Genomic DNA, 64,200 nt, shown 5'->3' with positions numbered 1-64,200 from the left:
GAAAGTTGGTGAATAAATCCGACACGCACTCAAAAAGAAGATTATCAATGGAGCGCACTTGCATCATTCAACGCCCGTTGACTGATGAAATTCTTCATTTATTTCCGACACTTTCTCACACTTTAAATATCTGATTTTTGGGGTTTTTGGGGTTTAAAAATGATCGGAAAATTAGATTTTAATACAATTTTAATGATAAAATGAGGAAAAATCGATATTGGAATAGGTGGAAGGGGTAGATTTGGTAAGTTGGCGAGTTGGATATGGATCGGATCGGATTTTTATTGAAAATCTCGGAAAATTGTTGAATTTTGAAGAAAAAGCAATTTGAGAAGGTTATAGATGGGATTTTTATCGATTTTCATGGATTTTTCACCCGAAAATCTCAGATTTTTCACTTTATCTGAAGCTAGAGCTCCCAAATTTTCTATTCCAGCTGAATTTTTGTTTTAGATTTGAAAAATGGAGCTTTTTCATATCAAAAACCGAAAAAAATCGGCATTTTTAGTCCCTAGATGGAGTTTTTGTAAAAAAAACCTTGAAAAATTGGGGTCATTTTCGATTTTGAGTGGTTTTTTATGTGATTTTCATAGATTTTACCCTACAAATGTCAAAAATAACCTTGAAAATCATGAAATCTGACATTTTTTAGTCAAATCACTAATTTTTCGACATTTTTCCGGACAAACCGGCACACAGATAGACTCAGGAATGACGAGGTGATTTTTATGGAAACGTGTCTGTATGTGCGCCGGTTTGTCCGGAAAACTATCCAAAAACCGATTTTTAGCCCAAAAAGTTTAGATTTTTATGATTTCCAAGATGAAAAATCTCAAAAATGACATTTATGGGGTAAATTTTAGTGTTTTTGAGCTTTTTTCAGTTGAAAAACCTAAAAATTGCGTCATTTTCCTATTTTTCGCTATTAAAACACTTCAAAATACTCCTGAAGACTCCTTAGATGGCCTAGAATTCCCCTTTTTCCAAAAACTAGTCCCCCCCCCCACTATTTTGATCTACAGTCTCCTTATGACCCCAATCGATATCCTTATCATCCGACGTCATCTGGTGAACCCCCCTTATTATCGTTATATTCGTTTTCTTCCAACGGGACACTTGATGGCCTAGAAATCTCATGAGAAAACTAGTCCATCGCCTATTCAGCCGGTATTCCTATGCTCTCTGGAAGACCTCAGTTTCAACAGATGGCCTAGAAATCCCATGGGAAAACTAGTCCACCGGACATTCTGAATCGTATGAGTCTTCTGTTCTGATGGCCTAGAAATCTCAATCTTTGGCAAAACTAGGCCACCAGGAAATTCCGTTTCTCTGGAGGCTCCGCTATTCTTCTGATGGCCTAGAAATCTTCTGGAAAAACTAGTCCCCCATGGCTGTCATCTTCCTGTCCGATCTTTTCTGATGGCCTAGAAATCTCAATCTTTGGCAAAACTAGTCCTCCTGGAGTCGTGAGGTCTCTGGCCTAGAAATTCTCTCTATGGAGTAACTAGTCCTCCATAGATCCTCTAGGTTGGAAACTTCTCATCATGAGATTTTTCACCTTTGAAATCATGAAAATCGCCATTTTTTGAGCCGAAAATCGATTTTTCAATATTTACCGGACAAACCGACGCACAGACAGACTTATTTTCCACGAGAATCACCTAGGCATTCCCGAGTCTATCTGTGTGCCGGTTTGTCCGGAAAAATGTCGAAAAATTAGTGATTTGACTAAAAAATGTCAGTTTTCATGATTTTCAAGGTTATTTTTGACATTTTTAGGGTAAAATCTATGAAGGTGAAAAATCTCAAAAGCGACAATTTTAGGGTAGAATTGATGAAAATCACAACGATGGCCTAGAAATCCCTTCTTTGGGAAACTAGTCCCCCTTACGATCTCTTTGATCAGATCATCATCATTCTCGTGACTTCTTATGTAGAAAAACTAGTCCACCATGAAATTCCGTTTCCCTGAAGGTTCCCCAGTGAGTTCCGCGGACCTCTTAGTCACCTATTCTTCTGATGGCCTAGAAATCTCAATCTTTGGAAAAACTAGTCCTCCAGGAAACTCCATCATCTTTTCCGGAGAGAACTCTCTGGTGGCCTAGAAATCTCTGAGATGGCCTAGAACCTCAAAGATGGTCCTCCTGGAATCTCCAACTTGTCATTTTTTCCTGAGGGAACTCTGATGGCCTAGAAATCCCTTCTTTGGGAAAACTAGTCCCTCCCCTCTTGTACGATCTCTTCGATCCTCTGATCAGATCATCATCATCCTCGTGACCCCCTAATATAGTATTCCCCCTTCCCCCCGATACACATTGATATCTAATGATTGGAACGACCTTTCCCCCTCTCCTCTATAGAGGGTGTGATATGATACCCCCTTATCAATTGAATTGATACCTATAGAGTGTCACATGACGAATGGTCTCAAGAAAATAGGAGAGAATTGCAAAAAACAACAATTTTTGCTGTTTTTGATGTTTTTTCACCCGGAAATGGTCATTTTTTGATGTTTAAGCTCAAAAAAATGTTGAAAATAACTGTTTCCTCGTGATTTTCCATGTTTTTCGAGTTTTTAAGCTCAAAAAACATTCAAAATCATAATTTTTTAGTTTTTCCCGATTTTTACTAGAGAAATCGCGTCTGAATCGAATTTAGAAGTGATTTGGGTTTCTAGGCCACCAAATTGAGTTTCTAGGCCATCTTTGAGGTTTCTAGGCCATCTTAGAAGTTTCTAGGCCATCTTTGAGGTTTCTAGGCCACTTTCCAGTGTCTTCACACCTTTTTCACCCTCGACTTCATCTTTTTTTCCAATTTTTGCATATTAATAGTGTTCCTGGGAAAAATTGTCATTTCCGGGTTCATAATACACCGATTTATTGGTATAAAAGTGCAAATGTGCTCTATTGATAAGACCTTCCGTAAATCGACACAGCTGTCTTCTCACCGTAAATCCACTCATGACTACCAGCTGTTCGAACTCTGAACGCTTCATCAGAGAGAGCTCTTGACCTTTTCCTCAGACTAAACCATTTTTTTTTCAAAAAAAAAAAAATTGTCTGAGTCTGAGCAAATAGAGCCAGAAATCATAGTTCAGTGGATTTTTATGAACTTTCTAGAGGGAAAGTGCGCTCTATTGCAAATTTTGCTATAAAACGCTTTTGCACTGTCGATTTACGAGAGGTTTGATGTCGTTTTACGAGAAATCTTTGAGCAACGTAAATCGACACAAGAAGATCCGTAAATCCACACAAGGAGATCCGTAAATCGACACCGAGCTTCCCGTATTCCGACACGATACGTTTCGTAAATCGACACAACGAAGTCGTGTGGAAATACGGAAATCTCGGTGTGGATTTACGGAGCTTCTTGTGTGGAATTACTATAGAATCGGGATCTTTTAATGTAGATTTACGAGTGGGCTGTGTGGATTTACGTAGCGATCAACGTTTCCCGTAACACCGTAAATCTACCCAAGACTCTCGCCGTAAATCCACACAAGGAGCTCCGTAATCCTACAGTACTCCTCTCTCTCTCTCTCTCCGCCGTAAATCTACCCCGTAAATCAAATCGTTGTCTACCATTTCTAGAAGAACCAGATGACATTCTAGTTTTTCTTATTTCTCTTTCAAAGAGTGGTATCTATATGTCATAGAGAGACGAGAGAGACGCAGACACTCTTTTTTTTCTCGATTTCTATTGATTGATCGAGAGAGAAACAGAGAGAATCAACACAAGAAATGTCACTCCTTCAAAAAGAAAGAGAGTACTTTGGTCCCCTGGATCACGCGTAGAGGACACATCAATATGTGTTCCTCTGTGGACGACCGACAATAGGCTCCGCCCATTTTTTGGGGAGAAAAAGGTTTTCCCCGCAAAAAAGTGGTTGCAGTTTAGACAAACCGAACTATTTTCAATTTTCAAGAAATACGGAGAGATGCAAATGCGCTCTACTGATAAATTTCTGAAACTTTGTTATTAGCTCGGCATAGTTCTTACTAGTGCGCTCCACCGGAATGCCCTTTTTCTCTGCGTCTCTCAATTTCGCTCACAATTTTCTTGGGTTTTGGTAGAGCGCGGTTGTAAGAAGCGTGTAGCTGCATTTTTGGAGTTTTGAGAGTGTAAATGCGCTCTAATGCTAATTCTTATCAAATTTAGCTGGAATTGGCAATGGAGCGCACTTGCATTATTTAGAAGTTAATAATCTTCTGCTAATTCCAATAGAATCAGAGAATTTTGAAGTTTTCCAAATTTAAAAAATGTAAATGCGCTCCATTACCAATTTCAATTGGATCTAACTGGAATTGACAACAGAGCGCACTTGCAACACTATCGAATTTCACGATTTTTACAAATTTTCATCAATTTTTTTCAAAAAATCTGAAAAATTCAAATTTACGTGCAAAAACTGAAAACAATTCGGACATACAGACAGAATTCTGAGTTTTTAAGCTCCGCCCCCCTTTGGGCGTGGTCTATATAAACTTTAATTAAGCCCCGCCCCTTTTATGCACTCCCTTATCTCTTTTAATATGTAATTCTTTGTACTTTCACTTTTTTTTTTCGAAAAAAAAAGTTTTTTCTTATCAATTTTTTTCTCCTCTTGTACTTTGTCTCTGTTAAATTTTTTTTTTGAATTTTAATTTTTAAATTCAATTAATTTTTGCAGTATCCTCTCTCGTAATGCATCGTTCAATTGGATTCATCAGACTGCTCACAACGAAACCGCCGACGACACGCGGAGCTGAAGCGTTTCTGGCGAATCGGTAAGCGTTTTTCGGCTTAAAGCAGGGAAAAATCGATTTTTAGAGAAAAATTTGAATCAGAAATCGAGAAAATCGACCAAAAATCGATTTTAAAAAGTCAAACTTTGATGAAGACGGATCAAAAATATAATTTTCATATGAAAATTGAATTTTTAGGCTGAAAATCGATTAGAAACTGACAAATTGAGCCAGAAAACTCATTTTCAGACTGAAATAGTTGCAAAAATTGATATTTCTGCGAAAGACAACAATCATTTCGAGTTTTTGAGTGAAAATATCGATTTTCTAGTCATTTTTCAGTTTTATTGTCAAAAAACACCAATTTCCAGACGTTTTCACTGAAAAAAAACGGAATTTTTCAATTAAGACACTGAAATTTCCGGATTTTAGACTCATTTTCACACCTAACAACCTCAAAACTCTCAAAATACTCATTTTCTTATGATTTTCACTCCAAAAATCGATCTGAAAGTGCTGAAAATCCACATTTTCTTCTCAAAAAACCCTCAAATTCTGCTGGAAAACCTACTTTTTCCTTTAAAAAATTGTGATTTTCTACTCCAAGAATTCCTCATATAATGACATCAAGTGTGTTTCCGAGGGGTCACCTGACTAATCACACAAATAAATCATAAACAAAGGAAAAATTAGACGAAAAGAGAGAGAGAGGAGAGGAGAACACTACGAAGAACGATTATGATTTATCGGTTTTGCAACGGGAAAACGTGCAGAAATAGAGAGTTTTTTTGCTCTCAATGAGCTCCGGGAGCGTCGAGGAGACGGTGGCCGAACTTTTCAGCCTGTGGAATTCTAGGCCACTTCCAGAAGCCCACATCTTGCTGGCCGAACTTTCTCTTTCACCCGGAGTAAGCGGAATAAGATTTGCGAAACAGCCGGATGGATATTCGTTAATGTGCCGCGGGCCGGGAAAAACCATTCTAGTCCGGCCATACTTGCAAACCGGGCCGACACGGGCCGGTGCGTAACTTGCGTCAAACTCAATATTATGAGCTGAAAAATATACCAAAATGTAGATCTCGACGAGTTCTATGTCCGTGACCTACTACGGGCCGGATGGCTATTTGTTAATGTGCCGCGGGCCGGGCTAGAATGGTTTTTTTGACCATTTTCGCGATTTTTGACACTTTTTCCCGGCCCGCGGCATATTAACGAATAGCCATCCGACCCGTAGTTGGTCACGGACATAAAACTCGTCGAGATCTACATTTTGGTATATTTTTCAGCTCATAACATTGAGTTTGAAGCGAGTTACGCGCCGACCCGGTTTGCAAGTATGAGTCCGGCACATTAACGATCCGATATCCGGCCCGTAGTAGGTCACGGACATAGAACTCGTCGAGATCTACATTTTCGTATATTTTTCAGCTCATAATATTGAGTTTAACGCAAGTTACGCGGCGGCCCGGTTTGCGATTATGGAAAAATCTGAAAAACTTTAAAACTTTCAGTATTTTTCGCGATTTTTCCCCCTCATAACCGAGAATTTCGCAGACATCCGGACACACAGAAATCTGGGTCCAAAGAACATGGTCACACTTTCCACCTCTTCTAACCTGTTTACTATTTGACAGAGATTGATGAGAGAGAGATCGGAGGACACGTGGAATACACATGGTCGGCACCGCTTTTAAAAAATGAGAGAGAAAGGGCAAACAGATAGAAGAACAAAACAAACGAGTTGAAGTTTCAAACACTAATTCATTAATTCGAACTGACAGGGAATGCGAAAACATGACGATTTTTGTTAGGAGGTGAAATAAGGGATTCCCCCTGTTTCAGTAGGTATGAAATTTCTAGAATCCAGGATCGGGTTACTGTAGCTTATAGGATCCCTGTTATAGAATCTAGATGACTAGGATCCAGGATCGGCCGAGCTACAGTAACCGATTGGATCTGTACTTGATCCTAGGAGTCGAGGATCTAAATCTGAATAGTCCTGGATCGAGTTACTGTACTTTCAAGGATCCAGGCTATAGGATCCGGGATTACTGTAGCGCTCGAAATGGGACGTTCCACTTTTTACCGGGAACTTTTAAAAACTGTCAGTTTTTGTCGGAGAATTGTGAAACTTTCACAGAATCTGAAGACATAGCTGGGGACGAGATTCCCAAAGTTTGAAAAATATACGTTCATTTTCAACCGTTTTATGATAATCCGGGACGCGCGGGACGGGGACGCTGGACGTCCCAACTCGTCCCATTTCGAGCGCTAGATTACTGTACTTGATCCAAGCCGATCCGAACGAGAATCTGGAGATCTTGGTTGTGGCATAGCTTAGTTTTGATTCTCACGGATTCTGCAAAGCAGACCCATGAAGATGCTTAGACACAAGCTTCGGCAGATCCACTATCTATGGCTGAGATTCCAAAAGTGCACAGACCTGCTAATAATCCAGACAATCGCAGAATCAGGACCCCTAACTTCAGGGATTCCCTCACAACTTGACGCCGGCCAACCACTCAATGATATGATAAAGGCTATTTCCTGTTATCAACACCGTCATTGTCTCGTGATTCTTCGTTTTATCGAATAGAGTCTTTGATAACAAAAAGTCGCACCTAAGAAAGACTGCAATTCCTTCTTCTTCTTCGTCTTCTCTTCGTTTGTTTGTGATAATACAAATGTTGCGAATAGATTAAAATAGAAGTGGAGAAAGAATCAAAAAACATGAAAAGAAAGAAAGTGACCAATAACAGAAATATACTGAAATAGACGGAGGTTTCTATGCCATCTGGAGGTTCCTAGGCCACCAGAACTCCAGTTTTGGGTTTCTAGGCCATCTGGAGGTTTCTAGGCCACTAGAGCTTTAGTTTTGGATTTCTAGGCCAACAGAACACTAGTTTTGGGTTTATAGACCCCCAGAACTGTCGGAAGCTCAAAAAACCATCAAAAATGGCCGTTTTCCTCGGTTTTTACGAAAAAATCGCTGTTTTTTCCATCTGAATCCGATTTAAGAGATGATTTTGGGTTTCTAGGCCACCAGAACTTCAATTTTGGGTTCGTAGACCATCCGGAGGTTTCTAGGCCACCAAAACACCAGATTTGGGTTTCTAGGCCACCAGAACTCCAATTTGGATTTCTAGGCCACCAACACCGCACAGCTTCAAAGGCCCCGTGGCCTAGAAATCCGAATTTAAAAAAGCTAGGCCACGACATTCAAAATGCACTTTTGAGATGATTATGACGCGATTTTCAGCGATTTCAGTCAATCTCAGCCGATTTCAGTGACGACCTAGAAATCCCGAATCATCATTTTTTCCAGATGTTCGTGCGTGACAATCAGATGCTCCTCGTCGTCGTCTTCTGGAGGCGGTGGAAATGATAACGATGGTAGTGGAAACAACAACAACAACAATAATAATAATAATAATGGAGAAGGGGGCGGAGACTTGACGAACGCCCCGCCCAACAAGGCGATTCAATCATTCGGACAGTGTCGACACTGCTCGAAACCACTCAAGCCTCTGCCCACTTTGACGCGTAAGTTTCTCGGGGGCCTAGAAAACCAAAATCTGGAAAAGTTAGGCCACCAGTTAGGCCAAATACGCCTTCTTTTTCATTTTTAATGCAAAATTAGTGTTTTTTTAAATAAAAATTCGAATTTTTAGACCCAAAAAACGTACGGGGACTAGTTTTCCATCCGGTGGCCTAGAAAACCAAAAATCTGGAAAAGTTAGGCCACCAACCGAATTATGCGTTCTTTTTCATTCTCTAACTGACGCTCTTCCTCAGCTAGCGAACTCGTAAATATACAACATTTCCGGTCGTCGTCCTATGCTGTAATTTGTGACCCGCCGCCAAAAAGTTATTTTGACGAACGTCTAGACAACAAAAAAGAGACACTTTAAACATTTTGTAATCGGATATCCTGTTTTTGATAGATGACAAACGCGCCCAAATCGTAAAAATTGACTCAAAACCAGAGATGAGCGGAAGAGTTGGCGGAAGAAATGCTTAAAATGGCGGAGTAGCTTTTCTTTGGGACGGTAGCAAAAAGAGTTCAATAGATGAAATTTGCAGCATGAATTTGTCTATCGATTGGAAAAAACAGAACCGAAAAATATTAAAAACTAAACGAGTTACAGTCAGTTTAAGCCTGTATTCCGCCTTCTGCCCTGAGGCCATATTGCGGAAGGCGGAATACCATACTTGTCAAATGACGGGCCGGCCCGCCGGCCCGGCCCGGCCCGGCCCGTAAAAAGCGCGGCCCGGCCCGTCAGGCCCGTCTTGTCAGGGATATGGGATTTTTGAGAAAAATTTTCAATTTTTTTTTCAATTTTCAATTTTTCATGCGGAAAAATTGACAAAAAGACACTCATATAATTCTATGAGAAAAGTCTGAGTTCATCTCAGTACACCTTAATCAAATTTGAAAAAAAAAATTGAAAAAAAATTGAAAAAAAAATTCCCTCCAAAAAGACGGGCCTGACGGGCCGGGCCGGGCCGGGCCTGACGTTTTGAAAAAAAAGCCCGGCACGGCCCGGCCCTTGACAAGTATGCGGAATAAAAGCCTTAATGACTGTAACTCGTTTAGTTTTTAATATTTTTCGGTTCTGTTTTTTCCAATCGATAGACAAATTTATGCTCCAAATTTCGTCTATTGAACTCTTTTTGCTACCGTCCCAAAGAAAAGCTACTCCGCCATTTTAAGCATTTCTTCCGCCAACTCTTCCGCTCATCTCTGCTCAAAACTACAGATTTTGAGACCGGAGAAAGGTGGACGGGGGGACAAGCCACGCCCCTTTTTCATATCAAAAATCTCGAAATTTCTGTGAAGAACTACATTTTTCACCGTATTTTTCAACCTGAAATAGAGGAAAAACTGGTTTTTGCCGATTTTCCGACTGAAAAACTATCGAAATGGCTTAAAATCACTTTCACACTAATTTTTTTCCCCGGAAAATTCCATTTTTCAGCTTAAAAATTCGATTTTCCTGCATTTTTTCCATTTAAAAACAGCTTAAAACCATAGTTGTCAAGGCCCGGCCCGGCCCGAAGGCCCGGCTTCAAAAAATGACCATTTTTTCCAATTTTTTTTTTCGAAATTTTTTCAATTTTTCATCGGAAATGTGACCATTTTTGACTATTTTTCAGAATTTCTTCTAATTCTGACTGATAGTCGAAAATTTGAATTTTTCGCGAAAAAAAATTCAAAAATTCGAAAAAAAAAAGGAATTTTTGAATTTGGCGCCAATTTTCCGGGCCTTCGGGCCTTAAATTTTGTTGACAAGGCCCGGGCCTTGACAACTATGAAAAATCTCGAAAGTTCTGTAAAGAACTACATTTTTCATCGTATTTTTCAACCTGAAATAGAGGAAAAACTGGTTTTTGCCGATTTTCCGACTGAAAAACTATCGAAATGGCTTAAAATCACTTTCACACATATTTTTTCCCCGGAAAATTCCATTTTTCAGTTTAAAAATTCGATTTTCATGCATTTTTTCCATTTAAAACAGCTTAAAACCATCTTTTTTTGCAGCTTCGAATCGATATATCCACTGTGACAGTTGCAACAAATTGTATTTTGCCAACTATTTCGAAGACTCGGCGAAGAATATGTTCTCCAAACAATTCATTCGAAAAACGCCCCCCTATCCAACACAAATCGCCGAATATCTCGACAAATTCGTCGTCGGACAGAAGAAAGCGAAGAAGACGTTGGCTGTCGGTGTGTATCAACACTATCGACGATTGGAACACAATATTGAATCAGGTAAGACTGATTTTCAGCAAAAAAATGCGAGAAAAATGAGCAAAAATCATGTGTTTTAGACGTGAAAACCTAAAAATGAACTTTTTTCAAGAGAAATACCGAACAATTCCGCAAAAAATGGCCCAAAAGTGCAAATTTTTAACTTTAAGAGCCAAAAAAACAGAAAATTCCATCATTTTCAGCCTGAAATAACGTCATTTTTCAATGTTAAAAACCCTAAAATGCTCCTGGGACTAGTTTTCCAGTTGGTGGCCTAGAAAACCAATTTCCTGGAAAACTAGTCCCTCCAGTTCAGTGGGCGAGAATGAGCAATTTTGAGCAGAAAATTCCGAGAAAAATGAGCCAAAAACATGATTTTTAGACTTGGAAACCGAAAAATTCCGTTAAAAAATGGCTTTTTTTCGAAAATTTCAACATTTTCAGCCTGAAAAAATACCCTAAAATGCTCCTGGGACTAGTTTTCCAGTTCCTGGCCTAGGAAACCAAATTTCCTGGAAAACTAGTCCCTAGAGTTCAGTCGGCGAAATTGAGCAATTCTGAGAAAAAAATAGCAAAAATCATGATTTTCAGCCATGAAAATGGTTATTTAGCATCGAAAACTGAGAAAATGAGTAGTTTTCAGCTGAAAATCCAAAAAAAATAAGCTGAAATTAGAGATTTTTATGCTCGAAAACCTATTTTTCTCAAAAAAAAAACTGGAATTTTTGACAGGCGCCACGTCAATCTATCAAACGACACCTCAGAAGGAAGGGGGCGGAGCCTCCATGATGGGCGGAGCCTCCGATTCGTCGTCAAAAATGCCACGTGGAGTGTTCTATCAGGATGAGATGAGATTGGGACAAATGGCAACCGGGGAGTTGAGGAATTCGTTGATGCAGCAACAGGTAGGAGTGGTAATGGCCGAGTTTTGGATTCCTAGGCCATGCATTGAAAATTTCAGTTTTTGAGCTGAAAATGTGAAAAAATCAGCGATTTTTAGCTAAAAATATAGCAAAATGAGCTAAAAACAACAAAAATTAGGTCGATGGCCGAGTTTTAGGGGTTCTAGGCCTCAAAAAACCTATTTTTGACAGGTGGCCGAGTTTCGGATTCCTAGGCCACGCATTGAAAACTTCAGTTTTTGAGCTGAAAATGGACGAATTTTGAAGTTCTAGACCACCAAATTCTACAAAAATGAAAATTTTCAGCTCAAAATTTGCATTTTTCTGTTAAAAATCGACCAATTTTCCATCCAATACCACTGAAAACGCCCTGAAAAAATCGTGGCCTAGAAAACCCCTCGCATCGGTGATCCTAGGCCATCAAAACGCCTCGCCGTGTTTGATGGCCTAGAAACCCAAATTTTCAGGAAAACTAGTCCCCCAGCTCTAAATTCCTCTAAAATCAGCCTGAAACTGGGTTTTTTAAAAAAATTTTTGGCTGGAAACTGGAAAAAGTTCAAGAAAAACGGCTCAGAATCGCCCGTTTCTGAATCGGTGGCCTAGAAAACCCAAACTTTCAGGAAAACTAGTCCCGTATCTCGAAATTCGTCAAAAACTGAAAAATTGAGAAAAAAAACTCTAAAAATGGCCTGAAACCAACAAATACTGCTTATTTTTGAGGTTTTTAATCCGAAAATAAGCAAAAATTGCTCAAAAACATCTATTAATGGCCTAGAAAACCCAAACTTTCTGGAAAACTAGTCCCCCCCAGCTCTAAATTCCAATTTTCTGAAAATTGCATGATTTTCATCCTGAAAATACGCCATTTTTCAATGTAAAACACTCTGAACTGGTTGGAGGACTAGTTTTCCAGTTGGTGGCCTAGAAAACCCAAATTTTCTGGAAAACTAGTCCCCCCAGCTCTAAATTCTTCGAAAACGTTTCCAATTTCCAGAACAATCAGCCACCATCGACACATCACCACCAACAACACCTCCAACAACAGCAACAGACCGCCCGTCTCGGCTCCTCCTCTTCTCCACCGTCATTCCGTTCACTTCCCGAGAAAGAACCGACAGTCCGTCTCGAGAAATCGAATATCTTGTTAGTGGGACCATCCGGTGTCGGCAAGACATTCCTCACTCAGACGTTGGCACGAGTCCTCGACGTCCCCATCGCTCTGTGTGATTGTACTTCAATGACACAGGCGGGTTATGTGGGTGAAGACGTGGAAAGTGTGATTCAGAAATTGGTACAAGCCGCCGGTGGGAACGTCGAAAAAGCCCAACAGGGTATTGTATTTCTTGATGAAGTTGATAAGATTGCGGCCGCCCATGAAGGACACTCTGCGGCTTATCGAGATGTATCAGGAGAGGGTGTCCAACACGCTTTGCTGAAACTCGTCGAGGGTACTGTAGTCAATGTGAAATCTGGAAAAAAGGGAATGGGATCGCAACAGGATCAAGTGCAAATCGACACTTCTGATATCCTATTCATCGCCTCTGGCGCGTTCTCGAATTTGGATAAAATCGTCGGACGACGGCTGGATAAGAAGGCGTTGGGATTCGGCACGTCGTCTGGAAATGTACGCATTTCGGGCGATGACTCGAATTCGGAAGTGATGAGAAAGAGAGACGAATTGTTGGGAAAAGCGGATCAAGGGGATTTGATTAGTTTTGGAATGGTACCCGAATTGGTTGGAAGATTCCCAGTGTTGGTGCCGTTCCATTCGTTTGATAAGCAGGTAGGGTTGGAAAAAATACTTAAAATTGACATTTTTAGCTGAAAAATATGGAAAATTCCGAGAAAAATGAGACAAAATCATGGTTTCCGGTGTTGAAAACTGGAATTTCTCAAAAAATGATTTTGGCTTGAAAAACGAGAAAAACTGTCAACGTCAGGTTGGTGGCGAAAAAAAAAAGCAATTTAGGCATTTTTGAGATGAAAATTCGAAAAAATTCCGAGAAAAATGAGCAAAAATCATGAAAAAAAAATTTAGCCTAGAAAATTGCAATTTAGCAATTTTCCCTTGAAGACCTTAAAAAGAGAGTTTTTGGCTTTAAAAAACAGTCCGGATCTGCCAATGATAGTTTGGTGGGGGAAAAATACCAATTTTGAGCTAAAAATTCAAAAAAAAAAGAGCAAAAATCATGATTTTCAGCCTTGGAAACCTAAAAAATTGGTAATTTAGCATCGGTTGTTCTTACAAAAGCGAAATGAGCAAGCAATTTTGACATTCATTTTTGAGTTTGAAAATATGGAAAATTCCGAAGAAAAAAAAATTTGGCAAACACTCTTTGACTACACCACTCTTTGACTACACTTGCTCTTTGACTCCACATTCTCTTTGACTCTAAAGTCTCTTTGACTTCACTTTTCTCTTTGACTACATTTGTATCTTTGACTCCAAAGTATCTTTGACTACAGTATTCTCTTTGACTTCATTATGCTCTTTGACTACTAGCTCTTTGACTTCACTTTCCTTTAATGACTATTTGAATACATACATTCTTCTCGATAGTTGGAGGATCTCTGAACATTCAATACTGACTAGAGCCTCTGAAAGTTATTTAAAAAACTTGCATGTAACTAGATATTCAATTTTGCAAATGAATAACAACGTATTATAACCATAACCAATTTTACCATTTCCCTTTATAGTCTAGATGTTTCATGGAATTCCGACTACCGACTCCTGAATAAGAAATGTTTGTTTCCAGCAACTCTGGTCTAGATAGTCGAAACAGTGTTTTAATTAGAAAATGGAAGATTCTACAGTTCAAACGTTGAAAAGAATATCATATTTTCGAATATCTCAAACAACTTAGATTTTTTGAGTATAGTGAATTGCCATGAGTTGTTAATCAAAACTTGAGTAGATACCGAGCTTCTCGGTTTTTGCATTATTCTTAACTATGAATCAGAGTATAGGTTACTGTTGTGGCGTGAACTAGCATGGCCTAGCCTAGTGATCGCCTAACCCTGAGGTCACACGTGGCAAGAAGATCTGTCTATATAAGCCTAGAGAACTAATAGTTTTGGGTTTTTCCATATGTGAATAAATGGTTATTTATACTCCACTCTCCGCCACCTATGAACATAACAGTTACTCACACGAATATTCTTAAAACAGGGAGAACGGCGATGGAAGCTGTAATTTAATAGAAATTAATGTTGTTTCTCCCGCTCAAGATATTCAGTTAACGATCCCGAATGATTCTGGAACGCGACAAAAACTAATTTATGATTACTGGAGTCAGGAATATTTAGAGCTTCTCAAACTATTTAGAAGAATGTATGTATTCAAATAGTCATTAAAGGAAAGTGAAGTCAAAGAGCTAGTAGTCAAAGAGCATAATGAAGTCAAAGAGAATACTGTAGTCAAAGATACTTTGGAGTCAAAGATACAAATGTAGTCAAAGAGAAAAGTGAAGTCAAAGAGACTTTAGAGTCAAAGAGAATGTGGAGTCAAAGAGCAAGTGTAGTCAAAGAGCGGTGTAGTCAAAGAGTGTTTGCCAAAAAATTTTCAGCTGTAAATTTTAAGAAAAATGAGCAAAAATCATGATTTTCACCCTTGAAAACCTAAAAAATTATCATGAAAATTGAAAAAAAATGAGAAATTTTGACATTTTTAGCTGAAAAATATGGAAAATTCCGAGAAAAATGAGACAAAATCATGGTTTCCGGTGTAGAAAACTGGAATTTTGACTGAAATTTCTCAAAAATCGAGAAAACTGTCCGGCACTGTCAACGTCAGGTTTTTTTATGCAATTTTCGCTTTTTTGAGCTGAAAATTCGAGAAATTTCCGCAGAAAATGGCCTAGAAATGCTAATTTTTACCTTTTTGAGCCAAAATTTTAAGCAAAAGTGATTTTTTTTTGAAAATTCCATCATTTTCAGCCCGAAATAACGTCGTTTTCCAATGAAAAACACTTTGAGACAACTGCCAGAGGACTAGTTTCCCATATCGTGCCCTAGAAAACCAATGCTTAACATAATTTGAATTTTTTTGAATTTTTTTCCCAAAAATGTCGAATTTTTGACTATACTTCAGAATTCAATCAAAAAGCTAGTTATGCATCAAAAAATTGAAATTTTTAATGTGAAATTTCAAAAAAATTCAAAAAATTCGGTGAAAAATAAGTACCTTTTTTTGAAGACGGGCCTTCGGGTCGGGCCGTAAATTTGCAAGTATGTTCCAAACAATGGCCTAGAAACCCAAATTTTCAGGAAAACTAGTCCCTTCCATCAATTTTTAATCATTTTTCCACCGAAAATCCCCCCCCCCCCCCTAATTTTTTCCATTTTTTTCAGATGTTGGTCCGTGTGATGACGGAGCCACAGAACTCTCTATTGGCTCAACTGAAACTTCAATTCGGAATCGACAACGTGGATCTATCGTTCTCTGCTGAAGCATTGGAACAAGTCGCCCAGTTGGCTTTGGAGAGAAAAACGGGCGCCCGTGCACTCCGATCAATTCTAGAGGCCGCCCTTCTTGAGGCGAAATTCACTGTTCCCGGATCGGATATCGAATCGGTTCATGTTAGCAGGTAAGGAGACGGTTTAGAACCGACGTTTCGAAACCGAAAAATTTTGAAATCGCAACTTTTCGAGTTTTTGAAAATTCCAGTTTCGAAAAAATGTGATTAAAAATTTCGAATTTTCGCTGAGTTTTCGTGGCCTAGGGACCAAAAACTCGGTCATTATCTGAAAAAAATTGTCGATTAAGCTGAGAAATTTCATTTTTGCTAGAATTCGGTGACCTAGAGCTCAAAATGTGTTTTTTTTCAGTGCAAAAACTTAAATTTATAATTTATGGCCTAGAGCTCCAAAACTCGGCCACCCATCAAAAAATACGATTTTTGCCGTATTTTTTGCTGAAAAGTTTAATATTTCTAGATTTGGGGGGTCTAAAGCTCAAAAACTAAAATTTCTAATAGATTTCCATGGCCTAGAACTCTAGTTTCCATAAATTCTAGAAACCAGGTCATTTCGAAACCACAATTTGGGACATTTCGAAACCATGAAATTTTTTCAGAGAAGCAATTCTCGGCGAACGAGAAGTGGAATACTCGCGACGAAATGCCGATCATCAACAAAACGTCGAGGAAGAGGATGTCTCTGCTGCTCCCGTCAAAAAGTCGGCTCATGCATAATCTCTCTCTCCTTTTATCTAATCATTTTCTATGGGTTTTCTTCTTATTTCTTTTTTCCCCCTCCAAATTTTTCTTTTTCTGTACACTTTTTCACCGAAACTCAGCGGTTTAGGCTCCTCCCCCTTCCTAGATTTTTGTGCGGCGGCGGCACTAAGCCACGCCCCTTCCACACAATGTACATATGGTATTTTGAATAATATAAGCGATTTTCAGATCATTAGGCCACGCCCCTTAAAGCATTAAATTAAATTTAAACAAAAACGATTTCAGCCAGGAAAATCAACAAGGAAACAACAAGAACAATGGTGAAAACGCGCTCTATTGAGAATCGAGTCGTGTACTCCACGAGGAGAAGGTGGAATTTGAATTTCAGCCAAATCCAACTTGTTCACGTGGAGTACACGGCTCTAATTCTCAATAGAGCGAGTTTACACTAAAAAATTAACAAAAAACGAGTTAAGACATATCAAAAAGATTCAGAATATCGTCGACCGACGCTTCTCCCTCCAACAGATTCGTGGCGACGACGACGTCACGCTTCTTCTTCTTCTTGACGACGACAGGAGTGGAACTCTCACTACTCTTCTTCTTTCTGGAGACTTCTGGAGTCGGTGGTGGCGAGACGTCTTCTGGCTCCATGACGTCCTCGACGTCAACGTCTTCAGGAGATTCTGGAGATTCTGGAGCCTCCTCAGAATCCACTTCAATCGTCGTCTCCTCCTTCTGGAGAATCAACGTCTTCTTCACCGTCTTCACATTGGCCAAATCCGACGTCCGTGGTCGTGACGTCACATCGCTCAGAGCTTTCAGACGATGTGAGTGATGACATCTGGAATTGGTTCGGGCGACGACGTGACGAGCGATTTGAAGTGGAGACGGAACGAATTCATTGTTGAGAGCCAAGAACGCGGCGAGCAATTGCAGATACATTGATTCGTCCGGGTGCATTATGGCTGACTGAAAATTTGGATGGTCTCAAGCAATTTTCGGCGAAAATTCCAGATTTTTGATGAAATTCAAACCTTGAAATAGCGGAAATCGAGTGAAAATTAGTTTTTTGAGTTTTTTTGATAACTGCATTTTTCCAGTTTCAGCACTTTCAAACTCAAAGAAATTGAGATTTCTAGCGATTTTGAAGCGATTTTCAGAGAAATTTTTGTGACTTTAAGCCTAAATAGGCTGAAAATAGCTGCAATTTCATATATTTCCAACAAATTTCAAGATTTTCAGCTGATTCAAATTGAAATTTGTTGCAATTTTGAATCGATTTTCCGGAATTCGCTGAAAATAGATAAAACTTCATCTTCACCGAATTTCAAGATTTCCAGGCAATTTAAATTGAAATTTATTGAAAAAGCCCAATTTTCAGCCAAAAACTGCAAATTTCAGCGAAAATTCCATATTTTTCATAATTTCAACCTATTTCTTGCAGTTTTTGAGGGGGATTTCAGCCTTTTAATCGGGGAAATCGAGTGAAAATCAGTTTTCAAAGTGCCAAAACTGCATTTTTCTACATCGTTCAAACACAAAGAAATTAATGATTTTGAAGCGATTTTCAGAGAAATTTTGTATGATTTTGAGCCTAAATTAGCTGAAAATCTGGTAATTTGTAAAAAATATAAATTTCAGCTATTTTCAGCCTCAAACGCTATTTTCAGACTGAAAAATGCCCGGAATTAATGATGGCCGAGCTTTTCTCTGTTTGGATTTCTAGGCCAGCGAAGAAGAGCTTTCCGTCTGCTGGCCTAGAATCTGAAAATAGAAAAAGTTCGGCCATTAGCGATTTTCAGCCAATTTCAGCTCAAAACCACTCAAATTTGACTGAAAATCGCATAAAATACTTCAATTTTGATGATGTTTATCGATTTTCACCACATTCAAGGCTGTTTCAGTGTCTAAAATTGACAAAAGTCACATTTTCGACGTCAAAAGTGCAAAAGAGCAGGACAAATGACTCTTATTAGCAGAATTTTGAAGTTTTTGGCTGAAATGCTATGAAATTTCAGCTATTTTCAGCCGATTTACGCTCAAAATAAGAAAAATTTGACTGAAAATCATCGTTTAAAAAAGTTCGGCCATCCGCGATTTTCAGCCAATTTTAGCTGAAAACCACTCAAATTTGACTGAAAATCGTGAAAAATACTTCAATTTAGAGGATTTTTATCGATTTTCACCACATTCAAGGCTATTTCCGCCTCAAAAATTGATGAAAATCGCATTTTCCACTTCAAAACCGTCATTTCCATTCGATTTACCTCACAAACAGCCTTCTGAACTGTGACGAACACTTCTGGCTTAATCAATCCAGCCGACGATTCGATGATAGTCGAAAGTAGATCAGCCACGTGGCTACCGTAATCCAATTCGTGCATCGGACGTTTCAACGCGGTAAAAATGACGTAGAAATGTTTGTGAATAGTCGAAGTGATGGGTCCATACGTCTTCGCAATGAATGCCAATGTCTTCATCAAATCGACATCTGGAGTCTCCAATTCTGAGATCAGCGTCGACACGATTCGACCGATCTGAATTAGAAAAAAAATTGGGTTTAGGCGATGAAAATTGGGATTTTTGACCACTTTCAGTAAAAAAATGTGCAGAAAACGGGAGATTTTCGCTGAAAAATCCACATTTTTCAGAGAAAATGTACATTTTATGAACAAATTCCAAAAAAAAATGCAAGAAATGCAGTAAAAATCACGATTTTTGGGTGGGGAAAAGTTCTGAAAATGGGAATTTTTTGATATTTCCAGGCAAAAAATATGAAGAAAAATGAGATTTTCACTGAAAAATGTACATTTTCATGGTTTTTGAATTGATTTGAGATTTAAAAATTGCTGTAATTGACAAAAATTGTTCGGAATATCGAGTTTTCCCACTAGAAATCGGATTTTTGGCAGTTTATGTTCAAAAATACGAAGAAAAATGGAATTTACAGCCTGGAAATAAGATTTTTAGGTCCGATTTTTCAAATTCTAGCTGAAAATTGAATAATTTCAGCATTTTTTAATTGTAACGCCGTTTTTTCGTCAATTTCTGATAATTTTCATTCAAAAATTAGCAATTTACCCAGAAATTTAATTAAAAATGTAAATTTTTCGCAAAAAATTCGATTTCTAGTGGGAAATCTCGCAAAAAAACAAAGTAAAAAATTACGAACAATTTCAGCGATGTTTAAATTTAAAATCGGTTCAAGAGCTCCAAAATTATAGTTTTTGTGCTTGAAGAAGTAGGTTTTCCCTTCAAAAATCTAATTTCTAGGCTGAAAATCCCATTTTTTCTCCATATTTTTCGAGTTGAAAATGAAAAAAATCCGATTTCCAGTGAGAAAACTCGATTTTCCCATCAATTTCAGCGATTTTCAGATCCTCTTACCATAGGAATCAATGAATATTTCGCATTGAGACAGAGAGATCTCAACGCGGTGAATGCAGCCGAACGAGTAGTCATTTTATGGATTTTTAAGCATAAAAACTGTATTTTGGGATCGATTTCAGATTCAAAAATGGCTGAAATTATTCGAAAAGTCGAGTTTTTCGACTAGAAATCAGATTTCTACCCAATTTTTGCACCAAATTCATAGAAAATTGTGCTAGAATTTGAAAAATCGAATCGATTGGTCTCAAAAACATCTATTTTTTAAATATTTTTTAAAAATCGCAGATAATCTTCAATTTTAAGATAGAAATTGGCATTTTCGGGTGTTTTTACCAAGTTTTGACTCAAAAATCGCGGAAAATCTATATTTTTAACCTATTTCGACCCAAATTTCGGCGCAATTCAATTTACGGTGGAAAATTTGTATTTTTCGGCATTTTATCTAATTTTGCGTGAAAATCATCAAAAATTGATTAAAAACGGCTCAAAAATCGCAGAAATTCACTACTTTTTCAGATCCTCTTACCATAGGAATCAACGAGTATTTCGCATTGAGAAAGTATAGTTGTCCTTCAAAAATCTAATTTCTAGGCTGAAAATCCCATTTTTCGAGTCGAAAATGAAAAAATCCGATTTTTGGAGGGATTTTATCATCAATTTCAGCGATTTTCAGATCCTCTTACCATAGGAATCAACGAGTATTTCGCATTGAGACAGAGAGATCTCAACGCGGTGAATGCAGCCGAACGAGTAGTCGACGGATTCCGAATTCCCATTTCAATGACTCGAATGATATCTTTCCGATCGACAGACAATCGTTTATCGACATTCGATTTGTCGACTCTCGGAGCATATCCAAGTGACACTGCGAGCACTTCGAAAAGAAGACACGTTAGAGAGGTACGGTGGGAAGTCACACCAAGGGTCGAGAGTTGCAGAACGTCTGGAATTTGAAATTACAGCTGAAAATCGCGATTTTCAGATTCAAAACACAAAAATTCGGGAAAAAACTCTAAAATCCAGCTGAAAATCGCTGAAAATTCGCTCAAAATAGCGATTTTAGGCTTAAAATTCGCAATTTTACATTCTTATGAAGCGTTTGAAGCTGAAAATATCTGAAAACTAGCTGAAAATCGCTATTTTCAGCTTCAAACACCAAATATAGATGAAAAATTACGATTTTTGAGTCTAAAACAGCGATTTAGGCTTAAAATTGAGCTTATATGATGTGTTTTGCACTCAAAAATCGCAATTTTACAGTCTTATGAAGTGTTTGAAGCTGAAAATATCTGAAAACTAGCTGAAAATAGCGATTTTCAGCGTCAAACGCCAAATATAGGTGAAAAATCTCTAAAATCCAGCTGAAAATCGCTGAAAATTGGCTGAAAATAGCAATTTTAGGCTTATAATTCGCAATTTTGCATATGAAGCGATTGAGGCTGAAAATAGGCTAAAATAGCGATTTTCAGCTTCAAACGCTCATTATATATGGAAAATACGATTTTTGAGTCTAAAATGGCGATTTTCAGATTCAAATCACAAAAATTCGGAGAAAAAACTCTAAAATCCAGCTGAAAATAGCGATTTTCAGCTTCAAACGCCAAATATAGATGAAAAATTACGACTTTTGAGTCTAAAACAGCGATTTTCAGCCAGTTTTCTATGATTTTCAGATTCAAACGTCAAATATAGATGAAAATTACGATTTTTGAGTCTAAAACAGCGATTTTCAGCCAGTTTTCTATGATTTTCAGATTCAAACGCCACATATAGATGAAAATTACGATTTTTGAGTCTAAAATCGCGATTTTCAGCCAGTTTTCTATGATTTTCAGCTTCAAACGCCAAATATAGATGAAAAAATACGATTTTTGAGTCTAAAATAGCGATTTTCAGTAATTATCAGTTTCCGTACCATTCGATACATTCTTGATCTTAGTCTTCGTCGTCAACAACACATCCAAAGTGTTCAATAAAAGACTCAAATTCTGATTCGAAACTCTCAATCCGAATAACTCAGCAGCGAGACTTCTGACAGTCGGATCCATCGATTGGACGCCCGCATCAATAGAATTGAGAATAATTTTGAATACAGTAACCGAATGAAGATCTCCAGCCGTCGGATTTCTAACAAGAACTTCTCGAACGAATAGAGCCCCAGAAAACTGAAAATGATCAGAGATCTGAGCAAATCGATTGGCGAGACGAGTCTGAACGAGACGAAGCGACTGAGGAGACGTCTTGATTACCATTCGAGACAGAAGAGCAAATCCCAGCTCCTTTTCTTTTGGTGAACGATTCGAACCAACCAGTTTCAGACAATCGATGAATGTCTGAAAAATGAGGGAATTTTTGAAGATTTTGGCACAAAAAATCTGAAATTTTAAGTATTTTTGAACCAAAAACGCCTTTAAACAGTTTTCGAGACAGAAAATTAATTTTTGGATGGAAAATGACTGAAAATAGTTGGAAATGATGGAAATTTGAGTGAATTGAAGGTTTGGAGAGTTATTTTGATAGATTTTATCGCATGTTTGAGCCAAAAATGTCCAAAATCAGGGGTTTTTATTGTTAATTCTGCTTTTTTTAAAGTCATTTTTAGAAGTTTTCGAGTAAAGTTTCAGTTTCAGACAATCGATGAATGTCAGAAAATTGAGTGAATTTAGACTGAAAAATCTGAATTTTTTTGAGAGAAAAACGGCTAAAATTGGCATTTTAAGCAGAATTTTTGGATGATTTCCAAACCAAAACTTCCGTTTGACAAGCGAGACGAATGTTTAGAAATTGAGTGTTTGGAAAGCAATTTTGATTAATTTTAAGCCCAAAAATCGCGTTTTCCAGTCAAAAATGCACAAAACTAGGTCAAAAATCTGCTTTCAAAGTTATTTTTAGCAGTTTTTGAGTGAAAAAGTGATTTTTTGGATGAAAAATGACCTTTTTCTGTCATTGTTCGGCAATTTTCAGACAAACAACTTCATTTTAAGTCGCTTTTTCGGCCAATTTTGGTGAAAAATAGCTGTAAACTCTAATTTTCAAACTGTTTTTTGAGAAAAATCTGATTTTTCACCGATTTCCAGTAAAAATATCAAGGTTTTTAGCAAGAAATCATCGGAAATCGTCATTTTCGTGTCAAAAATATCATTTTTCACTTTTTTCTGTGGAGAAAATTCTCTTTTTACCCAAAAAAAAAAGAAAAAAACCATCTAAAAATCCCATTTTTAGCAGTTTTCAGTCAAAAAACGTCCTTTTTCTAGCTGTTTTTCACCATAAAATAGCTGAAAAAGCATAATTTCAACACTTTTCAGTCACTCACCTGCTCATCGTGCTCCGGTTTGCCAACCAACGTCGCCTGCACTATTTTCTGAATGTCTATCGACATTTCTGGAATATTTTAGGGCGTTTTAGATAAAAATAATCAGAAAAAGGTAAAAAATCAATAATTTCAGATAAAAGATTTGAAAAATACATAGAAAATGAGATATAAATGGATAAAATCAAGATTTATCGAATATTCAGAGGAGAGGAGACGCATTAAAACTATTTCTATTAAAAAAAACCAAAAAAATCCGAAAAATCACTCAAAAATGCTCTATTTTAAGCACTAACAGCCTCTTTTCTCGCTTGTCTCTGCAACAGACGTCTCTCTCGTTCGAATTCTTTGATTCTCGAAATGTGATCCTCGTATTCACATTTGTCCCATGCTCCACGCTCTCCGTCACACGCATGACCAGCGAATGGAGCGTTTTGGGTCTGAAAAATGAGGAAAATTGACAAGGGAACCTTTTAAGTGGTCCTTAATGCCAGCAAAAACGCCCTATACAGGGTGAAAGAGCATGTTTCAAAACCTATAAATCAACTTTCAAAAGTTGCTTCCGTGACCTGTAAGTGTCAGAAATTGCCATCTGAAAATTGACCATTTTTACCATAGATTTGCTGCATTTCGCCCTCTCGCCTCCTCCAAATCCTATCACGTTTGTAATAAACTGCGGCGACACTTTAAAAACGTGTTCGGATGGCGCAAGTGGTTAGCGTTTAGGTGGAGGAAGTTTTTGGGCTGGTTCGACTCCTTCGCCATTTTTTTCTTTTTTTTTGTTTGATTTCTTTTTTCCAGTTTTTTTCAATGTTTTTTGAAAGATATCATGTAAGTCTTTTTTGTACCACCATCAACGTGATTTTCTTCTGAATCCCTTTCAATTGATGATTATAAGAGAGATCTGCCGGTTGACAGATGGAGGTGAAAAATCTTTTATGATAGCTTCCAGAAAAACATTGAAAAAAAAACTGGAAAAAAAAAGAAATCAAACAAAAAAAAAGAAAAAAATGGCGAAGGGGTCGAACCAGCCCAAAAATTTCCTCCACCTAAACGCTAACCACCTGCGCCATCCGAACACGTTTTTAAAGTGTCGCCGCAGTTTATTACAAACGTGATAGGATTTGGAGGAGGCGAGAGGGCGAAATGCAGCAAATCAATGGTAAAGATGGTCAATTTTCAGATGGCAATTTCTGACACTTACAGGTCACGGAAGCAACTTTTGAAAGTTGATTTATAGGTTTTGAAACATGCTCTTTCACCCTGTATATGTCGTTTTTGCTGGCATTAAGGACCACTTAAAAGGTTCCCTTGTGAGTGAAAAATTGGATTATTTCAAGAAAATTGATTAAAAACGCATTTTTGGAGGTGAAAATGAGTGGAAATCCGGGTTTTTTGATTTAATTTCGGTTAAAAAAGGTGGAAAAATCGATTTTTGCTTGTAATTTACAGCTTTGGAGCGTTTTGGGTCTGAAAATGGGGAAAATTGAGTGAAAAATTGCAAATTTTCGCTATAAATAGGGAATTTTGCACTTTTAGGGCTGAAAATTAGTGGAAATTTGAACTTTTTGAGTGGAAATTAAAATCGATTTTTGAAAAATTACTATTTTTTTCGAGATTTATAGCTGATTTTGAAGGTGAAAATGACTGGAAAATCGCAAACTTTCGCTATTTATATGAAAAAATTGGGGAAAATTGCATATTTAGCGTTGAAAATGTGTGTAAATTCGAGTTTTAGCACAGAAAATTGATTAAATATGCACATTTCGAGCAAAAATCGAGTAGAAATCCGGGTTTTTAGCTCTGAAAATGCATTTTTTGTCCATTTTTGGCTGAAACGGCTCAAAAAATTGATTTTTGCAAGGAAATTTCAGGTTTTTAGTACTCAAACAGGCTGGGGCGCCATCGACGCATGTTATGGGTCAGAAATGAGAGATTTATCGCTGGAATTCGACTGTTGAATGGACATCCAGATATACAGACAGACAGACAGATTCTATTGAGTTTTAGAACGTTTCCAGATGAAAATTTGCATTTTTACTTCAAAAACTTTGTTTAAAATCATCATTTTTATCGAAAAAAAATGATATTTGACAATGATTTTCAGGTTTTTGAGCGTTGGAAATGCCAAATTCGCTCAATTACACAGTCAAATGAGTGTCTGACGATATTTTATTGCTGAAAATCCAGATTTTTCGGAGAAATTGACCGAATTTTTCAACACTTTTAAGGTTTTTCGACTGAAATTCTCCGATTTTTTCGCTGAAAATTCGATATTTTCCACTCCTACCTGACACTTCATGAGTGAAATCAAATGATGAGCACAATAGTCACGTTGAGCCGGTTTCAACTTCCACTGCTCCATCTCTTCCCAAGTGGCCTTCATTTCGCGAACCTGGAATCAAATATACGATTTTTGAGTTAAAAAATTGAGTTTTTGAGGCGAAAATAGCTAAGAAATAGCATTTTTCACTCAAAAAGTACGATTTTCGCCAGTTTTCCGTCTAGAAAACGCATTTTGACTTTAAAAAGCAATTTTCATCAAATTTCGCTGAAAAAACCTTTCTCGGTCGCTCGAATCCATATTGAGGATCGAAGGTGGGCGGTCTGTCGACACGTGGCGCAACTTCTGGACTGTTGGCTCCTTCCAAAGAGACGGACAGTTTAGTTCCCATGATAGGCTGCAAATTTGGGAAAGTTTTGAGCATTTTTGTGTGGAAACGGAGGAAAAAACGGGTTCGGAGTGGAAAAAATGCACTTTTGAAGGCGAAAATGAGTGGAAATCCGGGATTTTAGCTTAGAAATCGAGTTTTTGTAGGGAATTCGGTGGAAAATTGAAACTTTTGCTATTTCTACTGTAAAATTGGGAAAACCTGCAAATTTAGAGCTGAGAACGAGTGGAAATCCGGGTTTTCAACTCAGACATTCATATTTTGTCAATTTTCTCACTAAAATAGTTGAAAAAATTGAGTTTTTCACCAGAATTTTTGCATTTTGGTGTCAAAATTCGGGTTTCTAGACATAAAAACTCTCTTTTTCTACCTATTTCACTATAAAAAACCTTCAAAATCGGCATTTTTGTGCCGAAAACACTTTTTGAAGCTGGACGACTCAATGGCATCGATTTCACCAGAATTTTCGCATTTTGGTGTCAAAATTTGGGTTTCTAGGCATAAAAACTCTCTTTTTCTACCTATTTTAACAGAAATTTTCTTTAAAAAATCATGTTTTTCATGCTGAAAACATTTTTTAAGCAAAGCGTCGATTTCACCAGAATTTTTCCATTTTAGGGCCAAAATTTGGGTTTCTAGACATAAAAACACGCCTTTTCTACTTATATCACTAAAAAAAAACCTTTAAAAATCAGTTTTTATGGCGAAAACACTTGGGGCGACTTTCCGACATAGATTTCAGTGGAATGACATGGTTTTCTGGTCAAAATGTTGAGTTTTAGAGAGTTTTAGACATAAAACACGTTCATTCTTCCTATTTTAACAGAAATTTTTTTTAATCATGCTGAAAACATTTTTTGAAGCAAGGCGTCGATTTCACCAGAATTTTTCCATTTTAGGGTCAAAATTTCGATTTCTAGACAATAAAACATGCTTTTTCTACCTATTTCATAAAAAAAACCTTCAAGAATGTGTTTTTCATGCCGAAAACATTTTTTAAACCAAGACGACTGTCCGATACCGATTTCAGTGAAATGACATGGTTTTTTGGTCAAAATTAAGCTTTCTAGGCATACAAACATGCTTTTTCCACTTATTTTACTATAAAAAACCTTCAAAAATGTGTTTTTCATGCCGAAAACATTTTTGAAGCTGGACGACTCAATGGCATCGATTTCAACCGAATTTTCACATTTCTGGGTCAAAATCTGGGTTTCTAGCCATAAAAACACGCTTTTTCTACCTATTTCACTATAAAAAACCTCAAAAATCGGCGTTTTTCATGTCAAAAACATTTTTTGAAGCTAGCAAAATTTCTGATACCAATTTTAACCGAATTTTCACATTTCTGGGTCAAAATCTGGGTTTCTAGCCATAAAAACACGCTTTTTCTACTTATTTTACTATAAAACACCTTCAAAATCAACATTTTACCACAGAAATCAATTAAAAACCTCGAAAATCCACAAAATTGCCCGAAACCCACAATTCGCTAAACAACACGCGCCAGCGGAATATCGGAGTGTCGTTGCGAAATGAAAAAAGACGATGAGTGCGTGCAAAACGAGACTTTACACCCAGTGACCATTGACCACTTTTCCGTCGAAAAAATCACATTTTCTGCTGATTTCGCCGTTGTTTATTTCATTTTTCCACTTATTTTCACCTAAAAACCTTGATTTTTGCCCAAAAATTCCAAAAAAAATCGAAAAAAATTTAAAATTTCCAGTTCTCCCCAACGATGGCATCAATCCGCTCGGTTTTTGCACTCAAAAACTCAGCAAAACTTGCTCTTTCCGCTAGAGTAGGTCTCATTTCAGATTTTCAACAAAATTTTTTTTTGATCTACAGAAAAAAAAATTTCAGTCAATGTCCTCCCACCCGTTGGCCGGTCTTCTCGGGAAGCTGAACCACGTGGCAATCGCTACTCCGGATTTGAAGAAATCCTCCGATTTCTATAAGAATCTCGGCGCCAAAGTGTCCGAGGCTGTGGTAAGCTGAGGGTCCCTCGAGAAAAACATTTTTTTGATCTACAACTTTTTTGTTGATCCCAATCTATTAATCGATCAAAGCTTATCGATTAAAATGTGTTTTTGATTTCAAAAAATCGTGATAAAACTTTTTTTAAATCAAAAATCCGAAAACAATTCGGATTTCTGGTTTTTGACCGGTGACCTCTTATAGAAGGGCACCCAAAAGCACGAAAAACAACTAAAAATAGTTAAAATCAAAGAAAAAAGACTGAAAAATTCACATTTTTCCAAAAAAATTTTTTTTTTTTTAATTTTCCAAAACCTCATTTTTCTCTGAAAAACTTCGAAAATGAGTATTTTTAGTGCAGAAGAACTTCAAAAACTCAAATTTTCAGTCCGAAAAGTGGCAGGTAAACTAAAAACGCGCCGAAGGCGCCCCAGATGGCTATCAGAACCGAAAAACAGGCTCGCGGCAAAGGCGCCCCAGCGATTCTTTGTAAATCAGATCCCGCGGACATCTAGATACACAGACAGACACGGATGAAAGAAAGTTCCAATTTTCGCGTCGACGGCGCCCCAGACACGTTCTGTCTCTGGAGAAATCGGTTCTCACAGCTATCGAAGAAAACGCGGCCAAGGCGCCCCAGCCGATTCTGAAAACGGTTTCTTACGCGCCAAAGATACGCCAGTCTATTCAGGAACAGCTGGAAATTGTGAATGCGTCGAAGGCGCACCAGCGATTCCTAGTCTGTCTGTGTGTCGGTTTGTCCGGGAGACGTCTGTCTGTGTGTCTGAGTGTCCGAATGTCCGAATATTCACATTTTTTCATAGTGAAGACTTCAGAACACCTCGTAGCCGGATTCTGAAGGTTTCATGATTTCAAAGCGCCCCCCGATTCGACGTCTCGAATTTTCTGTCTTTTTTGTGGTGAAAAGTCCAATAACTATATACATAACGACCCCTTTGGCATACAAATAAACGAATAAATCCAAAATTTGGATAGTAATGGCAAATGGGGGTAAGTAAACCGGTTCTCTTTTGGTGGTTTACATCCCCCAAACCAAAATGAAATTCGGTTGTGAAAGAAATTTCTGCCAATTAGGCTGAAAACTGACCATTCGTCAAACATCAACAAACGAACCAAAAGTTCTTAAAAGTGTCAAAAACCTTAATTACCCTCCCTAATTACCCTCCTAATTAGCTTATTTCAGCCCCAACCAGAGCACGGAGTTTACACAGTGTTCGTCGAACTCCCCAACTCAAAAATCGAGCTTCTCCATCCATTTGGTGAGAAATCTCCGATTCAAGCGTTTCTGAATAAGAATAAAGACGGTGGAATGCATCATATCTGCATTGAAGTTCGTGATATTCAAGAGGCAGTCTCAGCCGTCCGATCTAAAGGAATTCGGACTCTCGGAGAGAAGACAAAGATCGGAGCACACGGAAAACATGTCATGTTCTTGCATCCCAAAGATTGTGGCGGTGTTCTCATCGAGCTTGAACAGGAATAATTGTTTTTTGAGTGGTTTTTAGGAGGAAAATGCACAAAAAACGGTGAAAAACGGTGAAAATACATCAAAAACACCTGAAAACACTGGTGGCCGAGTTTTCCAAATTTGGGTTTCCTAGGCCACCAACTTTTTTCTTTTAGTTTTACGCAAATTTTGCGAATTTTCAACTGAAACACTTTAAAATTCTAAAAATCTTTTTTAAAAACACTGAAAACACGAAAAATCTAAAAAAAAAATTGATGGCCGAATTTTATATTTTTTGGGTTTCCTAGGCCACCAACTTTTTTCTTTTATTTTTACGCAAATTTGGCAAATTTTCGACTTAAACTCTTTGAAAATTCGAAAAATCGTCAGAAAACACAAAAAATTCACCAAAAAAGTTGATGGCCGAGTTTTCCAAATGTTGGGTTTCCTAGGCCACCAACTTTTTTTTTCGATTTTTTTCAAAATTTCGACTGATAGCATTAAAAACTGCTGAAATTTTCGTTTTTTCCTGAATTTTCACCGTTTTTTTCTGCATTTTCCTCCCATTTTTTGAGATTTTTTTCCCATTTAGATTCCCATATTTTGTACTTCTTGTGCCATAATCATTGCCCTCATCATTATAATATGAACATCTTTGTTATTGCATTATTAACTTTTTACAGATTTTCAAGAAGAAGAATGGATTTTTTCTTAGAAAACTCCAAAACTTTGAAAAAATCTGAAAATCTTCGCGATAAAAACACCAATTTTCTGATATTTTTCAGAATTTATTTTTCTGGAAAACCAGATCGGTCCATCCTCGTGTCCTGTTGTCCGGATGTCCAAAATTCAATATATAGACGAAATTGACCTGAAAAACTTGAAAAAACTCGAAAAACCACGACTTTTTGATTTTTTCGCCTTTTTCTGTCCGTCTGTCCATCCCAATGTCCAGATGTCCACTATACAAATACCATCTCAGCTTGTGAGCCTTTGAAAAACTCCGATGGCCTAGTTTTCCAAAATGTTGGATTTCTAGGCCACCAACTGTTTTTTGTTCGATTTTTCCCTAATCTTTTCCGAAAAACAACAATTTTCAGCTTTTTTCGAAATTATGTAAAAAAATCTGAAAAAAACAGCAAAAAGGCACTTTTTTCTGTCGATCTGTTCATCCGGATGTCCGAGGCTTCCTGTCTGTCCGTCTGACTGTCCAGATGTCCACTACTTCTCAAAATGGACAGAATCCACATTCTGTCTATCTGTTCATCCGGATGTCCACTTTTTCCAAAAAATCCACAATTTCCTGTCCGTCTGTCCATCCCAATGTCCAGATGTCCACTATACAAATACCATCTCAACTTGTAAGCCTCCTACTCCTCCCCGAATTTCCAAAAAAAGGCGCGAAGAATCTTGTTATTTGCCGAAAAGCTCTGTAAACAATGCATCGAATCGTCTCGAATTCTTCGTCTCAAAAAGAGGAAGAATTCTCATAGATCACCACAACAACATCTCTCTTTCTCTGGCAACTCTCTCCGATTCAATTAGAAATAAAAAAGTACGAGGCGACCTCCAAAATCGATCGTCGAACAAGTTGAAAACAAGTCGTGACTCATTTCACACGAGGTCGTTCCCCTCGTCATTTCCGAATTTTCGAATCGAAAAAACTCATTTTTATCCCCAAAAAAGTCCTCAAAAATGCTCAACAATCTCGGCACCCGACTGTTCAAATCGGTGACCGATAAGGCTGGCGATCTGGGTGACAAGTTTGAAGAGGAGTTCTCACGCCTTTCTTTTAATATTACCAGTGAGTGTGATCCCTCCTTATTTCCTCCTCAAATTCATTTCCAGCCGAAGTCGATTCAATTGTCACTGAAGCCATCTCACTCTCCTCTTATATCAAAGTGGCTCTTGTTATCCTCTCGATTCTTCTCATCCTCCTTATCATCCGTTACTCTGCCTATGGAATCCGTTGTATGTTCTTCAAAGCCAGGGATTGGATCCACTCGATGGAGGAGAAGCCGGCGCCACAGGTATTCTTTTCAGCATTTCCTGTGGATTTAAGTTGAATTTCATCAGAAGAATATCTAGGTGATTCTTCTGATGCCGACGGAGGATGGAAAGTATCGGAAGAGTTCGAAGGTGTACACGGATGAGCAGACAAGACAGATGTTGGACAAGTTGAGAGATGATTCCATCGAGTTGTTCAACAATGAAACGAAGAGATCCAATAGCATTGTAAGTTCTAAAGTTTTCTCTGAAAATATTGATTACTTTTTCCTAGGAATCACGAAGAAACCGACCACCTAGACTCTCCGAACGCGCCGCATACAAGAATTGGAAAGTTCCGGAAGAAGCAGTATAAAATCACCTATCCTACGTTAAATGTAAATATGTAAATTAATGTTACAATAAATGTAAATGCTAGATTTATATTACGAAACAATAGTTGTATGCAATCGTGGATCTACATAATTTGTTAAATAACCAATAATAATGTTAGGATCTAAAGATCCCATTTGAATAAAAACAAGAGAGCTAAGCAATACAGAAATTGGACAAGACTGACAGGGTTAAAACTGGGACAATAGAGCGGGTGCATTTAGATCAGCTTACAAGAAGAAAAGTTTGTCGCAAAGCTTTTCATCTGAATCTCCGTGAAGCGATTGAGCAGTCAAGAAGGCGAGTTTGTGCGCGTATTGACATGGAGCTGGCACACGAACTGTTCCTTGCCAATTGTAGTACAAATAGCACAACTTGAAGGCGAGTTGTTGATGCTTATCGGGTCCGAGTTCCGTGTCGTCGAAAATGATGTTGTAGGAGACTGGAGTGACAGTTCCTTGGTTGACAAACTGTGGCACCAAGTAGAAGTCCATTCTCTCTGGACGAGTGACGACAGTGTCAACGACCGTTCCTGGATCGGGATTGATTGCACTGGCTCTTGTAGCTCCTTGCCTGAAAAATAGAAATAAAATCAGTATTTAAGAGTAAAAACTCACTTCAAGATACGCATATTGACGCGCTTGGTAACAAAGATGAAGGCCAGCTTGATAGACTTGTGTACCTTGCCGCTGAGCTTGGCGACACGTTCAGTCACCATGTCACAAGCATCACGAACAAGTTTCACTTCCGTATTCTTGTTGTATGGGATTTGCCCATCTACGGCACCGTCTCTGTAGAGAATCAAACGACTTGGAAGAGTGTTGTTGTTCTTGTCGTAGTACTTCTTGAGAGCCTCTGAAAACAATTACTGATGACTTACGTGGCTACTCCAATCGAGTCTTGTGAAGCGATGAAGCTTGTTGTTGTACAAGGTGATGATGGTGGAGCATCCGAACATCTCATTCATCTTCTCCTGAACTCGTTGGCGATTTCCCTGACATGCTTGCATCTCCTTCTTGACAAGGTCGTACATCGAGTCTCGGCGAACCATCTTGAAACGATTCTCGATACAGAGCATCAGCTGGTCTTCGTAAATGCGGATAGCAGTCTCAAATCTCAGGAGGATGCTCATATTGTACTCTCGAACGTGTCTGGCGTCCTTTGAGTTGAAATAGTGACGACCAAGTTGAGTCAAGCTGAGCTCATCGAGGCAACGACGGATGATTGTGTAGAAGATGTTGATAGTCTGCGCATTGTCCATTGCTGAAATAAAAATCAATAATTTCAGTCGAAATTCCATAGGAAACTCACATTCTGCTGCCATCCTTCAGTCATTCAGTCAAGTAGAGAATCATTCCATCGAGGACGTGGAATCTGCCGATCTCTTCAGTCACATTTTCATGGAGCAGCATAGTCTCTCTCATATGTTTTGAATCCACTTGAGGATGGAACTCGACATGAAATTGATAGATGCTGTAGTCGGCTTTCTCCATTTCGATCGGGATAAAGTTGGCGAAGCAACGTTGAGGGCGCCCGGAAGAAATGATCCGGTTGGATCGTGCCATAGTAGTCTTGAGTCTTTCCTCCGCTGTTGTTGGATCCCGATCCTCGGCTTCTTCCGCGGCCACTTCCAGATGCCATTTTACAATGAATAAAAATAAAAGAAAATTGCAAGAAAACGAGAAGAATAACGATTTTAAGAGAGAAACTTAGGATAAAACATCGAAAAACATAAGACGTTTCGAAGAGAACTGCCAGAAAATTCAAAACTTCATGATTTTTGCATGAAATTGAACGAAAGATAGCTGAAAAACGCGCAGACGGTACGCCAGAATATTTTCAGACGAAAAAATTTGAAAATTTTCGGACAACAGCCGACGAAACAGAAAAATAGCGAAAAATGGAAACGAATTTCTCTTCTGCTGCGAAGAGTTAGATGTGCAGGTTGTTGGCCTACTGTAAGCGCGGCGAGACCCGCCAACGGTAAAATTCTCTGCTCCTTTAAATTTGAAGAATTTTTCATCGATTTTTAAAATAAAAAATGGAATATTGAGCGAAAAATACGGTTTAAAATTAAAATTCCGATTGAAATAATCGAAAAATCTCAGAAAAATGCAGAAAATCCACCAAAAATCCGCAAAAACATCGGATAAAACATCAAACGCCGTCGAAAAACAAGAGAACTGCCAGAAAACTCAAAAATTTATTAATTTATCATTTTCAGAGAAATATTTTTTGCCAATCACTGAAAAATGTCGAAAAAACACGATTTTGGACTCAAATTGACCGAAAATTAGCTGAAAAACGCGCAGACGGTACGCCAGTATATTTACAGACGCAAAGAACATTTGTTGGCATACTGTAAGCGTGGCGAAACCCGCCAACGGTAAAAGTCTCTGCTCCTTTAAACTTGAAGATTTTTTAAATCGATTTTTCGAAAGCTGGAAAACCGGAAAATTTCCTGAAAAATCACTAAAACCTCAAAATTTTTAAATAAAAACCAAATTTATTCACAGAATATTCAAAAATTGTACATATGAATTAAATCAGCAATCGTCCTCCTCCTCATCATCATCTCCAAACGATAGCAGTCCTTTTTTGACAGTCGGCGTCGGTGTGCTCTTCTTTTTCTTCTTTTCAGCCTCTTCATCAACGGAATCGCCATCCGTCGTTCGTTTCACCGGCTTTTTGAAGGTGATCTTTCCCTCGGCGATGAGTTTGTCTGGAAATGAGCAATTTTTGGCTGAAAATTAAAAAAAAACACTGAAAAATTGCCATTTTAACGAGAAAATGGTAATTTTCAATAGAAAATATAGAATTCCCGCTCATTTTTGTTTAAAATTCTGCCGAATTACTCAATTTCAGTCAAAAAATGGCTTGTAGCATCGAAAATTCGCCATTTTCAAAAAATGTTATGTTGTCTGGTTAAAAAACGCTGGAAAATTCATTTTCGCTAAGAAATGGGTCAATCTTTCGCGAAAATAGGAATTTTAACGAAAATTGGTCCATTTCGATCGAAAAATCAGCCCGAAACCTCATTTTCAGTCCAAAATTCGAGTTTTTTCCTGAAATTTTCGAAAAAATAATGGAAAACACTGAAAAATCGGCAATTTTCAGTCAGAAATCTAAGAATTCCGTGAAAATCAGTTTTTTATCAAAAAATCATATAAACTGTTCGAAAACGATGAAAGCTAGCTCATTTTCAGTCAAAAAACGGGTTTTTAGAATCGAAAAATCGAATTTTTAGCTTAAAAACCCCAATTTTTGAGATTTTTTCGCAATTTTTCCGGTTTTTTCGGCTGAAAAACCATTTTTCTTACCCTCCTCCACCTTTTTCTTCGCGTCCAACTCCTTGACCATTTCCTCCTTCGTCAAATCGGTCTCCTCATTCAAAACGATCACCTGAGGCCGATCTTCTTCCTTCATTCGCATCAAATCTGTCTCGTCGTCGTCGAAATCCGCTGGTCCCGCCTCCTCGTCGAACTGGAATTCAAAAAATGAGAAAACTCGATAAATTTTGATAATTTTTTACTTTATCCTCCAATTTCGCCGGTTCCTTATATCCCATTTTCGATTTCATCGCCTTGATGAACGCCGGCTCTTCTTGCTCGACGAAATGAAGATTTGCCTGAAAAATTTGATTCATTTATACAGATTTTATACATTTTATAGAGGCTACCTTGTCTTTATAAGACATTGACGATGATTGTCCTCGTTTCGACATTTTTTTGGATGAAAAGACTGAAAAAATTGATTTTTAATTGTTAAATTACATAATTTTGATGATTTTCAAGGTTTTGAGAAAGAAAAAACATCGAAAATTCGTCAGAAATCCATAAAAACCTCGCAAAGAAAATCGTTTTTATTTAAAAAAATAATTTTTCTGTTGGGTCCGCAATTGCGCGTCAAATCTAGTGTTTTAAAGATTTTTCTAGTTTTCTATGGATTTTCAGCAATTTTATAACTGAATTATTATTTTTTTTAAGATTGTAAATGTTTTCTGATGTTTTTTAAATACAAATTTCACTAGAAAACACTGAAAAATCTCAAGAAAACGATAAAAAATGAATAAAAAATCCAAAGTCCGCAATTGTCGTCAAGTATGGGGTTTCTCGGGAAATACGCGCGAAGTTTGAAAAATAATAATTTTTCACAAGTGCGTAACTCGCTTGAAACCCAATGTTATGAGCTGAAAAATATATGAAAATGTAGATCTCAACGAGTTCTATGTCTCTGATATAATATGCGTCAGGTTAAGATTAATTATTGTGCCCCTGACCGGGTTAAAGAGCTAAAATCCGTCAAAAAATGACGTTACTTGACACAGATGAAACGAATTCTGGATTTTTTTTCAAAAAATTGTTTCAAAATCAAAATTTTATAAAATTCACGCCTTCCCCCCTACAGAGTTGCCGGAAATGTCTTGTATTTGAATTAGATTCTCGCGGAATTATGGGAGGCGGTGCGGTCGCGTCGCGTGCGCACTGATAATTCGGTGTATTCACATTTATATGAAAATTTGAACCGCGAGAACCCGAAAATTTGGTGTAGCATGGTGCCAAAGCCTACCGTAACCCAATTACGGTAGCACTGGATGGCCGAAGATACTCAGTTTTTTCAAACTTTTTCTATTCTCTAGGCTCCACCTCCAAAATAGGATTCGTCTTACTGACTGGTTGTACAGTAATCTCAAATCGTCCCGGAGCAATTTCTGTTGTGCTCTGGGAGGGCGGGGCCTAACGGCGCTCTCCCATCGATCAATTCTACTTCATGCCCTGTGCTCTTTTACTTAGAATGCAGCAGCAGCAGCATCAAGGAGCCATGCCAACACACTAATTATCATCTCTCTGATTGTCTCTCCATCTCCTCTTCTCTTTCTTTCCAACTCCATGGAAGCTAACCCGTTATCAAATACCTTTGGGAGCCGCGTCCGCAGCCGTGTTGCCCCTGATTTGTTGCTCCGCCCACTTATTGACTGGCTCTGTCCCACCACTTTTGAGTGTAACGTCTCATTAGCTTTCAGCCTTGCAATGGTTTTTTTTGGGTTTTCGTGACGACGGATTGTTTTTTTTTCACTTTTTGTGATGTGTTCTGGTCCTTCTGAACACGCTGATTCCGAATATTTCAATGGTTTTCATAGAAACCTGTCCCGAATCGAGATATTCGAGTTTTAAAATCATCTTTCTGATTAAAAAAAACGTTGTTTGTTAAGGGCTTTTGAACAAAAAATTGGCTGGAAGAGGGTATTTCTATAATTTATGTTAAAAACTCTATATAAAATTCACAAAAATCTCTAAAAATAAATCCGAAAGCCGCGATTTTTCTTCCGAAAAACACTCAAATTTCCAAAAAGGCTGAACTTTTTTCTGTAGGATTTTAGGATTTCTAGGCCACACAAGTTTCTTCCCACCCGTTCGTTTTGTTTTAGACAAAGGGATTCATTTCGAACCAAAATTATGAAAAAACGTCAAGAATTTCTGCGAAACGAACACGGAAAAACGTTCCGTGGCCTAGAAACACAAAAAGAGAAAGTTCGGCTAGAACTGACCGATTTTTAGCATTTTAGTCATTTTTTTGGCGTATTCGAGTATGATCACCGGAATTTCCGTAAATTCCCAAAATCCCCCTTTAAAAATGAATTATCTCGGTACCGTAGAGCCTTCCACGTTCCGCCATTTTCAGATTGAAAATTTTTTTCTCTTTTGTTTTTTGAATTTATTGATATTGTTGAGGTCTTTGGCAGCAAAGCTATCAGTTTTTACCAAAAAAGTCAAATTTAACACAAATTTAAAGGAGGACTGATGTCATATTCTTTTATTTCAGATTCTGATACTTCAGAAAATTCTGAGCAACTTTCATCATTGGAGGATATGCTAAAAATCGCTCTAAACGCCCTAAATTCACGTTTTCCCGGCTCAAAAAGAGCCAAGGTGGAAGAGTTTTCCCACGCGAATTTTCGCCACCCGTGTAGTCCTCTCGGACAAAATTATTTCTTTTTATTTATTGATTTCTCGTTTTCTTGCTTTTTCAACAAAATTTCGTGTTTTTTCTTCCTTTTTTACGATATAAATTGAAAAATTTAGGGCGTTTAGAGCGATTTTTAGCATATGCTCCAATGATAAAAGTTGCTCAGAATCTGAAAAAAAAATATGACTTCAGCCCTCCTTTTACCAATTTTAGGAGCTATTTATTAGCACGGCACGCGTCTTCCAACCGCGCTCCACCGAAATCCCTTTGAAAAATCTCTCTTTTTCTCTTTTTCTCTCGATTTCTCTCACAATTTTCTTCTGTTTCGGTAGAGCGCGGTTGTAAGGACTGTGTCAAGAGGTAATACAACAAAATATGGATATTTTATTCTGCTTTTCGTTTTTCGGCATTTTTTTTAAATTCCGCCGCTCATCAACCTACCCAAATAATTTCAGAATGGCCATTATCTGTTGCTGCCCCAGCCGCACCACAACCCACGAGAAGCCAAAAAAAGTCACCTTCGAATTGGTGCTCAAATGGGGAGTCTCATTCGAGGAGTTGCTCAACCACGAAACTGGTCGAAGAGCATTCACCGCATTCCTCAAAAGCGAGTACTCCGACGAGAACATTCTCTTCTGGATCGCCTGTGAAGAGATCAAAAGAGAGAGAAACTCGGAAAAGGTCGAGGAAAAGGCTAGGATTATCTATGAAGACTTCGTCTCAATCCTCTCTTCAAAAGAGGTCTCCCTGGATGCCACCGTCCGAGAGAAGATAAATGAAAACATGAAAAGTCCAACAAGTGAGACGTTCAACATCGCCCAAAAGCAAATCTACACTCTCATGCAGAGAGACTCCTACCCGAGATTCATTGTGTCGCCCATCTACAGAGAGCTTCGAGACTCGTTTGGCGTCATCGAGGAAGTGGTGAACATGTGATGCCTGCGGATATCTCAAAGGTATATAGTTTTCATGCCACACCCGTAAGCCACAAGCCACGTAAACCACGCTCTACCGACCGAAGCCAATGAAAATTGTATGTGAAATTGAGAGATTCAGAGAATATGAGATAAGGAATTTCGATGGGGCGCGGTTGTAGGGACTGTACTGCGCTAATTTTTATCACTTTGATCATAATTATCCTGATTTTTTTTTCAGACTCTCATTCGACACTACGCCGCCCGTCTATTCCGCCCACTACTTCTCATTTCCATGTCAATCTTCCCCCCTTCTCATACTTCCCCCAAAATTGGCACCAAAATTCAAATATTTTCAAAAATTTCTACTCGTTTGGCATCATCGAGGTTGGCATTTGATGGATATCTCAAAGGTATATATTTTTCATGCTAGGCCACGCCCCCGAGGCGAGACACACCCGTAAGCCACAAGCCATTTTGTCGGAGAACAGTGAAACTTTTACAGAATCGGTAGACATAGTTGGGGACCCGATTCCCAAAGATTCAAAAATATTTGTTTATTTTCAACCGTTTTCTGACAATCCGGAACGCGCGGGACGGGGTGACGTACAGTTGTGCGACGGAGCGCGTTTGCTCTGAACATATCTAACAATGTTTTATTTTCAGACTCTCACTCTCTCTCTCTCTCTTCACCGACACCTCGACACCTCGACACCTCATTCGACACTACCCCGCCCTTCTATTCCGCCCACTACTTCTCATTTCCATGTCAATCTTCCCCCTTCTCATACTTCCCAAAATTGGCGCCAAAATTCAAATATCATCGAGGTTGGCATTTGATGGATATCTCAAAAGGTAAATATTTCTCTGGCTAGGCCACGCCCCCGAGGCGAGACACACCCGTAAGCCTCAGCCCTTATATCATGTTGTCACTTTGACACAAAGGTGGGAGGCGTTGCGTGCGCGTCGCGGTTTTTAAGTTTGACAACGTGCGTACAGTTGTGCGACTGAGCGCGTGACCATCTCTAACAATGTTTTTTTTTTCAGACTCTCTCTTTCTCTCTCTCTTCATCGACACCTCGACACCTCGACACCTCATTCGACACTACGCCGCCCGTCTATTCCGCCCACTACTTCTCATTTCCATGTTGATCTTCCCTCTACTCATATACTTGTCATGGTTCAGGCCCGACTCGACGGCCTGAATAATTGGCGCCAAAATTCAAAACTTTTCGAATTTTCCAGTAAAAAGTCGGGCCAAACCGGGTCGAGCCAAGCCTTCACAACAGAGCTGTGCGGAATTCCTTCTTCCTTTTTCCTTCTTCCTTTTTTGAAATTTTATTCCTTCTTCCATTGAAATTGCTCGCCACTTCCGACTTCCGTGTAAAAAGTTCACAAAAATTGTTTAATTTTCGACGGAATTTCAGCGGAATTTTGGTGGTTTTTAATGGAACTTTGTATGCAAAACAACGCCAAAATTTGCTTTCAGAGATGACAACGAAAATTTTTCCTCAAATTTGTCATTTTCAAAATTAACTTCCGGGTTCGGACCCAACTTCCTTCTTCCTTCTTCCGACTTCCTTTTTTGAAAATTTTACTTCCGCACAGCTCTGCTTCACAACTATGCCTCTTTTCTTCTTCTTGCTTTACTTGCAAATCGGGTAGTATCTTGCTTCAAACTCAACCTGGTGACCTGAATAATAGACCAAATTGCAGATCTCGATGAGAGCTATACATATGATATACATTGAAGCGAGTTACCCAATTTGCATGTACACCTTTTTCTCCAAAATCCCGAGCTCATAGTCAGTTGTGACAGAATTTTTCTTTGTTTGTTATCGGTTCGCAGGAAAGCACTGGGTGGTAAATATTAAAGGCGCATGGATTTTTTTCAAAATGGTTTTGTATGGATCAAATACTGTATTGGACCGATTTCGTAAAAGCCTTTAACATCACCTGATGCTTGTTCGCATACCGATAATAAGGATTTAATTTCTCATTCCAAAAGTTTTAATACATTTCATGTGATTTTCTCTTTTTTTTCCATTTTGTTTTTCCTCGAAACTCTTCAACTCAATAAACTCATATTCGAAAACATCTATCCACTCTTCCTTCCCCAGGGAACCCGTTTCTCATGGCAACCACGGAAGTGCTCATTAGCTCTCGAGCCCCTCATTAGACTCACTCGCTTTTCGATGAAAAGTGGTGATGTGAGGATTGAGGGAATGAAAAATAAACTGAAAAAGAGAGAAGATGGGAGGCATAGTTTTTTTTGAGAAGATACTTGTCAACCGGACCAAAACGGGCCGACACGGGCCGGCTCGTAACTCGCGTCAAACTCAAAATTATGAGCTGAAAAATATACCAAAATGTAGATATCTACGAGTTCTATGCCCGTGATCTGCTACGGGCCGGATGGCTATTTGTTAATGTGCCGCGGGCAGAGAAAATGTGCCAAAAACGCGAAAATGGCCAAAAAATCCATTCTAGCCCGGCCCACGGCACATTAACGAATAGACAGTGAAAGAAGATTGGTTAATCAATTCCATACCAAAAACATGAAAAAATTAGAAAAAGAAAGAATAGATGCTCTCTTTCCATTGTTTTCTCTGATTACATCCGCTCACATATATCTCATCCACGTTCTCGTATATTTTTCAGAAAATGACCTGATGTCAATTTCCAAACCACATAGTTCTGTATACCCTTGTCAGAGCCTTCTCTAACGATGTTGTAACAGTCGACTCCACTAAAATTGTGCAGACAAGATTCTCAACAGTGCGAGGCTTAAGGTATTTTGCGTGGGCGTCGCGGTTTATATTGAGACATGTGACAAATAAACAAAATATTTGAATTTAGCACTCATCCAAGTTTTTTTTTGGCACCTTGCCCATCGCTGTTTTCGAGAAATTTAACTGGAATTTCTTTTCAGACTCCAAAACTATTCAGTTCTTCGGTGAAAACATATTCAAAACATTTTTATTCTGTTAATGACTACTGACGCGTTTCTGCTCACACTTATGCACGAAATTCAGAATTTGGAGTATGGGGGGTTTCGTAAGTATCATTTTATTCTTTGCAACAGTGAAAATAAGGGAAAATAGTAATATCTGTGAGATTATTATAGTGAAATTCTGGTTAACATTATAAGTTGAATAGCAAATGGGCAGTACAAGAAGTACAGAGAATAGGGGGTAATCAATTCCATACCAAAAAAAAGAAAACATTAGAAAAACAAAGAATAGATGCTCTCTTTCCATCGCTTTCTCGAATGACATCAAAACAGTCGTCTCCACTGAAGTCGGCAGGTGAGCTTGAAAAATAAAACAATCTGAAAGAAGAAAAAAAAATTCCTGCGGAAAATGATAATACTCACTTGAAATCGATTTGATACCATTGTGGCCGTTTGGTAGGATCAAATTCCTCTGTTTCCAACTGATCGATTATTAGAGCTGTGTTGAGATTATAATCAGGAGGTGCACTAAAATAAACCATTTCTAAATTCTGATAACCTTCACTATTCATCCATTTCCTTATGAACAGGTTGAGCTCCTTCTCTGTTATGACAAGATGACTAAAAACAATATTTCGTCCCGTAAATTTTGACAAGAGACTAGCGCCAACCGATCCAGGTTTCGATAAATGAATATTGCTGATTTCGAGTATTTTTGATGAATCGTTCACTTCTCCATTAATAGGTGAATTAACCATTAAAGTACTCAAATTCGGATAATACGGACTCAGAAAAGTGTCCAAATCGTTCAGTTCTAGTACTGATTTCCCTTCTACAAGTATCTTGCTCACGTTCTCGTATTTTGGAAGTTCTTCAGTGAGTGAGTTGACATCCACTTGCAATCCACATGGTACTGTATACCAGAATAATGATTTGACATGCTCATACAATGCCTTTGTCACTTTTGCGTCAAGCTTCGACAATTGTATGAAACAGAAATATTGTTCGAGTGTGGGCTGCATTGTTGTGACTCTGAAATAAAAGTAAGTTATTAGAAAATGAATATATATGAGACGAGGCGGAATAGCGATTGATGGCGGCTCTCTTCCGTACTATTCCCATAAAACGTGTACGGTAGTCGCAACGAGACCCACACCTCGTCCCGGGAACTTTGAGCAAACGCTGCGCCACCGGCGAATGGGTAATAAAAAGTAAAGAATTAATTATCTGTGAGACAATGATCATTATACTCAAACTTACATTCCACGCGTTTTGAAATCATCTCCCATCTTCAATTCCACTGGTTTTATCCCAATCAGATCCGTCTTATCATCAAGAGCGATCATCACGTCTACAGGGTTCTCCTCTTTGTGGAGAACAATAAACTTCAGGTCAGGATTTACACCGTATCATAATTCGGGTACTTTTCGTTTTGCTCGAATCACACAATATTTCATTCGCTTCGAGCAGAGAGACATTATAAACAGTTCACAATATTCCATAGATTTGAAAATTTCCTTTTGGACAACATACGGGAAGTGAAGGAGGGGTATGGGCATTTTGGAAATGGAGGGATTGAAGGGTTGAAAGCGAAAATGTATTGGGAAAAGGTACGCGACGCAACGCGACGCGTCGCGGTTTGCTCTACAAGAATCAATAACTGCGGTCGTCTATGGGGAGTCAGTAACAACGACAAACTCGTTCTCCCCTCTCTCTCTCACCTTTTCTCATTGATTTCCAGAATGCCCATACCCCTTCTTCACTTTCCGTATGTAGTCCAAAAGGAAATTTTCAAATCAATGGAATACTGCGAAATGTTTCTAATGTCACTCTGCTCAAAACGAATGAAAAATTGTGTGATTCAAGCAAAAGTGAAAATAGCCAAGATATGGTACGGTGTGTATCCAGACATGAAGCTAATTGGAATTCAAGATTGTGGGATCCCTGCAGATATGCATATCGCATTTGATGACCAGTCAGAGCCGAGTGGAGTGGAACCAATGAAAATGAATATTGGAGACAATTTCAAAACACTTGGAATGTGAGTTTTCTTAATTGAAGTGTGATCTTCATTGTTTTTTTATTTCTTCACTTTCAAATAACTAACTTTGATTTCAGAGTCAAAACAAAGTTGACCAGATTGAAACAAGAATACTGTTTGATAAGTGTGCCAAAGCTTGATGCAAAAGTGACAAAGTCATTACATGAGCATGTTAAACAGTTATTTCGGTATACAGTACCATGCGGAATAGAAATACATATGAACTCACTCACTGAAGAACTTCCAATATATGAGAACGTGAGCAAGATACTTGTGAAAGGAAAATCAATACTAGATCTGAACGATTTGGACACCTTTATGAGTCAGTATTATCCGAATTTAACTACTTTACTAATTTGTTCACCAATTAATGAAGAAGCTACATCAAAGTTACTCGAAATTGGAAGGGTTCATTTATCCTATTCCGGCAAGTGTGGAATAACCTTCCTGTCAAAGTTCAATGGTAAAAAAATCAATTTATGGGGAGCTGTTGTAACAGAGAAGATGCTCAATGAGTTTATAAGAAAATGGATGAAAAGTGACGGATATCAGAATTTAGAATTTGTCAATATAAAATTGTCCCCTGAATGTGTTCTTAATAGAGATCATGTAATCGATCAGTTGGAAATAGAGGAATTCGATGAAATGAAACGGCCAGGATGGTATCAGTCGGAATTTCGGTAAGCACTCATTTGATCTGGAAATAACTGATTTTAATCGTGTTTTCCTTTTCAGATTGTTCATGATGAAAACTAATCGGTTCGATTTCAGTGGAAACGACTGTTTTGATGTCATTAGAGAAAGTGATGGAAAGAGAGCATCAGTTCTCTCAACTCCTAGTTCCTTCACATTTTTGGTCTGGAATTGATTTTCCTTCTTATTCTTATTCTTAAAGTTCTGAAAAATAAAAATTGTCAATATTGCATTGCATTTTCAAGAAACTTTTGATTCAAACATTTTTTTTGAATTTATATTTATTTTTGTGGGACATTTAGTTTTACTATGACACCCTCAAATGCATAAAACTTTTTAAAAAATTTACTGAATCGTGCATTTTTGAGCGAATAGCAATGAAACGACTCCAAAATTATACAATTCTTCGGTGAAAACATTTTTATTGTGTTATGGGTGCCGTGAGTGGGATTTCATTTATGAGGAAAACAATGTGAAAACTGGCGAGAAGCAATAACACCATTGAGATTATTATAGTGAAATTCTGGTTAACATTATAAGTTGAATAGCAAATGAGTTACAGAAAGAACAGTGAAGATTGGTTAATCAATTCCATACCAAAAAAAAGAAAAAATTTGAAAAACAAAGAATAGATGCTCTCTTTCCATCTCTTTCTCGAATGACATCAAAGCAATTGTCACCACTGAAATCGGCAGGTGAGCTTGGAATATTAAACAATCTGAAATTAATGAAAGGTGTCGCAAAACATTCGAATAGCACATCAGAGTTCTTACAACTGCGCCCCACCGAAATCCCCTGTCTCGTTTCAGTAGGGCGCAGTTGTCAGAACACTGTGGTGTTAATACTCACTTGAAATCGATTTGATACCACTGTGGGCGTTTTGTTGGATTGAATCCTTCTGTTTCCAACTGATCGATTATTAGACCTGTGTTGAGATTATAATCAGGAGGTGCACTAAAATAAACCATTTCAGAATGATGATAACCTTCACTATTCGTCCATTTCCTTATGAATAGGTTGAGCTCCTTCTCTGCTATGACAAGATGACTAAAAACAATATTTCGTCCCGTAAATTTTGACAAGAGACTAGCGCCAACCAGTCCAGGTTTCGATAGATAAATATTGCTGACTTCGAGTATTTTTGATGAATCGTTCACTTCTCCATTAATTGGGCAATTAATCATCAAAGTACTCAAATTAGGATAACTCTGGCTCAGAAAAGTGTCCAAATCGTTCAGTTCTAGTATTGAGCCTCCTGTTACATGTATTCTATTTACGTTCTCGTATACTGGAAGTTCTTCAGTCAATGAGTTGTTATCTATTTCTATTCCGCATGGTACTGTATACCGAAATAATTGTTTGACATGCTCATGTAATGATTTTGTCACTTTTGCATCAAGCTTCGGCAGACGTATGGAACAGAATTCTTGGTCGAGTGTGGACTGCACTGTTTTGACTCTGAAATCAAACTTCAATCTCTTTTTTTTTCATAAATTCAAAGTCATAACACATTGCCTATATCATTGGAAAGCTGAGAAAAGGCTGATTTCAAATATATATTCAGTTTTTGCCCTTGGAGCCTGGTAATTGAGAAAAACAAGGTCAAAGTTCGGTAAAATAGAGAACCTCACATTTTTCGAATACCAGACCTCGACGGCAAAAACTGAATATATATTTAAGATCGGCGTTTTCTCAGCTTTCCAATGATATATTTCATGACCTATTACTTCCAACTCACGCAAATTTTTGAGTTTTTAATTGTAAATTCTGCGAATCGCATTTTTTGGTTGAATGCCGCTAATGGCTGTTTTTAAGTTTTTCACCAAAAAATTAACTATTTTTGTGTTTTTTGGCCCGTTTTGACTTAATTTTCTCCAATTTTTTTGCTGAATCCTCACCATTTTGTCGGTTAAAAATATTTGCAATAAATTCTGAAATTTCAGTATCAAACGTAAAAGTATAATTCAGCCAAAATAGGGTTCAGGTGGATTTTACACGAAAAACGTACGATTCTTGACCCGAAATTCGTACTTTTTTTGAGATAAATTAATTTTAGAGTGAATGTGGCATATTTAGTTCTGATAAATGAAGAGAAGTTGATGAAAAATAAAAACATTTGACATGAAAACGATTTTATGGATATGTAACGGAATTATTATGTTTTTATGAAGAAATGCAGTTTTTCTTCCATTTTGAAGCTAAATATGCCAAATTCATTTATAATTTTGCATATTCAACTCTGGATCTTTTTCTTGTCAGTGAGTTATTTAAACGGGAAGAAATGAATGTATATGAGACAATGACCATTACATTCAAATTTAGACAACTCACATTCCGCGTGTTTTGAAATTGTCTCCAATCTCCAATTCCATTGGTTTCATTCCACTCAACTCAGGCTGATCATCAAATGCGATTATCACGTCGACTGGGCTTTCCCCTTCCTGGAGTGCAATAAACTTCAGGGCAGGATTTACACCGTACCATAATTCGTGCACTTTTCGTTTTGCTCGAATCACACAATATTTCATTCGCTTCGAGCAGAGAGACATTATAAACAGTTCACAATATTCCATTGATTTAAAGATTTCCTTTTGGACTACATACGGGAAGTGAAGGAGGGGTATGGGCATTCTGGAAATGGAGGGATTGAAGGGTTGAAGGCGAAAATGTATTGAGAAAGGGTACGCGACGCAACGCGACGCGTCGCGGTTGGTCCTGTAAGAATCAATAACTGCGATCGTCATTTTTTCTCTCACCAGTACCTTACCTTTGAGGGTAATACACAACGCTTTGCGTTGCGCACGCTGTCATCGGTATCCCCAGTACAAGAATCAATAGGAGGACAGTTCTCCCTCCTTATAGTACTCTTCATAATTATATACGAGAACGTGAGTAAGATACTTGTGAAAGGAAAATCAGTGCTAGATCTGAACGATTTGGACACCTTTATGAGTCAGTATTATCCGAATTTAACTACTTTACTAATTTGTTCACCAATTAATGAAGAAGCTACATCAAAGTTACTCGAAGTTGGAAGGGTTCATTTATCCTATCCAGGCCAGTGTGGAATAACCCTCTTATCAAAGTTCAATGGCCGAAAAATCAATTTATGGGGAGCTGTTCTGACAGAGAAGATGCTCAATGAGTTTATAAGGAAATGGATGAAAAGTGAAGGATACCTGAATTTAGAATTTCTCAATATCGAATTGTCCCTTGAAAGTGATCTTCTCAATAGAGATTTAACCAGTCGGTTAACGCAGCCTAACGGCTGCTCAACCTCTTTCTCTACACCACCCTTCTGGGTGTTACAGCGCCTGCGGCGCTTCTCAAATAGTTCCGACTATCGAGGCCTCAGAATTCTCTGCTACTCCTGGATCGTAAAACGTCTTCACTTGTCGGTAGTTTTTGTTAACTAAGAGAGGCGAGCGGAATTATTCACTTTTTTCTTTCCGCCTTCCACTTTCTTCTTTCCGCCAACAATTTTCCTATTTTCGCTTTTTGTCATTTTAAGAATTTTTCCTCTGCTTAGAGAATATCAGCTTGAAAAATTAGTTGGCTTACTCGAATTTACTGAGATTTTTTGCACCGAGGCTATCGGTTTTTTCAAAAAAGCTTTTCACAACAAAATAAAAACAAAATCGTCTTCTGAAATATGACTTCTTATTCTGCCTTCCGCATTCTGGCATTTCAAAAACCACATTCCGCTCAACTCTGTTAACTAAGGCAGCCTGTTCCGGTAGCGAACAGTTAAATTCCCTCTTCAAGAGGCGAGTGATCTTTCAAATATCCATTTTAAGTTTCGACTTCCTTATTCACAAATCACCATCACTTCTTGAGTAGTATTCTTTCATTCAGAATACTCCTAGTAGGCTTCTGGGTGTTTTTCACTGTCTTTTTTTGGCTTGAGACTATGAAACCTTTACCAAAACCATTTTGCTGAAATTTGGTCTACTATGTTTTTTCGCTATTCTATTCACGTCTTCAAAACATGCACTTCAAGTAGGGACCGCAATGAACGTGGGCGGAGTTTTTCATTTTCTTCTCTTGGGACGTCATGGGGAGGTTATTGAAATGTTTGGTGGACTGCTCTGAGAGCCCAGTACGATAAAACAGAATGAAGACTTTTTACCCCTATGTAATCGAGTACGTAGAATTCGATGAGCACACTTTCCTTTCACCCAATTGTATAGATTTCTCAGAAAACTGAAAAAAACGTTTTGCTTTTTTCAGAAAAATGTCACGTTTAATTTGTTCTAGGTCGAACACGCATCATTTTTTGACAGTTTCTAATAGTCCTGGACATACTCTAATATGTTTTGAAAGAAAATTCGTTTTTCGAATTTTTTTGGGAGCCATCTGAACTGCGAGGCATCACACCAAAAAACTTTCTGTGATAACATATCTATTTGGACATCTCTTCAGGTACCTGTCCCAAAATTTTGAAGCTTATTGATTTGTAAAATGTAGTTTCCTCTGTGTCGGAAGACAACAGACTCAGAAAGAAAATCAGTTTTCCCGACAGTTCAGGTTAATGCACGTCAAACACGCATCATTTCTTGACGGATTCAGATTCTACGCAAAATTTCGATCTAGATGCACTTGGGAACAAAAAATTTCGTGCTGTCGAATTTTAGATATTTGATGTTTTATCTCGAAATATGCTGAATATCCTTCAAAAAAATTCTCTTGAATTTCAAAAAATCGTCAAAAATATTTTTTCCTATTATCAGCGTTACATTTGTGGTCATTTAGTTGAGTGGATAACACGCAGGGGTTTTAATCAAAGGGTTTCTGGTTCGAACTTTCCTAAATTTTGCAAAAAATTTGACTGACTGAACGTGAAAATAGAAGATATTTTTTGCGTGGTCAGGAAAACAAAAGAATTTCTCCAAGTAACTTCGGAGACTGTGAATATTTTCGGGAAAAAAATTAAGAATGTACTTCCATTTACCTGAAGAACAGGCCAGGATGGAGATTTTTTATGAAAAAAATGAGTTTGAAAAAAATGTTGCGGTCTCTAACTTCAAGTAATCTTTTTAAGTGTTTGATTGATCGGCGGCAATGCCGCGTCCCTCCTCCAAAATCTTTCAAGATTGTTTAGTATGGTTTTATCCAAAAAATTCTGCTTCCTGAATTTTTGACTGTTCGTCGGTAATGGCTCCTTATATTTCTAAGTTTAAAAGTTTAAAAAAACCACCTTTTTTTTCTGGAATTTTCTCAAAATTTCGAGTGAATGAAAATCATCATCTGAAAGTAGTCAGATTCCTTACTATTAGCAGATAAACAACAGATTGGTTGAATATTATCTAACCTGCACCTCAACATCTGACTCGTCTCGTCCACATCCAACTGTTTATAGCAAAAAACAGGTCAACGTTTGCAGAATAGATCTGACCCAAGACTTGTAGTACAAACCTTTCAAAACATTATGAAAATTTGAAGAAATGAAATCATTTGTAGAATGAAAAATTCTATAACTGTTTTCCCCGTGAACTCCTATTTTCCTATTTTGGAAATGAAAACCAATGAAAGGCTTGAAAACCACGTTTTTTTCACGTAGTGACCTAGTTTTGAACTTTTCTAACTAAAAAAATAGACGGGCATCATCCGGGGAAAATTTCCAATCGATCTGTGTAAATTTCGTTAAAAACGGTTCAGTACAGAGGGCGCTAGAGTCGGCGACAGACGGACAGACAAACGGATCTGCTGAATATTATTAGTAAAGATTACCGATCAGTTGGAAATAGAGGCATTCGATGAAAAGAAACGGCCAGGACGGTATCAGTCTGAATTTCGGTAAGTATATTTGTTCTATTAGTATTAATTCACTAGGGTAGGTCATGAAGTCAGTTTGGAGATATGTTGCGTGACCTATATTGTTGGAAAGCTGAGAAAACTCTGATTCCAAATATATATTTAGTTGTTGCCCTCGGCGTTTTCTCAGCTTTCCAACAATATAATATAGGTCATGCAAAATATCTCCAAACTGACTTCATGACCTTCCATTGTCAGCCCAGTTCATACAATTGCGCTCCACCGAAATCAAATTTAGAAATGTCTATTTTTCTCTAATTCTCTCAATTTCGTACACAATTTTCTTCAGTTGATTCGGTAGAGCGCGGTTGTAAAAAGCGTGAGGTGCTAATACCCCTCTTAATGTTTTCCTTTCAGATTGTTCATGATGAAAACTAAGTCGTTCGACTTCAGCGGAGACGACTGTTTCGATGTCATTAGAGAAAGTGATGGAAAGAGAGCTTCAGTTCTCCCAACTCCCAATGTATTCACATTTATGGTGTGGAATTGATATTCTCTTCATTGTCCAATTCTTACTTGCTATCTGATTTATAACGTTTTAATGTAAACTTGCAAACCGGGCCGAAACGGGTCGACACGAGCCGACGCGTAACTCGCGTCAAACTCGATATTTTGAGCTGAAAAATATATCAAAATGTAGATCTCGGCGAGTTCTATCTCCGTGACCCACTACGGGCCGGATGGCTATCCGTCAATATGTCGCGGGCCGGGAAAAAGTGCCGAAAAACGCGAAAATGGCCGAAAAGAGCCATTCTAGCCCGGCCCGCGACACATTAACAAACTGCCATCCAGCCAGTAGTAGGTCACGGATATAGAACTCGCCGAGATCTACATTTTGGTATATTTTTCAGCTCATAATTTTGAGTTTGACGCGAGTTACGCGCCGGCCCGTGTCGGCCCGTTTCTGCCCGGTGCAAGTATGCTTTAATGCAACTATTGTATACACGACCAGTCCCACCCTACCTATGTGAACACGCTCTAATGAGAAATACCGAGGAAATTTCATATTTCCATATATCCTAAAATTTCAGACATAAAATACCTAAATTAAATTAAACTATCCCTTCCTAGATACCAATATAAAGAATGAACTTCCCTACTCGCGTGTCCCATAAATCAGTTGTCTCTCATATCCCCCCTCCCCTCCAAAAACCTTCTCAATTACATATTCTTTTCCTAGAGGGGTCCCACCTCCCCCCTCTAGAAATAAATTTTGTGTTTTTTTGGGCAACAAGTCAACACTTCTTCTCTCCTCTTTCTCTTTTATATATTCGATACGTTACGAATTGTTCCGCCCGTTTCCTTCTTTTTCTTTTGTTTTGAAATGATGACGACTTGCATGAATTAGAAGTGACTCCTTTATAGTTTTTGGTGTCTTCAGAGAGAATTCCCTGAGAACGATCGAAATTTTTGAAAAAGTGATCATTTTCATTTTTAGAGGAGAGAGAGGGCGACTTATTCGTTTTTCTCTTTTCTCCAAGTTTTTTCTATCTTCTAATCTTGTTAAGAATGTATGCTTTTTTTTCTATTTTTGTGTTGCTTGCTAGTTTTATTGAAACCTTCGGGTACGCTTGGTTTAAGGATAAGTGACATGTTTATTGTAGTGGGGAAACTGAAATTATAATCGTGATGGATATAACTTTCATTTTTGCTGAAGTATAACAAAAAATCGGGGTCTATCTTGAAACTATTCATATTGCGACTTCTGATCATTCCCTGGTTAGGAAGCTATATTTTGGATATTACTATCATGTATAGTCTTTGAAAGACTAGTGGGTTTTGTTTCAAAAACTGTCCGCAACATTTTTGGAAAGAAAAGAGAAACTGAGTCAGTGAGCAAAACCGAACTTAGATCTGTAGGGATACCTACATAACTCAGAACGTAACTTTCTAAATAGGCATTACCAAAAAGTGAGCTATAACGAAATTGTAAAAACCGCACAGTTGTAAATGAGAGAGAAACTCAAGTTCAACAGACATCACAACGACTTGATGTGACTTTATTGCTTTATAATTGTAGTGTTCTGGAAGATCACATTTAGAGCTTCATTTTTGTAGTTGACAACATTTTTGTAGGAATTTTTCCTGGAGGTTTAGCTACCTGTCTTCGCATATCTCAAAAGCGTGCAGAGCTATCAAAAAGTTGTCAAGTGTAAAAATGAAGATCTTGATGGAATCTATTGGAAAAATATAATTTTGGGCATGTTGGATCATAATTGAAAACATGGTGGCGAGATCTTTGAGGTCTCTTTAGTTTCACAGTGAAGATCTTTGATTTTCCGTTCTTTGCCATACAAAACCGGTTTCAAAAATTAGAAGGAAAAGGTCAACTTAATTTTTCTGTAAATTCATCTCATTCTAGGTTGGTTCATAATGTCGCCCTAGATTTCTACCAGTTCTACCAAAAAAGTTAAAGTTTTCAAAAAGACCGAGTTATGTTGTTACTGGAATAAGAAATAATACATTTTGAAAATTAAGTGTGATTTTAACTATTTAAGGCAAATTTAACTAACTAAGGCAAATACACTTCGAAAAAGAACTGCAAAAAACGTGAAGCCGATTTTTTCACGTTTTAAGTCAATTCTTTAACTTTTTGCACTAAAAATGCACTATTTTTTAGGTTTTCAGACGTCGCAATGAATGAAAAAAGTGTCCCATCCATATGAATTTTAAAAAATTATATTTTCTATCTTATGAGCCAAACAACGTGAGTTTTGGTCAGAAATTGACTTTTCTGATACAAAAAAACCGATTTTCAGAAAAATATGCATAACTTTTTTGGCAGAAAACTGTTTCAAACGGAAATTGCACATAATGTACTTGAGGAGGCTGTGAAACCGTTAAAATTTTCAGAAAATATGTATATTGGCTGAAATTGCTGAAAATCTCATTTTTCTGCAAATCGGTTTTTCTGTATTAAAAAAGTCAATTTCTGATCAAAACTCGCGTTTTCTGACTCATGAGTTAGAGGATTTAATTTTTCACAATGCTTATGGATGGGACCTTTTTTCATCCATTTCAACGTCGGAAAACCTGAAAAATACTGTATTTTCAGTGCAAAAATAGAAGAATTGAATTAAAACGTGAAAAAATCGGCTTCACGTTCCATGCAGTTCTTTTTCGCAGTGTGGGAGACCGTGCATACCTCATAACTTAATACCCCACTGACAACACTCTCTATACATATCAACCAACCCTGGCATTCTGTTTTCAATATTACCATTCAGTACTAAATGTCTAGAGGTAATTATATAGCTAGTCTGCATTCAACTATTCAAAGTGTTTTAGAAATTTCATTAAATCACTTCTTCATTCTTATAACTTTTCATAAATCCCCCCTACTCCAAACGTTCCACCTCGCTTTTCCAAAAAAGAAGTCCAAAACTTTTTAGGGGTCACACATATATAGCACATACACACTCTCTCTCTCTCTAAGTGTGGACAACTCTGTCTGTTTTCTCTAACCAGCACTCCGCTCATTTATTTATCTCTATTACAACATCTCATCAATCGAGACGGGGGACGACGAAAAAAAGAACGAAACGGGCGGTTGCGTTTCTGGCGGTGCCAGGCGGTGGGAGTTCTGAAAAAAAGTTTATGCGAATTTTGACATCTTTTGTTATCAGGGGTACTTAAAACCCGCATAATTAGAGGTAATTAGGTTACGTGTAGCCTTAAGTGTAGCCTGGCCTAAAATTTTGCTAGAGTCCTAAATTTCACTAAATTCGAACTATTTGATAAGTCAGTTTGACTGTCAGGACCATCCCCTTTCGTAGGCTCCGCCCCTTGCACCTAAGCTCCGCCCACTTTTCAAAGTACACGTCTTGAAGATAGTCCGTACTCATTTTGACACCTTTTTCTTTTATTTTTTCTTATTTCTCCTAAAATTTTTTCGTCTTCCCGCCTTCTTATTATGTCCTCCCTCTTCGTTTTCTTCTTTGCCCCCCCCCCCCCCAACCAGCACCTCTCTTTTCTTTTTCTTTCAACACAAATAAATAATACACTGACTAGTGAGGCGGAAGGCATATGAAGTACTCATCATCTAGGTGTTGGAAGGAATTCTGGAAATTTGGAGCAATTTGGTTGAACAATATGAAAAAAATTACATAAATTTAGACCTGAAACATGATTTTGGGCATCAAAATTTATAAAATATAGGCAAAATTTAAGAATTCAGGTACTTTTATGTTTAAAACTTTTAAAAAAATCAGAAACTTTCAAGTGATTCTTTAATTATAGATCTCTACTTTTGTAATTGACACGTCTTTGATAACTCCGTCTACTTTTGAGCTAGCGCTAAAAAAAAACTTAGGACGGTGTAGTTTAAAACGTGATTGTGCAGTGAGTTTTTTTTCTAGTTAAAATAAAATTATAGCTTTTAGGTTGATAAAATCTAATCCTTCATTTTGTCAGTTCACACCTTTTTGATTGCTGTTCAGGATTTCGAGATATGCGTCTTTAAAGATAGGAGCCTAAAGAAAAGGGTGTGCATTTGAACAAACTTTGAAATGGTGTATACATGAACTTTGAGATCTGTTTACGGCATTAGACTGAGCTTAAATTGGTTGTTAATTATATTATTCCGGTAGATCACGTCAAGATTTTCAAATTTGCAGTTGACAACTTTTCTCCAGCTTTTCAGGATTTTGAGATATGCGTCTTAAAGACATGTACCTCATACATTAACCTCCGTAACCATTTTTTCCGGGCTGATCATAAATCTCCAAGAAGAATTTCTACAAATATGCTGTCAACTACAAAAAATTATAAATTTCAAACAGGAAAATCATGTCATGTCGTATTTTAAAACATATCTGATCGGAGGTTCTAATTCTTGTCAATATACTTAAAAGACGCATATCTCATAACAGAGCGAAGCTATCAAAAAGTTGTCAACTACAAAAATGAAGCTGGAGACTTGATTTATTAGAAAAATTAAAATTTTAATCCGATTTTAATAAGTCGCATGCGTATTAAACTTGAGAGGACTGTACTTGGGAGGGCTTTCCATTAAAGTTTCAAGTTTTTCTTTTTATCGGTTCAGGAACATTTGCCGGAGGGTGTTGCAGGCGCATCCAATTTGTTCGAAATGATCTTGAAATGGAAAACACGATTTGCAGTTCTTCTTTTCAGGCCTGCAAAGCTCAAAAATACGGCATATAATCTTTTTCAACTACGAGACCATTCCGCGAAATTTCGAATAAATTGAACAAGTGTTCGTGAACTGGTAAGCTGAGTGCACTGTGAGTTTTCTTCACATCGTTTTCAAATATACAATTCCACCTACCTTATCTCCTCTTCCTCCTCTTCACCCCACTCGGTTTGATCCCTCATACTCCACTTATTCTCTTTTCTTTTTGTGTGTCTATTCGAAAATTTGTAATACCGGAACTGTGAGGAGAGAGTGAGTGAGAGAAAGAGGGAATAGTCTTGTACATCTGTTTCGGTTCCTCTTTTATATGTACATACAAGAAATTCCTGCGAGAAATCAATGAAGATATGATTTGTGATCTTTTTTCTTTTTTGAGTGTAATATGAGGTCAGATTAGAAACATCATATTTTGTAGTTTGTTTATAACTCCACAGGTCTCTGAGTTTTGTTAACCTAACTATAGCAATTTTCAGATCTGATATCTGCAATCGTATATCTCAAAAGTCTGTAGAGCTAGAAGAAACTTGACAACTACAAAAATGTAGTTCTAGACTTACTCTATTAGAAAATTATAAATTTAGTGCATATTGGTGAAAATGAGACTCACTAGGGAAGGTCATGACATATATCAATTGAAAGCAGAGAAAACGCTGATTCCAAATATATATTCAGTTTTTGCCCTCAAGACCTGGTATTCAAAAAAAACAAGGTCAAAGTTATGACAAACTGGCTTTTTAACGCGCAAAAAACGCAAAAAATTTGAAAACATTTTTCTTGGTCATTTTCCAAAACTTTGACCTTGTTTTTCTTGAATACCAGACGTCGAGGGCAAAAACTGACTATATATTTGGAATCAGGGTGTTCTCAGCTTTCAAATGATATAGGTCACTACCCATAACTCCAGACCGAGTCCATGACCTTCCCTACTCAGTAGTGGAACACTATAGACTACTAGCAAAAATTGTGTGTTTTGCTTTATCTGCAGAATAGGCCTATCAAAGTTTAGTTCTTCTCATTGCGCCACGAAATCTCTTGTACCTTACTTACTAGGGAATAATCCATGCGTATTTTAGACATGTGGGTCAAATTACGTATTTATGAAAAGCTGAGAACTTTTGAAGTTGTATTCAAATTTTGTAGAACGGTTTTCTGAAAAAGTTATGCAGGTGGTCTCTATGGTTAAGAAAAGGAAATCAGTGCTCATTTTTCTCGAGCCCTAGAGGCGTTCTGCAAAATTTGAAAACAGTTTTGAAATCCTCAACTATCCAACCATGTAGGTCTTCTTTCAAAAGTTTTTAGTCAAACTAGATAAATAAATGAGTTTATAGAGTATTTGGTTCAACTATACTAAATCAAAATTTAAGATGCTTATCTTCATTGACGCATACCTCAAAAGCCTACAGAGCTATCAAAAAGTTGTCAACTACAAAAATGGAAAATGAGACCTGATCTAGCAGAAAAGTGTAATTGTACAAAACATTTAGAACATATTATATGGATATTCCTGTGATTTCTAAACAGTAATCTTCGATGACGTCTGTCTGTTAACCCTTGTGTCCGGATGTCCACAATGTAATTGGTTTTCATCAAAATACCCAACGTATTCCAATTGCCTATTTTCAGATTGCATAATAATCCTAGTTTTCCAAAAAATCTGAAAATCTGAATTCTGAAGTCAAATTTTCATATGTCTATCTTCCTTGACGCATATCTCAAAAGCCTGCAGAGCTATCAAAAAGTTGTCAAGTGTAAAAGTGAAGACTTTAAAGTGTTCTACAGTAATAATATAAATTTCAACAAATTACAGTTTTGCCTAATACCGTAACCGGTTCTTCACCTCCACATAAGAATTTCGAGAGCGCTCTTTGTGTCAGGCACCATATTTTAAAGACGCACATCTCAAAAGCCTGAAGAGCTTGAAAAAAATTGTCAACTACAAAAATGTAGCTTTAGACATGCCCAACTTGAAAAATATAAATATGGAACATTTCAAGCTTAGGGTGGAATAAAGTATATAAATTTCGGTATAATCTCAAATATCTCTTCTTTTTTTTTCTTCAACAGAACCTTCTAATTTTTCTTATTTTTCTGACGCTTTTTCCGACGTGTTTTCCACACTTGTCGATCTAAACCGATCTTCAGTATCTCTAGCCCTCCAAATTTTCAAATTCAATAAATTCCACTCATCTGTTGACCTTTTTCTGCTCATCCCCCCACATATTTATTACCCCCTTCTTCTCTTAAGTGCATACAGTCCCCCTCATTCAAAGAGAAAAAGAAAAAGGTAATAAATTTGGTCTATCAGTGTCTGTGTCTCTTACTCTCTCTCTCTCTCTTTTTGTATCCAAAGACATGTCACCCTTGGAGAAAAAGATGGGAGGGAGAAGAGGCAGTTTCCTAATTGCAGCTGTTCCGATATATCGTCACGCACTATTGATCTTCAGGGAAAACATGGGCGGTCCATTTGAATATGTTTTGGCGGGTTTTTTTTGTCCTGGCGACATTTTCTGATTTGAAATCACTAGAAGCTCATTTTTTAAAGATTCTTTTGAAAAATTTCAGAATTTGACAGCATTTTTAGAATCCTCTTAACATCAGCTAGTCAGCAATCTCTTTGACCTCCACTCCGATCTAGAGCCTACCTATTCGTCAACGGTTCGAACTTTGACCTGAATTTTCTCGAATACCAGACCTCGATGGCAAAAACTGAACACATATTTGGAATCAGCATTTTCTCAGCTTTCCAATGATATACGTCACGAACCACAACTCTAAACAGAATCCACGACCTTTCCTAGATAACTACTGGTATCACTCTGGCAGCCTACAGTTTTGGTTTTTCTACACGTAAAGCTTCTGTAAAATGAGCTTCTGCATTTTCAGAATCCGCTTAGCTTCCTCTAATGTACACTCTAACAACTAAAGCCTAGAGCCTACATAGAGCATTCCGACCTCCTCTGCACAAACATCCCGTCTTTTTCCTTTCTTTTTGATAGTCCCCCGCCTCTGTCCAACCGACACGTTCTCATCCCCTAACAAACATAAAAACGGTACCTTCCTGCTGGTTCACACCTGCTGTTGCTGCCTATTGTTGTGTTTTGAATGGTAATAACCCCTTGTATTCGCTCATTACTTATTTACTGGAGTATTCTTGGCCCGTGGCACAATAACGAATAGCCATCCGGCCCGTAGTGGGTCACGGAGATAGAACTTGTCGAGATCTACATTTTAGTATAATTTTCAGCTTATAATTTTGAGTTTGACGCGAGTTACGCGCCGGCCCGGTTTGCAAGCTTATTGTCATCTAAGTTATCGTTTAAAAGTTTTATCCTAAATCTTATTAGAACGGTTTCTACCTTAGCTGTTGTATTACATTATTAGTTCTTGGTTTTCCACTTCCTGATAATTTAAATCATTGGCTCCGGGACATTTCGCAGCCAGACGTTTCGCAGCCATGAGCTCCACAGCCTCAATGCTCCCGTTTTCTCAGTGATAATTTGACTTTTTCAGATAATTTATTGTTAGAGAAGTCAAATAGAACATTTTTTGTAATTTTGATAAAATGGACCACGAGAAATTTTGCCCAAAAACTGAATTTTTTTTTTGAAAAACACAGAAAATTGTTATTCTCGTAGAACTAGACGTAAAACCAAAAAGTTAGAAGAATTTTCATGGTCCCTTTTATCAAAACTACAAAAAAATGTTCTTATCGACTTCTCTAACAATAAATTATCTGAAAAAGTCCAACTATCACTGAAAAAACGGGAGAATTCAGGCTGTGGAGCTCATGGCTGCGAAACGTCTGGCTGCGAAATGTCCCGGAGCCAAATCATTGACATCCTAGTCAAAACTCATAAACTTAATTAAAATCCTTGCAAGTTCCTTTCTAAAGTTAACAATTTTCCTATGCAAAACCCTTCTGTCCAACTTTATCATAGTTTCCTCCGCCTTGAGATTACCATCCTAAAAGACGCATATCTCGAAAACTTGGCAAACTATCAATAAGTTGTCAACTACAAAAATGTAGCACTAGACTTGTTCTATCTGAGAAATATAAATTTGAGACATTTGGGACAAGATGTGACACTAACAGGACGAGTCGAATTCAATCCCATGTTTAGTAAACTTGAAAATGGCTATCTTCCAAAGCGATTAACTCAAAAGTGGGCGGTGCTATCAAAAAGTGGCCAACTACAAAAATGTAGTCCAAGATTTGCTCTATTTAAAAAATGTAAAATTCAACATGCTAGATAATAGGGTTGCACCACGACGGGATCTCGAAGTTATCCAAATTTTGAAGAATCACGGATGTGTCATTTGTAACTTCTATTACCATTTTCAGTAAAAAAAAAATATTTTTTGCCAACTATTTTATGCAAAAGTAGGCGGAGCCTCCATAACATGATCGGGTCACCTGAATTTTCACAACAAAACACTATATTGTGACGGAATCTCAGAATCCCACCTCAAAATTTCCCCAAATTTTCAAAGTGTTCCATACCGCCCATCTGGCCCATCACCATCTCCACACCGCCCGTCCCGTTTTCCGTTTATTGACATTACATATCGCCTTCACATCTCAACTCAGTTTGTGTCTATTCCCTGTGTGTGAGTGTATGTGTGTGTGTGTGTGTGTCTGTTGAGTTTGAGTGCTTCCTCCCGTCCCTCCTCCTTTTCTTCATTTTCTTTAAATTTCTACGTCATTTAAGCCACGCCCCCTTTTTGACCTGTTTCAAAAAATTAATAAGTATTGTGATACTTGATAAAAGGAACTCTATACCTATGAAATTTTAAAAAATTTCCCCAAAATTTTATTATTTTTCATTTCGAATACTGAGGGTGGTTCCACGTGTTGTTTGCGGACGGAGAGAACTTTCTGTCCGTATGTCTGCGTCTCTCACTCTCTCTCTCTTTTCTTGTTCACATCTTCTGAAATGCTTCTCCTCCTTCGATTCCTTTTGTTTCCAAGTCACTACTTCCGTTTTTATCTTTTCTCCTCCCTGAGACAGAGAGAGAGAGACGCAGAGTTTGTATGTTTTTCCGAACATTTTGTTGTATAGTTGGAAATTTTTGGAATCAGAATTGTTATATATTTTTTGACACAAACACCTTCTCAATCACCATGTCACCAAATCCCAATGATCATTTTTAGAATCCCGTCTTTAAATACTTTGGTTTTAGAAAACTATGAAGACATTCAACATTTTCTAAGTTTTTGCCAACTTGAACAAATAGCTAACATTCACATGTAATTGCGTCAGTCCATTTTATTCTAGATATATTAAATTTATACTTTTCTAAGAGATCATTTCATGGGCTTTATTTTTGTAGCTGTCCACTTTTTGATAGCTCCGCCCACTTTTGAGATATGCACCTTTAAAATGAGGTACCTAAAAACTAGAAAAAGTGTGTACGTGAATTTTGAGATCTGGTTACGGTATTAGACTGAATTCAAATTTGTTGGTAATTATATTATTCTGGTAGATCACGCCGAGATCTTCAAATTTGCAGTTTACATTTTTTTGGTAGCTACGCAGGCTTTTGAGATGTGCGCCTTTAAAAATATTGCGTGCGTTTTTAGGTAGCTATCTTTAAAGGCGCATATCTCGACAGCGTGAATAGCTATCAAAAAATTGTAAACTATAAAATTGAAGATCTTGACGTGATCTACCAGAATAATATAATTACCAACTAATTTGAATTTAGTCTAATCCGGCAACCGGACCTCGAGTTCACGTACGTACTTTTTCTGGTTTTTAGGCACCTTACTTTAAAACCGGATATCTCAAAAGCCCGCAGAGCTATTGAAAAGTTATCAACTACAAAAATAAATCGCATGACATGATCTATTAGAAAATAATTATTTTTAGTCAATTTGATTAGACAAGGACCTAGAGACGGGCTTTGAAAGTATGTCACTTTTTCCAATTTCTCAATTAAAAAAACTGAATTTTTTATTCATTTTTGCAAAACATCGTGCGAAATAATTTGTGAATAATTTTAACTACTTTCTCCTTTTTTCTTTTCTCTGACTATCACAGGTATTCAAATTTTTTAAAATCAAAACATAAATTTCAATCAATATTCTTATCCATTCCCACATTCCTCTCCTTCCCATTCAATTCCCCCCTCCCTTATCTCATCATCTAGATATTACAACACTCTCTTCTGAATCGTCTTCTTCTTTTCTCTTTTTCAAATGAATCAGGTCATTTTCCCGTTGGTTTTTCTCTAATTCTAATCCTCTCTCAACGGGTAACATTTACATAAAAACTTGTTTGGTCATCTGCTCCATAAGTCTATGATTCATAAAGGGTCTCCTTTGACGTCATACGGCACTCTTAGAATGCCTGGAATAAATTATAGCCACTTAACAAAAACCAAAAAAGAAAAAAAAAGAGTGACGACCCGGGGGCAGACACGAACCCCAGTCGCTCCTCGCAAAAGCCGAGCGCGTAACCCAGTCGGCCACACGCTTACACTTTAGAATAAGGGTGAGAGAGCGGTGAGGAGCTTGGTGTTTTTGAGGGGTGGCGCCTCCTGATCCATGATTTTTTGGAAAAAATGGAAAATGTGACTAATCAACACAAAAACATGTAGCAAACACAGGAACTGAAAATATGTTTGAGTATTTGTTTCTCTCATTTCTCTGCGTCTCTCTCCTCTATCACTCACTCACTCACAAACCGAAATGCACGAACATTATATACATATATCATGTGATGATGATCTTCTTTTTCTCCTCCTCTTTTTCTCTCTCCTCTTTATAACAAATTATCGCGAAATTTTTGAGAAATTAAAAGATTTTGACCGGGAAATTATGAAATTAGCGAGTGAAAAATGAGAAATTAAGATAGTTCCCTTAAGCCACGCCCACAAAAGGCCCACAAAATAGGAAGCTCCGCCCACATTTTACTTGAAAGTGTTTATTTTTCTATGTTTGTCCTGTGAGACATTAGTTGTCTCTTCAAATTTCCATTTTTTAAAGAAAAATTTTGAGACATTCAAAGTTTTTCAAGTTTTTGCCAACTTCAACAAATAGCTAACTTTAGCAGGTAGTTACGACAGTCCACTTTATTCTAAACACATTGAATTTACATTTTTCAGGTAGATCATGTTATGGGCTTCATTTTTGTAGTTGACAACTTTTTTATAGCTATGCAGAATTTTAAGATATACGCCTTTAAAGTTAGGTATCAAACAGTTTACGCACGGGACAGTGACGGTGAGAGGTGGAGTTTGACAGATAGTTACGGTATCAGGCTTAGCTTAGAATATCATAAATTTATATTATTCTAGTAGGCTGAGTCATGGGCTTTATTTTTGTAGTTGACAACATTTTGATAACTTCGCCTGCTTTTGAGATATACGTCTTTAAAAAATGAGCGATTGCACTCTACAGTGTATTTTGGTGAGTGTAACTTTGTCAGCTCGTAACACCGTTCTATTTTATTCAATTTTTTTGAACTTACACTAATTTTGTACAACAAGAACAGGGCTACATGTTCATAGTAGTGACGTTTTTGATAGCTCCGCGTACTTTTCAGATATACGTCTTTAAAGATAACAACCGCAAAGTCGCTGTTCTAGGCGACCTACCATTATAGGTGCATATCTCAAAAGTGGGCGGAGCTATCAAAAAGTTGTCAATTACAAAAATGAAGAGCTAGGCTTAGTCTACCAGAAAAATATAAGTTTGAGCTAATTATAGCGGGACAGGACATCATGACGATTTTCCCAAAACTTGGTTGAAGACACATTTTTTATTTTTTCAAGTAATTTTTTATGACGGAACCTGCTATTTATAGTTTTTTCTTGAAACTCATTTCTCTACCAACCCCAAATATATGACCTTCTCCTTCCAATTTTTTGTTTCCATCGTTAACCCAACACTCATATCCGAATGGCCGCCTCCTCCTCTTCGTATACACCATAAATTTGCAGTTCCTCTCCTCACTCCTTCCCCGTGGCCCTCCTCCCATCCCCCCTTTTTCTCTTTTTTTGAATCACTGGCAACCCCTCCCAACCAACTGTCACATTATAATACTACTCGACAAGGAATTGTTTTTGGAGAGAGGAATCTTCCCGCGCCTTTTTTTTTTGAATTTCCGTTTGGTGTTCCTGTTGGGGGATCACTTTTTGAGTAGGGCTCGTATAGAGATTTTTTGACTAAATGAATCTGAGTGTATATTTTTCTGATAGAACAAGTCTAGAACTACATTTTTCTTATTGACAACTTTCTGATAGCTCCTCCCACTTTTGAGATATGCGCCTTTATAGATTGGTTGCTGGAAAATGGATACCAAAGGTGCTCCTATTAAACAAAAGTTTGAGACACCGTCACGCTATTATTTTCAAATGAAAATGTTTTAACTTTATATTTTTCTGATACATCACGTCAAGATGTTCATTTTTGTAGTTGACAACTTGTTGATAGCTCCTCCCACCTTTGAGTTATGAGCCTTTAAAGTTGCGCTTCTCTGCGTCTCTCCCCCTTCCTTCCTTTCTGGTGGCCATCTTTAAAGGCGCATATCTCAAAAGTGGGTGGAGTTATGAAAAAACGGTTAACTAAAAAAATGTAGTTAAAGACTTGATCTACTATAAAAATATAAATTTAGGTAAAATGGCATAAAAAGTGGCACCAGGGGAACATGTCAAAGTTCGATCATATTTTTTTTTCCAAAATCACTACTTTTGGACTTTTTGACATTTCTCTGTTTCTAGACAGTTAGTTGATAACATTTCTCTATTTTCCATGCTACCAAAGCTGGCGCGCCTTAGACGCGTTTTCCGGAACATTCTCTTCTTCATGATCCTCACAGAAAATGTGACATAGAATTTCAAAATTTTTTGCAAAAAACTATAAATTTCTGCAATGTACGTCACCCCACCTCTCTCTTATT

General features: G+C 37.6%; 11 protein-coding genes across 11 annotated transcripts; 5 read left to right on the top strand and 6 right to left on the bottom strand.

Moving 5' to 3' along the window:
• Positions 1-16,878: 16,878 nt before the first annotated feature.
• GCK72_000092 (uncharacterized protein) lies at positions 16,879-21,247 on the top strand (the record flags this gene model as incomplete). The annotated part of the gene is made up of 4 exons (XM_053722260.1): positions 16,879-16,931; positions 17,057-17,391; positions 20,628-20,854; positions 21,215-21,247. The coding sequence occupies 4 exons, from the start codon at positions 16,879-16,881 to the stop codon at positions 21,245-21,247; spliced, it is 648 nt and encodes a 215-aa protein (XP_053590905.1).
• Positions 17,033-23,333, bottom strand: GCK72_000091 (uncharacterized protein; the record flags this gene model as incomplete). Its single annotated transcript, XM_053722259.1, has 5 exons — positions 17,033-17,533; positions 18,832-19,101; positions 20,638-20,897; positions 21,870-22,287; positions 23,268-23,333. 5 exons carry the CDS (start codon positions 23,331-23,333, stop codon positions 17,033-17,035), a joined length of 1,515 nt encoding a protein of 504 aa, XP_053590904.1.
• Positions 23,334-23,548: 215 nt separating this feature from the next.
• GCK72_000090 (uncharacterized protein) lies at positions 23,549-25,939 on the bottom strand (the record flags this gene model as incomplete). Its single annotated transcript, XM_003091990.2, has 3 exons — positions 23,549-23,704; positions 25,555-25,659; positions 25,826-25,939. 3 exons carry the CDS (start codon positions 25,937-25,939, stop codon positions 23,549-23,551), a joined length of 375 nt encoding a protein of 124 aa, XP_003092038.1.
• A 1,738-nt stretch (positions 25,940-27,677) lies between these two features.
• On the top strand, positions 27,678-29,420 carry GCK72_000089 (uncharacterized protein; the record flags this gene model as incomplete). Its single annotated transcript, XM_003091989.2, has 3 exons — positions 27,678-27,740; positions 27,803-27,928; positions 29,121-29,420. The coding sequence occupies 3 exons, from the start codon at positions 27,678-27,680 to the stop codon at positions 29,418-29,420; spliced, it is 489 nt and encodes a 162-aa protein (XP_003092037.1).
• A 1,659-nt stretch (positions 29,421-31,079) lies between these two features.
• GCK72_000088 (uncharacterized protein) lies at positions 31,080-31,746 on the top strand (the record flags this gene model as incomplete). The annotated part of the gene is made up of 4 exons (XM_003091984.2): positions 31,080-31,188; positions 31,233-31,414; positions 31,473-31,619; positions 31,666-31,746. 4 exons carry the CDS (start codon positions 31,080-31,082, stop codon positions 31,744-31,746), a joined length of 519 nt encoding a protein of 172 aa, XP_003092032.2.
• On the bottom strand, positions 31,365-33,087 carry GCK72_000087 (uncharacterized protein; the record flags this gene model as incomplete). The annotated part of the gene is made up of 5 exons (XM_053722258.1): positions 31,365-31,638; positions 31,998-32,336; positions 32,381-32,554; positions 32,633-33,026; positions 33,075-33,087. 5 exons carry the CDS (start codon positions 33,085-33,087, stop codon positions 31,365-31,367), a joined length of 1,194 nt encoding a protein of 397 aa, XP_053590903.1.
• Positions 33,088-34,309: 1,222 nt separating this feature from the next.
• Positions 34,310-35,487, bottom strand: GCK72_000086 (uncharacterized protein; the record flags this gene model as incomplete). Its single annotated transcript, XM_003095554.2, has 4 exons — positions 34,310-34,485; positions 35,084-35,246; positions 35,296-35,391; positions 35,443-35,487. The coding sequence occupies 4 exons, from the start codon at positions 35,485-35,487 to the stop codon at positions 34,310-34,312; spliced, it is 480 nt and encodes a 159-aa protein (XP_003095602.2).
• Positions 35,488-38,186: 2,699 nt separating this feature from the next.
• Positions 38,187-38,666, top strand: GCK72_000085 (uncharacterized protein; the record flags this gene model as incomplete). Its single annotated transcript, XM_053722257.1, has 1 exon — positions 38,187-38,666. One exon carries the CDS (start codon positions 38,187-38,189, stop codon positions 38,664-38,666), a length of 480 nt encoding a protein of 159 aa, XP_053590902.1.
• Positions 38,667-42,016: 3,350 nt separating this feature from the next.
• Positions 42,017-42,943, bottom strand: GCK72_000084 (uncharacterized protein; the record flags this gene model as incomplete). The annotated part of the gene is made up of 2 exons (XM_003095553.2): positions 42,017-42,629; positions 42,858-42,943. 2 exons carry the CDS (start codon positions 42,941-42,943, stop codon positions 42,017-42,019), a joined length of 699 nt encoding a protein of 232 aa, XP_003095601.2.
• A 396-nt stretch (positions 42,944-43,339) lies between these two features.
• On the top strand, positions 43,340-44,506 carry GCK72_000083 (uncharacterized protein; the record flags this gene model as incomplete). Its single annotated transcript, XM_053722256.1, has 3 exons — positions 43,340-43,638; positions 43,716-44,318; positions 44,374-44,506. 3 exons carry the CDS (start codon positions 43,340-43,342, stop codon positions 44,504-44,506), a joined length of 1,035 nt encoding a protein of 344 aa, XP_053590901.1.
• A 670-nt stretch (positions 44,507-45,176) lies between these two features.
• On the bottom strand, positions 45,177-46,961 carry GCK72_000082 (uncharacterized protein; the record flags this gene model as incomplete). Its single annotated transcript, XM_053722255.1, has 2 exons — positions 45,177-45,285; positions 46,663-46,961. 2 exons carry the CDS (start codon positions 46,959-46,961, stop codon positions 45,177-45,179), a joined length of 408 nt encoding a protein of 135 aa, XP_053590900.1.
• Positions 46,962-64,200: the final 17,239 nt, after the last annotated feature.

The sequence above is a fragment of the Caenorhabditis remanei genome, chromosome I (genome assembly GCF_010183535.1).
Source record: "Caenorhabditis remanei strain PX506 chromosome I, whole genome shotgun sequence".
Classification (NCBI taxonomy): domain Eukaryota; kingdom Metazoa; phylum Nematoda; class Chromadorea; order Rhabditida; family Rhabditidae; genus Caenorhabditis; species Caenorhabditis remanei.
This window is presented reverse-complemented; position numbering and strand designations above follow the sequence as displayed.